Source organism: Tenrec ecaudatus, chromosome 18 (assembly GCF_050624435.1).
Source record: "Tenrec ecaudatus isolate mTenEca1 chromosome 18, mTenEca1.hap1, whole genome shotgun sequence".
NCBI classification, from domain to species: Eukaryota; Metazoa; Chordata; class Mammalia; order Afrosoricida; family Tenrecidae; genus Tenrec; species Tenrec ecaudatus.
The window spans coordinates 4,975,880-5,047,968 of NC_134547.1; the positions used below are offsets into that span (position 1 = coordinate 4,975,880).

The 72,089-nt window shown below is 42.2% G+C and overlaps 2 protein-coding genes across 2 annotated transcripts; one reads left to right on the plus strand and one right to left on the minus strand.

The window, feature by feature from the left end:
* Positions 1 to 13,598: 13,598 nt before the first annotated feature.
* LOC142432625 (vomeronasal type-1 receptor 4-like) lies at positions 13,599 to 14,606 on the minus strand. Its single transcript, XM_075537848.1, is given in 1 exon segment — positions 13,599 to 14,606. A coding segment is annotated over 1 exon segment (915 nt). The 5' UTR covers positions 14,514 to 14,606.
* An 8,277-nt stretch (positions 14,607 to 22,883) lies between these two features.
* Positions 22,884 to 23,585, plus strand: LOC142432627 (vomeronasal type-1 receptor 2-like). Its single transcript, XM_075537849.1, has one exon. The coding sequence runs from the start codon at positions 22,884 to 22,886 to the stop codon at positions 23,583 to 23,585; it is 702 nt and encodes a 233-aa protein (XP_075393964.1).
* Positions 23,586 to 72,089: the final 48,504 nt, after the last annotated feature.

Below are 72,089 nucleotides of genomic sequence, written 5' to 3' on the forward strand. Positions count from 1 at the left end.
TAACGGACAACTTAGGGACCCAGGAGAGGCAAATACTGTGCCCAATGATCCCTCCTATATGCACAGTTAGAGAAAAACATTGTATCCCAGTAATCATCAACATTAGGTGATTCCCATATAATCACCCTGTGCCTATTACAGACACAGCAGATTGACCTTTACTATGGCTGGGAAGTGTCTATGCTTCCAATCACCAGTTCCAGTAATGACTGACTTCAGGATTCCTACCAAAACACCAGGGCCATATCCAGGAAGCTCATATGGACGTTCCGCAAGCCTGGGAGTGTCAGGGTGGAGCTGTTTCTCAGGTGTGTGCTTGGCTGCCACTTTTCGAAAGCAGCTCACCCCCCTTCTTTAGCACTGCCTGGTTTCACCCGGGCAACCCCTCCATGAGGCTCTGAGAGCGATTCATTTGTGCCACTCAGGAAGCTGTTAAGAACCTTCAAAAAATCAGGTTTCACCACTGCTGGGGTGAAATCTCAGCGCAAACTGCCATTAATATGTAGACTAAATATTCCCAGAAGACACCAGCAATTGGGATGCAGCTTGATATTCGGATGAAAGCACAAAGATTCTTCTGCTTTTAAGCCGGAAGCGACACCTATCCCAGGCATTACTGAACATTTAGTCACATTGAGTTCCTTGAACTGTGGGTTGTGAGGAACTCTAAGAAGATAAATCGTGGAGAGTAAATGCAAAGTCCTTGCTAGTTTCACTTCACGAACTCATCCATTAAATCATACAGGGACTAAGCAATCATAGTAGACGTTCATTGAAATTTGTTGATAATATTAATGTGTAATATATATATAAGCTGAAATATCTAACGATAACACTTTGTGCATTCATAAATTCATATGATGATTGGATTCTTATGCTGAAATAGTTTTACACCAGGGAGAAGAGCACAGAAATGTATTTTCAGCTTGACAGATGCTGTGAGTATCCAGTTATCTTTTCCCTCAATGCTAGTTCCCTCATTTGAAGGGGAGAAAGCAGTCTCCCCCAATCAGCAGACTGCTGATGTTTTCACGACAGGCCTGAGTACTGTCTAATTAATGCAGCAGACCCCAGAACTAGTGACAGCATTTCTATTCCAATCATAGCCACTCTGATACATAGCTTCTGTGAAGGTGTTCTTCAATCACAGAGATAGACCTTCCTCTATATTTGAAATAGGAATATGTTCCACCCACACCTCTAGCAATCCTCCCAGTTCTTCCTACTCAACAGGAGATCAGTCTCAGACCTGGTGATTTGGGTTCTTTAAACTCAGCTTTCCTGATGATGACAATTAAACACCAGGCGTTTTCAGGTGGCAGTCAATGAGACAAGGAGCACTAAGGCACTGAGGAGGGTCTCGGACCCCAACTCTCTGCTTCCCTCAAGCTCAAGCTCAGCACTCTATCTTCCCCCTTGTAGAGCACTGGGTAGGTTTCCCCCGGAAAGTGTCCTTATTTCCAGCAGATCTTGCAGATACCCTCAAGTACCTCCTCCTCTCAGCACTCTGCCTCTCAGTGAACAGAAAACACTCACCTGGCTTCTCCCGTTGGCGGCACAGAGACCTCAGGGGAAAGTCAGGACACGCAGAGCCAGCGGCAGGGAGGTAGGCAGACACTGCGTCCAGGTATTTGAGTCCGTGTCCTCGCTCCTTCACTGCACAGCGCTGATCATTTCACTTCCAGGGGCACTGACAGCGCAAGCCTGGGGAGATGAGAGCATCTCCGGAATTTGTTTCCACAGTTGCCAATTACCGAAACCAATTACAAGTTTCCAGTAACTCTCTCCAAAGAGACCATGGAATTATTCAGGTGAGGCTTCTTGTCCAGCATCCTGGAGACAGACGGGGTCTTCCATAGAGGGAGCAGGAATGCTGAGGTCTGACATATGAGTCTCTGGAGCCTCTGTTCCTCCATATGTTTCCTTCCCAAACTGGTCTCCTCTTCAATCCACAATTTGCAACATCATGGAAGTTATTAATAGCATTTTGAAATCAGGAAAAATAGCTATAGAATCCTAAATAGACAGCAGTAATAATAACACTGTCCTTATTAGAAACGAGATATCAGTGACCACTCATGATTCAATGCCAATGGATATGCACACTTGCAGGAGAAGGGCAAGAACCCTTGTACCTTCTTGTCTGACCCATACGATCCCTGCCTGGCCCTGCCTGCTCCACCACTCCTCTCTGATGCTCTGTATTTCCTAGATCCCTCTTCTCATCCCTTTTTGTCTATAGTTTAGAAAAACTAGTTATTGCAGGTATGTCACTCCACGCCTAACCCAAAGACTACCTGTTTCTCTCTTTACTTTGCTAGACACCCTTTGCCTCGCAAAATACCTAAGGCCTCAAAACCTGAAGTCTTCTTAGGATTGATTTGTTTCCTCCAGAATGAATTTTTCAGTCTCAGTCTTATTCAGGCTAGGCTGCCCTGCTAAAACCGTCTCTGCTTCTCATCCACCCAATCATAGAACAGTACTTCCCAATTGTCTTCCACAGAACTCTTCTGGAAAATAAGAAAAACCTGAGTGACTCCCATGGCCTTGACTCCAGCCGTCGCTGGCTGTCGTGAGGAGAAGGGCAGGCTCGCTATGTTGCTGTTAGATACTTTCCAGTCGGTTCCAGCCGAGAGTGACCCCGTGTGCCCAGCATGAAGCACTGCCTGTGTGCCCACCTCACAACTGGGACTCTCAGAGTCTCCAAGTCACTGGAGGACGCAAGAGACGCAGCGGAGGAAGAACCTCACTGTTGCTGCTCCTCTAGTCGAGCACCCTGGAGGGACCCAGTTCGGAGCATAAAGGGTTTGGACATCGTTCTGGGCCCAGAGATTACAGCTGCCTCTTTCTTTCTGCTCAAGCATGTGTGCTCTTCTTCAAGGAAGTTGTTAGTCTCTAGACTCTAGTCTCAAATTCCAAGGAGCAGGTTGCCAGTTTCCAGAAAGTCCTCGCTGCCCTGCCGTTGGAAGTAGGCAACTGAGACTGGGGGTGACGTTGGGGATGGGGGTGGGCAGAAGACACATGGATATAGGCACTGACGGCAATGACCCCCATGTTTCCTGAGTCACAGAACCTCCAACTGTAGCTCCAGTTCAGCAGTGGTACCCCAGATTCTCTTCAGACTCAATGCCATGGGCAGAGCTTTGGAGTCCAGAGCGCACTGGTGCCAGACACATAGCAGTCCTGTGTGTCTGGGCTCTAGGCCATCTCAGGGTGCTCGACAGATCACACTGATTTTGTGTAACGACGTGGTCTTTGGAACCTAACCCTATTGACATACATGCAGTGTGGGTGTGCGTCTGTGAAAATCTCAAAGTCACTGCCATTGAGTCGATTCTGACTCACAGTGATCCGATAGGACCGGGGATTCTCCCTGTTGTTTCTGATACTGTGACCCTTTTTCTTTTAGTTTTACTTAATGTATTAAAAAATAGTTACTCATGATGAAAATATACACAGCAAAACAGTCACAGGGTAAGCAATTTCTGCACATGCAGCTAAGTGACATTGGTGACTTTCTTCATGTGGTACAGCCACCCTCACTGGCCTTTTCTTCTTCTTTTTTAAGAATCATTTTATTGGGGCTCCTACATCTCTTGTTACAATCCACACATCAATTGTATCTGACATATTCGTACATAGATTCCATTGTTCTTTTCTAGAAATTTACTTTCCATTTAGGCCTTGGAATCAGCTCCTCTTTTTATTCCCCCGAACTCCCCCCTCCAAACTCTTGTGGCTCCTTCATAGATTATATGTTGTTAATTATGTTCAAATCTCACACCGACAGCTGTCTCCCTTCCTCTCTGGTTTCTGTTGTTTTCTCCTGGATGGGGGTGTATGGTTATGTGCCATTCATTGTGATCGGTGCTCCACTGCATCCCAACCTGTGCCCCCTTGCCCCTGCCAAACCTGTACATCTTCACAGGAGAAGAAATTCTCTTCTTTCTTCCATAGAGCAGCTAGTGCTTCATACTGCTGACCTTGCCTTTAGCAATACCCTACACTGCCAGGGCTCCTTTGAATTTGTGTGCACAAACCATGTCTACGTATGCATATACATTTAAAAATATAGTTCTTACCAAAAGTGTAAATGTAGGATATATATGTATAGATGTGCATATGTATAAATAGCACATATTTACACATAAACAAACATGTTAATGCACACACATCACATTGCATGGTGAGTACACACACATCAAATATAACTATCGGGCAGAAATGCAGAAGAGCACACACTCTTAAGGACCCCTGACAACACCAACAGGACCAATGGGCACAAGTTCTCTTTGGGGGGGAAGAAAATGTTCCAAATTGAACGTGTTGGTGGTGAACCACTGTGAGCATACTGAAAGGAATGCATCCCACATCTTTCAGGTGAAAATGGTATAATGTGTGGATTATCTCTCAATAAAGCTGGTACAACCATTCACTCTGGCCATCGCAACAAGAATAGACCAGAGGAGACAGGGGCAGACCCTGTGGTCATCTAGGGAAGGGACAATGGTGGCTGAGACCAGACGGCTATCAATGGAGGCGGAGAGAAGGGCTCAGATTCTGGATAGAAAAATCATAATAATGTGTTTTTCATGCGTGTTTGCTCAGACATTCAGGCTCCAATTCAACAATTTCTGCAGAATGGTCTACTGGCATTGGTTACATTCTTCTCAATGTGCAAACCTTCTTATCATTTCTTACATTTGTTCCATTTCCGTTCATCAGCGTTCCCTGCTCTCTGCATTCTCATCTTCATGATACAATTTTTAAGCACCTTGGAGAATAAATTTGAGAGATGATTTTTTCCAATGGACTTTTTAAAGATACACACACGCACATATCTATAATCATAACTATAACAATAACTCTAGCTCGAACACTAAATCTAACAACTCTCACCCTAACTAACTCTAACAACAACTCCAACAACTCTCACCCTAACTAACTCTAATAACAACACCTCTCAACTCTCACCCTAATGCTAACTGACTCTCATTCTAACATCTCTCACAACAATGACTCTAACTCTCATTAACTCACCAACTCACTAACTAATTAACTAATGCACTATCTACATTTCTGGATTGGAGTACCTCGGTTCAGGTGTCGGGGTGCTGAAAGAACTCACGAGGCAGAAGCATGTTTGTAATCCCAGAGCCTTTCAGGAGGAAGAGGGAAGGTTCCGGTGTGACAGTTGCAGTAAGTACTCGCTGTTTCAGGAAAGCCTCCACTGCTGTTGGAAGGAAAAAGCAAAATGCACGTCCAAAGAGCAAATGCTTTGAGAATGATGAGGCAATGAATGTACAAATGTGCTTTACACAATAGATGAATATATGGATTGTGATGAGAGTTGTATGAGCCGCTAATAAAATGATTTTTTTTAAAAAAAGGAATACAGGAACCGGAGCACAGAATCATGCTTGCAGAACTAGGACATCCCAGGAGCCAAGAGAGCATGCAGGCCCTGGATGGGCCCTGGGCAGGCATGCAGACGCGCACACACCAGCAAGTTGGAGGGACTCCAACCCCCCTTCTGCAGACGACACCAAACCCAGAGAGAGGTAGACGAGGCCATGGCCTGCCCACAGCATGCTCTTATCTCCTCCAGATGGGGAGGCGTCATTGAAGGTATTGGCCACACTTCCTGGCTGAGTTCAGGCCCACCTACGTAATGGCATGTGTCTGAGTTGTAGCCCTGCTTGGTTTCACCTGGCTTAATCTGTGTACACTCAGTTTGGATCTTTCCATAGGTACCTAATGGTGTCTGCTTTCTCTTAAAACACTTTGCCATGGCCTTACACAGGCCTTATACACCGCAGTCCCACCCCCATAGTCCCTACTATGACTACTTAATGTGTACATGCACATAGACACATATTGACCACTAGTCTCTCCGTTTATTGCTCGGTGGCACTGTGTCGGCTTCCACATTGATGTCATGCTGGAAGCTATGCTACTGGTTCCAAATCCCAGGGTCGCTCATGGTGAGCAGGATTCAACAGATCGTCCAGTCTAATAATAGACTAGGAAAAGCAAACAGGGATTAGGGAACTAAAACCCTATGGTTACTATGGACCTTCACTTCAGAGGGGATTCGTGACTGAAAACCTTATGAAGCCACAGAACGTTGTCTCATAAAGCACTGCAAGATGAGCCCCTTGAGTTGGAACTCACTGAAAATACTACAGGGGAAGCTCTGTCCTGTCTCTTCGTGGAACAGTTGACCATAGTGAGATGGGCAGAGCAAAGCTTGAGGAACCTTCACGTGCTGGTGGGACATGACTGAAATGTGAAGAAACAACTGCAAGCACCCATTAGTGATCCTAATGTGAACATGTGCTGGGTGCATCTAGGCAGTTGGAAGTTATCAAAAATTAAATAGCACACGTAACTGCTGACCTTGCAAAGTGAGCTGACATGGAGTGGCCGTTCTGAAGATCACAAGTTTACTACGTGACCAATGACAAATTCAAGAAGAATGGTGTCACATTCATTGTCCAAAAGTACATTACAAGATCTATCTTGAACTACAAGTCTATATGTGATTAGATAATGTCTATAAGTTATAAGGAAGAATATCCAATGCAACTATTTTAAAAAATCACTTTATTGAAGCCTCGTACAATTCTTATCACAATCCACACATGCATCCATTGTATCAAGCACATTTGTACATTTGTTGCCATCATCATTCTCAAAATGTTTTCTTTCTACTCGAGCCCTTGATATCAGCTCCTCATTTCCCCCTCCCTCATGAACCCTTGATAATTTATAAATAATTATTTTGTCATATCTTACATTGTCTGACATCTCCCTTCACCCACTTTTCTGTTGACCATGCCCCAGGGAGGAGGTTATATGTAGATCCTTGTAATTGGTTCCCCCTTTCTACTCCACCTTTCCTCCACCCTCTCTCCACGTATCGCCACTCTCACCACTGGTCCTGAAGGGAACATCTGTCCTGGCTTCCCTGTGTTTCCAGTTCTTATCTGTACCAATGTACAGCCTCTTGTCTAGCCAGATTTGATAGGTAGAATTGGGATCATGATAGTGGGGGGAGGAAGCATTTAAGAACTAGAGGAAAGTTGTATGTTTCATGATTGATACCCTGAACCCCTCTTAAGGGGTTGTCCAGATGCTTACAGATGGGATTTGAGTCTCCGCTCTGCACTCACCCTCATTTACGATGATATGATTTTTTGTTCTTTGGTGCCTGATACCTGATCCCTTCAACACCTTGCGGTCACACGGGTTGGTGTGCTTCTTCCATGTTGGCTTTGTTGCTTCTGAGATAGATGGCTTCTTGTTTACCTTCAAGCCTCTAAAACCCCAGACACTATATCTTTTGATAGCCAGGGACCATCATCTCTCCTTACCACATTTTCTTATGCACACATTTGTCTTCAGTGATCGTGTTGGGAATGTGTGCATCATGGAATGCCAATGTAATAGAACAAAGTGTTCTTGCATTGAATAAATACTTTAGTGGAGGTCCAATGTCCATCTGCTGCCTTAATACTAATCCTATAAATATATGCACAGAGATCTATTTCCCCCCTATACAAATATATCTACATATGCACATGCCTATATTTAGACCTCTATAAATACCCTTTGCCTCCTACTTCTTTCCTCTATTTCCTTTTGATCTCCTCTTGTCCCACTATCATGTTCAGCCTTCATTCGGGTTTCAGTAACTTCTCTCAGCTACATTGCCCTTGCTGAATCCCTACCAGGACTCTCACAACCTCTTTGCCAGTAATTTTGGATCACTTGTTACTTCCTTGTCCCTCAGTTGGCCAATACCACCTCCTTTCCCCGCCTCCTCCTCTCCCATGTCCCCCTGGAACCATCGTTCCCATTGTTTTCTCCTCCAAGCAGTTCATCCAGCCTATTTTATCCAGTTAGATCTGCATCAATAATAAATACTATGCACCAAAAATCAAGGCACAGCAAGACAAAGCAACAAAAGTGAACACAACGATGACAATAAAAAAGAACACCAATGACCCAGAGAAGAATAAGTACATTTTTTAAAAAGAAAGAAAATATTTTTGAAAGAAAGATAAAACTGTAACTAGATCAAGGTCTGATTGTGATCTCTCCGCATGTCCTCCAGTCAAGTTCAATGGGGTGCGATGCTCTGGCCCCAAAGTCTACCCTTTGCTCTACTTCAGGAGCTTCCTGCTCTGCTCCCCCAGTTTTTTGCTCTGCCAAATGCCTTTAGTGTTTGCCTCAGTGTCACGGGGTCAGACCAGGCCAGTGTTGTCCCGCATAGGGAAATGGGTCATTGAGGGACGTTGTGTCTCATAGTGAGTGGAATCAGCCATATGGTCCACTCTGTGCATTGGTTGTTCAGAGCGGGGATATCATTCTTTTTATTTGCTTTGCTTTTTTTTTTTCTTTAGCCCTATGTCTATCTATATAAGCAGGATGAATGATCCCGAGGAGAAAACAACAGTACCGGCGGTTTCAGTGGAACATGTGGCAGGAAGGTGTAGTGGGAATCCTACAAACTCAGGGATAAGGGAACAACAAGAGATCTAAAATTGATGGCGAGGAGGGCATATAATTCGTAGTGGGGGTGAATCAAATGCAACGTGTCTGGAAGTATTACTGAGTGCTGAATGGAGGGGAAGCATGATAGTGGGATAGGAGGAAGGTGACAGGAATGAGTGGAAAGAAATAGGAGGCAAAAGCTATTTGACTTTTGAGATCATCACAAGAGCAAATTGAATGCATTGAATGCTAATGCCTGAAGAGCAAATAATTGTGGAATGAATTCAAGAATAGCATACAGGAAGAAAGCAAAAAGTCTTTCAAAGACATTAAAGAAAGATAAGACCAGAGTGGACGCCAGAAGAGACTCTGAAACTTGCTCCTTAGTGTAGAATAGCTACACTGAATGGAAAAATTATGAAGTAGAGATAATAAACAATTTCAGAAGGTAATTTGAGAAGACAAAATAAGTTATTATCATTAATTGAGAAAACCCTAAAGAAGGAAGATGCTCAGTTTCTCAAACTGAAAAAAAAAATTGACAAAGAAGAAAAAAAACAGGTCTCATGCTGCAATATAGAAGGATTCAATGGGAAAAATATGGGATGATGCAAGAAGCATCCAAAAAGATGGAAAAAAACACTAAGCCATTTTACCAAAAGAATTGATTGATGTTCAACAGTTCCAAGAGGCAGCATATGATGAAAAACCCAAAGATATTGAAGAAATACAAATTCCACTGAAGGCATTGGAAAATAAAAACAAGACTCCAGGCATGGACAGCATACCTATTGAAATGTGTAAACAAACTCAGAAGCTCTGGAAGCACTCACTAGTCTATGCCCCCAAATTGAGAAGAGAGCTACTTGGAAAAGTTCCAAAGAATGTTTGAATTACCCAGCGTTACTAATATCACAGAGAGTAAAGTAAAATTATTCAACCACAAAAGGACAAATACTGTATGACACAACTCTTATTTAATAAACAAAACCAATAAACAAAAATAGAAGTCTTTCATGCCAAAGGGAAAAGACTTTTGAGGTTACCAATGAGTGAGGAGAGGATGAAGCTACAGGCTAGAGCTCATGTCGGCAAATTGTGGGTCCAGAGTCACATACAACCTTTTTGATACCCAAATGTGGCTCTAAAGTGAAATTGAATGGAAATGAAACAAAAGAAAATTATTAGATATTGGTGATTTCACTTGTTTGTAAAAATACATTTATGGCTTTCACATATTTTTTAAATAGTTGTGAGGGATAGGATTGGTTCTTCCACATCAAAAGTAGAAGGTGGACAGGCATTAACTTGGTAAAGTGGGCAGCATCAGCCACTGGAGTGCTTGATAAGTACTTTAAATTGTTCAATACGAAATTTATTATCTGAAATATAAAAACCATGAAATTCACTGCTAGATGTGATTTCACTGTAAAATGATATGGTCTCTGTATTATCTCTCAATAACATGGTTTTGAAAATACAATTAAATTAGACTCTCTTGGAGGGAGGGGAAAAAAAGAGGACCTGATGCAAAGGGCTTAAGTGGAGAGCAAATGCTTTGAGAATGATTGAGGCAGGGAATGTATGGATGTGCTTTATACAATTGATGTATGTATATGTATTGATTGTGATAAGAGTTGTATGAGTCCCTAATAAAATGTAAAAAAGAAAAGAAAAAATGATTAGGGCAAAGAATGTATAGATGTGCTTTATACAATTGATGTATGTATATGTATGGATTGTGATAAGAGTTGTATGAGCCCCTAATAAAATGTTAAAAAAAAAAAAGATTAGTCCCAAGAAACTGTTTGTGCTTAGAGCAATTTATCACGATATTATTGTTATGCTATACATACTATGTATCCTTGCCTCATTATATATAAAACTGTACTTTGGAAATAAAAATGTCCTTTGGATTATCCAAAAAAATTTGACTCTCTTATAAATATACAAATGCAATAAAATTCTTGTTGTGCATCTGTTACATAAAGCTTCACCTGATTGACCATAAAAAGTTAAAATATATATTTTCTAAAGAGCCTCAGAAGAAAGTTGAATCCTAATTCAAACGGCTTTCAGCAGTACATCAGCAGGAACTGCCAGAAATTTAAGCTGGGATCCAAAGAAGATGTGGAAGAAGATTTTGTTACCGAAATCCTATGGATTTGGGTTGACAGCCATATCAGATATATGTTTGCTTCAGAGACATATATTTATTTGCGGTAAATGGATGGATGGATTTAGGACTCATACTTAAATCTAGCCCAACCTAAGAACAATTAGTTCTTGATATATCTTGATATGATATTTGTATTAACTCCCATTTAATAAAAAAAAAGAGAAATGATTTCCTATGATATGGCCCTACTTGATTCTTGCCCTCCTATAGAAACACTGACGATATGGGTGTTAGAGCAAAGTGTGGCAAAAAAAAAAAAAAAAAAACTAGGTTGTTCCCAGCTACCAGAAAGAATTGAGTCTGGGGATCGAAAGGCTTGTCTTCAAACATGTAAGGGAGGTGTCAACTAAGTCCACTTGGAAGATGTACACCAGCCTGCATGATTCAGGATTACAAATGACAAAATCCAAGCCCAAACAAGGGAATGTCATCAGGCCCCCAATTATGAGCACTTGGTATGCAGAAGGCCATCCATGACAGTGGAAGCTGAAACTCTGACCGCAGGGTCCACACATGGATTAAGCCCCTACCGAATCCCCTCGGACCATGGTCAAGGGATGTGAGCAGCCTTCCTATCATGCGGAGTGCATTGGAAAGTGGATTATTGCAGGTGCAGGTAGGTTAAAAGTTAACACCTTATCATTTAATCTCCATGTTGACCCATTTAAAATTTGTTCTAGTTTTTAATGCTTTCTGCTTTCTTTTCTATTGAGATTTTCCACTGTTTGACTCTGTTATTGTTGCTGTTTGGGGTTTTTCTTTTTTTTTTAAAGATGTTTTCCTGTGTATGAAATCCAGAGTCAGTAAATCTAGAGAGATGGTAACTTGATTCATGGATTTAGGGGGTTGTGAGGTTGGGGGAAAGAGGAGAACTAATAACAATGAGTACAACAAAGAAAAAATGCTCTAAAATTTATTGTGGCATGACTGTACAAATCTTAACATAAATGTACTACAGAATTATATATGTGAATTGTATGCCAATAAAACTGTTTTTAAAATAAAGATGTTTACTTGTGCTTTATTGACTCTGCAAAAGCATTTGATAGTGTGGATCATTAAAAAAACATCAATAACACTGGTAGAGATAGATTAATTAAATTAATTGTCTGAAGTACACATATTGATATTCATCAAGTATGATAATGAACAAATGACAATAACATCCAAATATAAAGGTAACTCAGTTATAAAGAGAAACAAAGCCCTTACATTTGTTAGCTTTATGGATGAAACATCAAACCAGTATGCAAAATATGTCAGGGAAAATTGACAAATATTATGTAGGAAAAATATATAATAAGCAAATATATTGATATCAAAGTTAATTAGTGGTTGTCAGGGGCAGGAAGGAGGTAGGGAGGGAAGGAAAAAGAAACAATAATTGGATACACTGACTTTTTCTTTAGGAAGATTGAAGGATTCAAGAATGGGCATAGCTGAACAAAATGATTAATATATTTGATGTCACTGAATTGAACCAATGAAGGTCATTGAAAAGAAAAATGGTCTATCACCATATCTTAACCACAAAATAAAAAGAAAATCAGCACTAAAAATTACACGGAATTCTACACATAACATTTCATGTACAAATACAAAAGTATTCAAACTGTATAATTTCATTTCCATAAAGTACATCAATGATATAGGCAACATTTATTGTGCCAACCTGGCCGATAAACAGATGTGGGGTTAATTGAAGGGCGGAGAGATAAATGGCTCGGTGGGCCTTGCCTTTCGAGTTCTTGGGTCTCTTGCTCTCTGATGGTCAGATCAGAGTGCAGCTGCCTTAGTTCCCTGCTTCAGCTGGCAAGACATCCCCGAGGAGAAGCTGCATGGACCTACCCTGATGCAGCCCTGGGTGCTGGAGCAGCCATGTGGAGATCCCTGCGTGCTCTGAGATGTTTACACATTCACTGATTCGACTTTCCTCCTGTAGTCATCATCATTGCATGTGTTTGAGATGGAGGAGGACTTTGTGAATTGGTGTGGAACAAATGGGCTAATGTTGGACTTGTGGGCTTGGGCAGCACTGGGTTGGGATGTTTTCTTGATGTGCACTTACCCTTTATATAAAACTCTTTCTTTGTTTCTCTAATGTACCCAGACTAACACAATAAGATATGAAAATTATCTATGCTTCGATAAGAGAACAAGAAATACCATTGAGTAGTGATTAGAAGAGGGACAAAGTACACAATTTAACATATCTTTAAAATAGTAATGCATCTTCAATGATCCAAGCTTATTTAAATAATTTAAAATGTGTGCCAGGATAATTTTAAATTAAGAAGTGAATGGATTGGTGTGGCACTTTTGCCCTTAAATTGTCAAGGTGGAAGTCCAGAGATATAAATCTCTTGACAACAGAGTTGGATTCTAAAAATGTGCTATAATAATATCTATGTTGAAAGCTAAAAGATAATATTCCATCCCCTTAGAAAAGACCAAAATACAGAATTTGTTTTGAAATAAAACCTGGTGGGTGGGGGCAATAAATGAATTAGAAACATAATGTGGACAATATGCCACAATAACACACATGTACACACGGGTTTACATGGGTGTGTACCAATATTCTCTTACATTATAATAGTTTCAAATGTGTTTGGATTCTGTGTGATGAATAAGCAAACAACTAAGTCTTTGGCAAAAACATACAGTCTCAAAAATTTACTGCTATCAAGATAATTCGATGATTGTGACTCACGTCCACCCCATAGGACAGAGTAGCACCATCCCTGTGGGTTTCTAAGATCCCAAACATTATGGGAGCAGAAAGCCTCATCTTTCTTCTCAGGAGTGGCCGGTGGGTTTGTGCCACCAATCCTGTGGTTAGGAGCCCTGGTGGTAGCCCTCTACACCACTAGAACTTCTGCAAAAGCATAGAATGAGGTTATTTCTCATTATGAGGGAGTTATATCTTCCTTATCCAGGAGCAGCAGAGTCTGTAGACACTGGAATCACTGCTCATGAAGACAAAGGGGCTCACAGTTGGGTAACACACATTGATTAGTGCAGAGACATCCAGCATCCACCTACTGGGATGATTAACAACAACTAGAAATGCTAGGATGGTGGAGGAGAAAGTGTAAATGATTAAAAACGTGCTCACCAAGACAAGGATGTTTTTAGTGGCTCTGGTCTCAGGGGAAGATCTGGGGGAAAGGTTGTTCCTATGGATGTGTTGAACCCTTTCTTTGTGTCTGTGCAGGATGGAAACCATGGAGCCACTGGCCCAGAGCATGAGTCCCAAACACACAGCATCAGAGAATGAAAAAAATGCTGCATGCAGTGAACTTTGAATTATACCATGAGGAACAGAAAAACAATATCCTAAATCTTTGTTAAATGTGTTGTTTTTATAGTTCCAATGTTTAGTCACATAGATTGGAAAAATTATATTTACCAGCATTTGCAAGACCCAGCAGAGAAATAAAGAGAAGCTCATGTACTTGGGAGCTTTCACCTTGAGAGGTGCCCATTTGGAGGTGCTGGGGCTGATGGTGATGGCCTGGAAGATAGTCAAGAGGCAGGTACTCCCCATGGACACACCCCTGCCCACTCTGTAAACATAGAAAGTAAGTTTGCATCCAAAATCACTGAGGAAATCTTTCCAGCCAAAAGCTGCCATGGTCTCTGGGATTCCCTTAGAGAGAATGAGCAAGCTGTTGGCTACAGTCAGATGCTTGAGAATCAAGTCTGTGCACCTTAACCTTCACTTAGTCAAGTAAAGTATGATGTGATAGAAAGCAAGAAAAACATTCCCCAGGATACCAACCGTAGTTTGTAATAAGAAAACTATTCCTAGGGTCCAGTTCCTAGAGGACATTTTCTCAGGTCCCAGGGACTGCTATGGCTCATCTCAGCCAGAGGGTCCTGCAATGGAAGATAAGACATTTGCCTTCTTTATTATGACTCTGGAAATCCAATATTCTCTACTGTCTACTGTTAATTCCCACTCAGAAAATCGACTTTAAATATTGCCTTCATGAAAGGCTTTCTCTACAGTCCTAAAGAGTACTTGCTATGGACCCATCACTGTTTTGCAGCCCATACACGGAGTTACTTGATTCTTCACAGAGCCCCAAGGTACACATCACTATTGTTTCATTGTCAAGACGAGAACGTTGACACAGAGACATAAGTGGTTTGTCAAAATTCACATGCTGCTTACAGGCAGAGTAGGACCCGGAGTCTAGCTAAGCTGCTTTCAAAGACTGTGTTTCAAAGACTGTGTTTCACCAGCAGGATCTAGCCACCGCGTTTCCTCTTCCAGATCGGACTTTAGTGTTGTTTGTCACCTTGTCACTTCACTTGACCTTGGTGATGTTTTATAATGGTTGTTGTAACATGTTTCCATTGTTGCTTTCAAATGTGACTCATATGTCAATATCAATCATGGCTATAAATTTGGAGAACTTAACAACGGAAATTCGCTGACTGTACTGGATTGCTATAGTAAGCTTCCATTTAACAAGGTTGTATTTAATAAATTCTGAATGCATGGATATTAGGATGGAAACAGAATGACATTTCTGTTTTTTATTCCAAAAGCAAATATCTAGTGGTGAATACCACTTTAATTACTGGAAAATCCCTTAGCATACCCTGAATATTGGAAATGGAACACTAAAAAACATGAGATGAAGAAAATGGAGAGTGGAAATAAAGTAACTACTATTTTCACTTCATATTCTCACAATTGATTGTTAAATAAAAGTATTAGCAGTAATGGGAGATTTTAAAATATGTTAACTTATAAGACTCAAATGAAATCTCTAATGCATGACATCTTGTACACATTATAAGTTCAAGTAGTGAATTTTAAATTGATATTAGAATATTTTTCAACTAGATAAAAACAGCTCAAAATCCATGAGTCTGGCATCAGCTGTGCGAAAACCATCCATATAAAATTGCTTTTTCTTTAAATCTTGCTTTCCTAATTTCCAGAAGGAAACATACTCCCCATCATCCATGGATGTTGTGCGGAAAGACACAATTATTATCTCCGCTAGAGAAAACATTTCTCCTCTGGCAGAATCCACGAGGATACACTATTTTGACCCAGGATTCAGCATTGCACGTAAACATCCTGCATGAGAAGTATGGAGATGTTACAGGCGCACCTCTAAAAACCCTGACAATCGTTATGCTTCCAGGAAATAAGATAGAAGGCAAATCAATTGCAGGCCTACAACATTCCAACATCATACAGTTCAGACTTCAAGATCACTAACAGTGAATGACAAAAGTCACCATTCTTGAGGCTGACACCGAATGACAGTAGGAGACATCAGCAGTTGAGGTGGGGTGTAGGATGGGCATCTCCCTGTTCCACCTCAGCTGAAGGTTATGACTTAGTTCTCCTTCCTCTGGAACTCTCGGTTAGCTTTGGACCCAGAAGGTTTCCTTATTGAAATGCAATCTCTTGTCAAGACCCAGGTAAGTCTCCTTCTCTTACAGACTTTGCCTCTCAGAATGAAATAGGAAAAACTCACCTCCCTCCTTGCTGCTGCCAGGCCAGTGGGCTCGGTGTGAAGTTCATGAGAGTCACTGTATGTGGAAGAGGATGACAGCAGCCCCTGAACTAAATATGTGTGCTTCTGTGACCTCACCTCCCTAAGGAACTGCAATTGTCACTTCACCTCTAGTTTCAATGACACACCATTGGGTAGTAGGGAGTATTTGTAGAAATGTTCTCCTTGATCCCAATTCTCAGGAACAATTACGAGTTTCTAATGAGCCTGTCCAAAGGTGTTTTGGAGAGGGGTCCTTCCTGAGATCCCAGTAGGCAGCCACTTGTAAAAGTTGGTTTCTTTGAGGACATTTATTGCACCTCACAGGTTGAATGTGTGCAAGATGCTCTTCCTTTCCCATAATTCCTGAGGCTGCACCCAGTAGAAGCAGGAAGTGTTGAGGTCTAACACATGAGTGACAGGCAATTAAGTAGGTACATAACACTGTACCCTGGGCTTCCTTGAAAAGTTCCTTGTGAAAAAAGTATGCTCATTTGTTGATCTTCAGTTTCTAAACAACACAACTGGGCAGGTTATTAATAAAGATAGAGAGGGATACAAAGGCCCTGAGCGGGGAGGGCTTTTCCACAAGAGTAAAAAAACAACTTGATACCTTGAATCTATTTTAGGACTATTAGAAACCACCTCTACAATGACTTGAAAATTCATTGGAATGAGTAGGTGTGTATATTTTCTATGAATAAATAGTTTATCAGTAATGACCCTAGAAGAGGTAGAAGTACTGAAATGAAAAGGGAAAGAAACCAGAGGGAGACTAGCAGTATAGATAAAGTGCTCCTTAGCATTAAAAGCAAACAAGCACAAAACAGAATATCTAACTATACTACACATGGACTTCTGTATAATCCACAGAAATCAAATAGACTACATCAATGGGAAGAAATAATGATAAAGCTCAATATCCAGAACCCAAACCAGACCAGGACCCAACTGTGGAACAGACCATCAATTGCTCATATGTAAGTTCAGGTTGAAGTTGAAGAAAATTCAAACACTTCCACGAGAGCCCAAAGATGACCCTGAGCATATCCCACCCCGATTTCCAGGACCTCTCAAGGCCAAATTTGAGAGAACATCAAGAGAGTGTGGTTGCTAGCTGGAGCTCCATAGTAGGCCAGGATCTATGAGCAGCCCAGAGATCAATGAAAAACCAGAGATCTATGAGCAGGCCAGGGATTCAAAGCAGACCAGAGATCTAGAGTACGCTGGAGATGTGGAGCAGAGCTCTTGTCTTTTCTTTGCTGTGAATACTGATCAAAGTCAGTTTCTGAGGACATCTTCAGCCAATGGCAGCAAGGTGGTCGAACTGAATACCCTCACATCCCCATTCCAACCCCAACAGTACTGAGGGGACCAGAAGACTGCGCTGGGAGCGGGGAGGAGATGCTGATAGCACTGATGACTGTATAACCCCACCTGAGAAGAATGAACAACAGAATTGTATGGGGATGGATCTATTGGATGGTATAAGCCACATCAAATAAGTAAATAAAGGTGGGGGAGGGGGGCCAGAAGAGGATCAAGAAGAGCTGATTTCAAGGCGTCCAAGAAGAAAGAAAATGTTTTGAAATGGATTGTGGTAGCCATTGTACAACACTGCTTGATGTGACTGAACTATGGAGTGTTATGATATCTGCAAGAGCTCCCAATAAAATGATTTTTTTTAAAAAGAACACACTGAATGCCTTGAACACTAAGGACACATGACCTACTAAACTGTGGGTGACATCAAGACCAACTTCATGAAGAAAGCAAAAGATTATTTTTTAAAAAACAGGAAAGAAAAGACCAATGTGGATATTAGAAGTAACTGTGAAACTTGCTTTTAATTGTAGAGTAGCAACAGCGAAATGATGAAGACAAAGACCTGATCACAAATATTCAGGGCAGCTCAAAGAAACCAACTAAAATATGGCAATAAAATGTGTGAGACCACAAAGGAAGAACACACTCAGCGTGGCTTAAACTGTAAGACCTGAAGGAACAATATCAAGCATCTAGTTGAAATAGTGAAAGAATCTATGCATAAAATATAAAACAATGCCCGAGACACGGAAAGGGTCACCATAATAAAGAGGACTGTCCACTATTCCACCATTTCAAAAGGTAGCATATGATCAAGACCCGACGGCACTGAAGGGCAAAGTCCAAGCTGCACTAGGGCCATTGGCCAAACACCAGGCTCCAAGCCCGGGTGGAATAACAACTGAAATGGTTCAACAAGCGGATGGAGTACTGGAAGCGTTCACTCGTGGTCATTTCCAAGAAGACTGGAAGGGGTTCGCATTTGGACTCGTTCCAAGGCAAGATGACCCAACCGAATTCTCAAATTCGAGAACACCGTCGTTAACATGACACGGAACCAATTTTTTTAATGAAGATCATCCAACACGCTCCACCACACGTTGGAAGCATGTGTTGTTGGGTTCTCAGCTGCCCTGAGTTGACACGGCTTCGCGGCTATGCGACACGCAATAGAACACCATACGGCCCAGATAGGAGTCCTTTCCGTGGCCTGACTCCTCCCCGTGGCTAGGACTGAAGAAACCTGATGGTGCAGTTCTCCTGTGTCACTTACTCATGGGTTACTCTTTGTCAGCTGGAATCAAGGCAGAGGCAATATGTTTAGTTCTTGTATAACTTTGTAAACACGGTGCTCTGTGCTGAGAAAATCTTTGGCATTCGCCTCCCTTTCTTCCATTGCTTCCATTCCCTGCAGACCTGGCTCCATCGGAAAGGTCCCGGATGTGGGAGCAGTTTGTCATCAGTTGCTAAAGCGAAAAGTCTGTAGTTCAAGCACAGATAGTGCTGTGGCTGAAGGAATGTTCAGAGATCTGTTTCGACAGTGATTGCAAGAAGAAGAAGAAAAACAAAACGATGGAAGAGTTTTACTCTGCACAAATAGATGTTGCCATCAACTGGGAGCATGTTTGAGGACCTCGTTCAACGTTTCTTCACACAGCAATATGGATGTGGTGTTTTTCCTAAAAGTACAAACTGTTTCCTGAATTTCTTAATTCGCACCGTGTTAGAAATGAGGGTTGGGGGGGACCAGCCCCAACAATCGAACAGGTCCAAGGGCGGTTGTGTCATGGAGACAACAGGAAACATAATTCAAGCGCGTGCTCAATCCTGGGAACATCATGACTTCAGGAGCCAGATCCACACAGAGAGAGAGAATATATTTCCAACCAAGGCTTATATACACTCATGGGCGTGCAAGCCCTCCCCCACACCTAATTACACATAAACACATACGTAACACAGTGGGCTGTACCATCACCCTAATGGTTCCTGAGTACATCGGAGGAGTAACCTAACACAAATGCCGGGGCAGGTACGGGGGAGTGTCTGTCTTCAGTCTAGAGAGCAATAGCACACGTCTGCTCCTATAGATAAAGCTGCCGGCTACATAGCAATCAGCCAGGTGCGTGTAATAGGTAGCTTTAAGGTAGCACTATGATGGGAGGACATAGTGGGGAACAATATTAATGATGAGAATGTGATTGGGACTCACCTCCAACTCACAAGGGTGCAGGCCTCCCTCCACTCCAGATACCCAGCCTGCCAGGCTCCTTAATACATGTGACACCGTACTCATCCATATGCACTCTCTTCTCATTCTCTGCTGCCCACAAAGAGGGACATTTACCAATGTCTGTAGTTGTCTTGTTTTTAAGTGCCTGATTATACATCAAAAGTCCTCAGGTACTTTGCGTGCCTCCATGCTTCCATTAATAAAGTACAATATTAAGTTGCTCAAGCCTATGAGGACCATGAAAGTATTTCATTTTGATTAAAAAAAATATGTCTACAACAAGCAGCGAATCTAGTGAGACCCACATGTTATCCTGCCAGCCCCACCAGGCCCCGACTTCAGCCTCCCCAAGTCCCTTCAGCAGAGCCTGTCATCCTCCGTGGGACATGGAAAAGGAAGAGGTTCCCAAACACACCATGGTCCCTTTGGAGATGCTCATCAGACTCTGGAGTTCTAGGAATCACAAAAGTAGGAAACGCTTTTTTTCTAAACTTCTCTTAATTCCCCAATCGTGAACTGTCAAGCTTGTTTCAGATGAGATCATCATTGCAGCTCTGTGGGGAGGTGAGGTCACACAATCCCTCACCCATATTTCAGTGTCTGGCTGCTGGCTGCTCTCTCACACCTGTGTTGGCTTTTGCAGCCCTCGGTGAGGCCACGTCCTAGCAAGGAGAAGGACTCAGGTGAGTCTCTTCTATGCCAGCCTGAAAGGGTTAGGGTTCTGGATGGGAAAGAGGAGAATTGGGAGTTAGTTGAGTGATAGTGCCTGAAAAAGGGATCCCTTCCTCTAGGGTACTACTGGGGCAGTGATGGTGTCACACTGGAAGGGTCAAAATTCCTGAGAAGTGTGTTGAGCTTTAGGAAGGAGACTGGGAGATGGGAGATTGCTATACCACACCAATCCCTGCTTGCCATTGAGGTAATTTAAGGGTCTTCGGTGTTGCGAACGATGGTATTAAAATCTAAATTTTATGGTGTTGTAAGGCTTTAATTTTATAATTCATCTGCCACTCAATATAATGAACAAAATCATGAATGAATTTCCATGGTACTGGAGTCATTCCTGAAAATGTTCCCTACATGTAGTAATGACTAAGATGGCTTTCATGGAATTTCCAATTCCCAGCAGTATCTGAGTAAAATTGTGTAAGGACCAGCCTTACAACTGAGAGCGTCCTATGCAGCGAGAGTGCAACTGAAGGAAAATAAAGAGACAACGAGTTTAGCCTTCTCACGTCTTCCATGAAGCCTGGAACAATATTGAGATTGCAACATATTTAACAATGAGCTTATATCATCTCAGGGCACGCAGACCTCATCAATCACAAATATAACAAGGTGGGCAGTGTCTTAACCCTGGAGGTTCCTGAGCTTATTGGGGGAGAAACTTCATACCAGTACTGGGGGCAGGCACAGGGAAGTTGACGACCTCATGAGCAGGGAGAACAATACAAACAAATCTGCTCCTATAGATAAGGACCTCTGGCTGCATAGTGATCAGCCATGAGCTGGTAAGAAATGTTTTTACAGTAGCACTGTTATGGGTGGGATCTCGTGGGGAAGGATCTTTAGTTAGGAGAACGTGCCTGGGTTTAATCTCCAACTGACAAATGAGATGGCCTTCCTCCACCAGAGTCTTTGCCTCGCAGACTCTTCGTGATGAGCATACAGAATTTCCACATACATCCTCTTCCAATCTCCAGTATTCCCAAAATTCATTGCAATAGAGAAAAGGGAATTATTTGTCTGTAAGTTTATCCTGTGCTCAATGATAACCGTACCGGTATAGCTGCTTCCAATATATTTGGTGTGGTGTGACGTAAATATAAATTTATTTACCTTTCTGAATGAGCGCAGGGGTTCTCAATAATTTTTTTTTCTAATTGAAAATTTTATAAAATGGGAAGATTTTCAGGACATTAGACCACTGATAAGGCACAAATATGTCTTTCTCTAGTTGGAAAACAATCAGATGCTATTTGCCCCTCTTCGCTACTCATTTCTCTCTAATTTCAGTTAATCCAGCATATGAGATTTCTCTCCTCACAGGTTAACTATGGTTATTTGTATTTTCTATAAAATGGTTAGAAGTACAAAATAAGTTATGATTCTTCTTCAGTTTCCAGAAAGAATAAATATATGATCACAGCATCTGTGAAAAGGAATCATTCGTTTTACATTTGTTCTTTCTAAGTCCCACATTTTGGATTTCAGCTTAGTTTTGTGCGCTATTTTCTGTAATAAATGTCATTTTACTTTAATTCCTGATCCAAGAAATGGAATGATTCTGTGACAGTATAGATGTTTACTGAGTAAATCCAATTTTGTCACGGAAAATTGGTCAGGGCATGTGTATTGTATCAAAATCTGTAACCTGGATCCATAAGTGATATCGGTCTGTGGAATCAAGATTTAGATAAATGGAAAATGATTGCAGCTAAGCATAAGAAATATTGTTAGGGTATGAAGTAAACTTTTGAAATATGTTTAAGGCATTTGGTTTATGTTAGGAAAACCAAGTGAGAGATGTCATATGACAGCATAGCCATGAATCAACACAATGTCATTGCAAGCAAGCTTCCCAGGTTCAAATCCTGACCTGACCTCTTCTAGATATGTTTGCTTTCTTTGACAAAACATTACTTCCTAATGCAGAGCTATGTGCATAAAATACCTTAAAATTGACAAACTTCATATCAAAGGTTATATGCTTTGTGACTGCTACTGAAACACAGTAGACACTGGATTGCCTTTTAAGAGAATATATATGTAGAAATCAATTTTCAGAGTAAGGTTATATGAAGTGGAACACTTTAAATCATAATTGCCAAAATATAGCAGTCTATATCTCTGATTTCCATGCAGATTTCCATGAAAACCCCTTCCTGCACTTATAAATTTGAATCAAAATCCCTGGATGATGACAGAATGTGCTTGGAATGGAAAGACCAATTATCTATGGATTGGACTAGTCGTTGGAATTATTGGGAATTTCTCACTCATAATTCACCACATCCACTTATACGTCCGTGGGTGCAGGTCACTATCCGTAGACTCAATTATCAGAAACCTGACAGCAGCCAATTCTCTGATCATTCTCTCTCTATTAGTTTCCCAAGCAATGGGAGCTTCTGAGTTGAAAGGTCTCCTCAATGATACTGCATGCAAACTTCTTTCGTACATTCACAAAGTGGGCAGGGCTGTGTCCATGGGCAGCACTTGCCTGCTGAGTGTCTTCCAGGTCATCACCATCAGCCCCAGGAACTCCAGGTGGGCAGATTTTAAGCAAAAAACCTTGAAGCACATGGGTCTCTGCAGTAACCTTTGCTGGGTGCTGCACATGTTCATCCTTGCAATTATTCCTATGTATACGTCTATCCATAGCAACAATAAAACCACCACAAAGAACAAATTCGGATACTGTAACTTTGCACCGACTGACAGTAAAATATTTGCACTCTTTCTAGCATTGATATCCTCTCATGATGTTCTGTGTTTGGGAGTCATGTCTTGGGCCAGTGGCACCATGGTTTCCATCCTGTACAGACACAAGCAGCGGGTCAGACACATGTACAGTAACAACCTCTCACACAGATCCTCCCCTGAGACCAGAGCTTCCCAAAGCATCATTGTCCTGGTAAGCACCTTCGTAGTCTCCTATGCCATCTCATGTGCTATGGGAACTTATTTCTCTCGTTTTGCTAATCCCCGTCAGTGGCTGGTGAAGATGTATGCCTTTATTACGGTGTGTTTCCCAGCCCTCAGTCCCTTTCTTCTCATGAGCAGTGACACTCGTGTTTTGAAACCATGCTCTCTCTGTTAAAGCAATACACTGATTCCATCAATCCTCAGGAAAAGACAGTTCATGGATTTTCATCAAGCTCAGTTGCAGATGAACTTGACAGGCTTATCTCACAGCAGAGAATATGATGAACTTGACGCCGGGGATTTGGCTCCACTCATCAATTGTAAATGATCGAACATTCAATCTGATGTCATTGCTATGGAGGTATTTATAGAGTTGTGTTCAGGGAATGTCCAATAATGAAATGATTAGTATTGACCTTATTCTTCTTTGTTGCTGTCTCAGACCCATAGTCAACATTATTTAATAGTGGAGTGATGCTTAGCAGATACTGCACTGTGCTCACCATTATTGATATATCTGATCTCATTGATGTAGCCAAGCTGTCAATGCATTTCATGAAGAATCTTTCCATGTTTAGATTATTTTCTACCAATATAACGGTCTTCCAAAGTGATTGATCTAACTGATAATGCACACGATCAAAATGAAACTGAGTCTTTCCATATTTGATTCTTGGTAATCTGGCTTTACTTCCTCCAACACTGACAAAATCGCATGGAATTAGTGGAATCTCTTGAATTATGGGTCACTAATCTGTTGTGTAAATGCTTTCAGTCAATAAGCTTAAATGTCATGTTCAGTTTCATGAAACAGGAAAATCATTTTCAGTAGATGTGTGTCAAGTTTAATAAATGGTGTGGACCTTGTATTATGATATTGTAATGAAAGTGGATTGGAAGAATATGGAGGAAAATTCTACCTAAAGCTATTAAGAAAATGGAAGAGTAGGATTTCTAATTTTTTCTTAAAGCCTAGGAGTTACAGCAGGAATTTTAAAAGAGAAATCTTGGCATCTAAGAATGCACATGTAGAAAGGTTAACACAGATGAAAATTTTCATGTAAATTTTGGGAATATGAAATTAAATGCAGGGCAGTGAAGGAGGACATGAGAAGTGTGTGTGTGTGTGTGTGTGTGTGTGTGTGTGTGTGTGTGGAAATAAAGACATGAATGAGTGCACTAAGTCACTTACAAATACCATGTGATCCCATTGATAGGGGCTACTTAGAACAGGCAAAGGGATGGAGACCAAAAGTTATTATTATTAATGGGTACCGAGAATGTGAGAGGTCAGAAACATGGCAGGTTGTCTTTCTAGTGTCATGAAAATGATCCTTGTCATCATGTCCTTGATGATCATGCTGTCTTACTGGCAAGGAACGACAGCAACATCATGCAAACAGGGAAGGCTTACTGGTCTCACCTGAATTACTACCATAGCTACTTAGCAAGTCCATGCCTTCTCTATTCCCAATAATTTATTTTTAACAAGAAAACACGCACTGATAATGACTTTTTGTTCTTTGATGCCTGATAACTGGTCCCTTTGGCACCTCATGATCACACAGGCTGGTGTGCTTCTTCCATGTGGGCTTTGATGCTTCTGAGATAGATGGCCACTTGTTTACCTTTAAGCCTTTAAGACCACACACACTATATCTTTTGATAGCCAGGCACCATCAGCTTTCTTCACCACATTTGCTTATGCACACATTTGTCTTCAGCAATCGTATCGGGGAGGTGAGCACATAATGATATGACTTTTGTTCTTTGATGCCTGATAAATGATCCCTTCAGCACCTCATGATCACATGGCTGGTGTGCTTCGTCCATGTGGGCTTTGTTGCTTCTGAGCTAGATGGACGATTGTTTACCCTCAAGTCATTGAGATCCCAGATGCTATATCTTTTGATAGATGGACTCCATCAGCTTTCTTCACCACATTAGCTTCTGCACCCACTTTGTCTTCAGCGATCATATCTTGAAGGTGAGCATCATGGAATGCCAGTTTAATAGAACAAAGTATTCTTACATTGAGGGAGTACTTGAGTGGAGGCCCAATGTCCATCTGCTACCTTAATACTAAACCTATAAATATATGCATGTAAATCTATTTCCCCATACTCATATATAAATATATTTACATATGTACATGCCTGTATTTAGACCTGTATAAATGCCCTCTGCCTTCTAGTTCTTTCCTCTATTTCATTTTACTTTCCTCTTGTCCCACTATTATGCTCAGCCTTCATTTGGGTTACAGCTATTCCTCTTGATTACATTACCCTTGTTCACACCCTACCAGACTTCCTACACCCTCCTCACCACCAATTTGGATCACCTGTTTTTCCCTTTTCCCTGGGTTTGTTAACACCATCTCCTCCCCCACCCCCACCCCCACCTTCCCCTCTCCCATGTTCCCCCAGAACTGTCAGTCCCGTTGTTTTCTCCTCCAGATTTTTCATCCAGCCTATCTTATATAGACAGACCTGCGGAGATAATAACATGCACAAAAACAAGACAGAGCAAGACCAAGCACCAAAAGAAAACAAAACAACAACAACAAGATGCCAATGGCATAACAAAAACACAACACCACAACAACCAAAGAAGAAAAGCTTGTAGTTAGTTCAAGGACTGTTTGTTGGCCTTTAAGAATGTTTTCTGTTCGAGTCTGATGGGGTTCCAAGACCTGGCCACAAAGTCTGTTTTTGGTATTCCATGGGGACTTCATTGCTCTGTTCCCCTTGCTGTTCTGTTGCACACCTTAGTGGTTTGTCTCCGTGTGGAAGCAACAAAGCCCATATGGAAGAACACACCAGCCTGTGTGGTCACGTGATGTTGAAGGGATGAGGTATCAGGCATCAACAACAAAAAATCATATCATTGTGAATGAGGGGGAATGTGGAGTGGGAACCAAAAGCCCATCTGTAGGCAACTGGACATCTCCTTAAAGAAGAGTCATGGGGAGGATACAAGCCAGTCAGGGTGCAGTGTAGCAATGATAAAACATACACCTTTCCTCTTGTTCCTAAATGCTTCCTCCCCACTCACTATCATGATCCCAATTCTACCTTACAAATCTGGCTAGACCAGAGGATGTACACTGGTACAGATAGGAACTGGAAAAATAAGGAATCCAGGGCAATGATCCCTTCAGGACCAGTGGTGAGAGTGGCAATACTGGGAGGGTGGGCTGGAAAGAGGGAACTCATTACAAGGATCTACATGTGACCTCCTCCCTGAGAAATGGACAACAGAAAAGTGGGTAAAGGGAAACATCGGACAGGGCAAGATATGACAAAATAAGAATTTATAAATGATCAAGGGTTCACGAGTGAGGGGGGAGCGGGGATAGAAGGAGGAAATGAGGAGTTGATGCCAGGGGCTTATGTGGAGAGCAAGTATTTTGAGAATGATTAGGATAAGGAATGTACAAATGTGCTTTATACAATTGATGTGTGTATGGATTGTGATAAGAGTTATATGAGCCCCAGTAAAATGATTAAAAGACAAGGAAAACAATCTGAGGATATACATTCTGTTGGGGGTGATAATTATTTCTCCCCTCCTTGCATCATGAAGAAAGTAAGTTGCTCAATAATCATCCCGGTGTCTGGCTGACATGCTGATCCCAGCTATCATCTTCTATCTCCTGTCTGCAGACTCATGCCAGAATTCCCCTGCCTGTCATCATGGAGCACTCACCTCTTTCTCAGGATTCCACCTGAGTGCTGTTTCACCTTGTCGTTCTGCTGATTAACTGTGCAATGTCACCTGTAGCTATTCCATTAAATGCAATGACATTTAGCGTAGAGCAGTCTTTAGTCGGTTTCCCTACTTAATGCAGATAGCCTAAGTTACTTTTGTTAATCCAGGCTCTGTGGAATCTCTATATCTACTGCATTTCTCAAGATATAGGTAGATGAAACCTGGATAGGCCACATCATTTTGAGTATATTCTGTTACTTGCTAGACCATCGGGAGAGTCAAAGGAGACATCTTGATCTTGACCTAGAACTTAGAGAGCTTTATTGTTCTGTTTGGTCAACAATTGTTTCCTGTGATCAATCTGAAGCCCAAGTTAATGGAGAACATCTGCAAGGTGATTCCTCCACGGTGTGAATTCCAACATAAAAAGTATATAATCTTTTTTATTTTTTCAAGAACAGTTTTCTTGGTCCATAATTTACATGACATACAATTCAATCACTTAATCCTATCAAGAAGAATTGTGCAATCATCACTGTATCAATTTTAGATCGTTCCCCCACTCACAGTTAAATCACCTTTAAAGTGAGTTATGCAGTCCCAGTCCGTTCCGGTGCTCCCTCCCCCTGCCAGCTTTCATTTTTCATTCCTGAAATCCCCTTTCCCTCCCTATCATCCACCCCCCCCCCCATGTGCCCTATCAACCCCTGTATCACTTAGTATCACTATGCATCCACTCTCCCTGCACATCACAGACTGGGAAACCCAACAGAAGCAATAAACACAACATTGAAATAAAAGGTGGTAAGTACATGATAATAATGTAAAGACCAAAATAGAAATAATGGGTAAGAAAGGAAAGAGCCCCATCAACATTCAAAAAGCGAGGGAAAATTTTATGTCGCAGATCAAGTAAGAAATACTTGCTCCCAGAACCAATTCAGGTGGGGTCTGTATGGAGATCATCTGGTCAAGTATTGGGTTCCATTTTGCATATTCAATATCACAATGGCCTCTGCCTGATAGTAAGGCTGTTGGAGACTCTTGCCTGTGGTTAGAGTGGGTCTGCCTGCAGTTCAGTCTGACTAGATACACTGCAGAAGGCGTTTCACCTCCCACTTTCTCCGAAGCCTTCTACAAATTGGGTGTTCCCAATTTTAGCTCTGATACTTGTTGCTTCACCATATTCGAATATTTTAATTGTCATCACATGGACCACGTGAGCTGGTGTGTTTCTTCTTTGTGGACTGAAGTCTTTCTGGTGTAGCCACTTCACTGAGCCCTGTTATCTGCCGGGTCAGTTTCCGTGATCATCCTGGTGCTTAGTCCATGATGTGGTTCACCGAAAGTTAGGTAGAAACAAATTCATTATGTCTACCCAGGAACATAAAAGCTGGCTCATTGTGCCTCTACACTCATTGTTTAGCATCCCTTCCCGCTATGTGATTAGCTCTCCCCAATCACTTAGTATAACTCACCAACAGAACTACCAATGTTTCCTCCACAAGGCAGGTGGTCCCCTCTCCCGGGCTTGGCTGGAATTTCTGGAAAGTTTCTCCTTCCTTTGTTGTGTGGGGTCCACTGATTTAGCCCAGCCTGGCTTCATTGTTGTATAGCTTCAAGTGGATAATCATCTCCCAATTCCCCCTCCTTGAAAGAGTGACCCCAGACCATGTGGAGTCTCCTCCTTCCTATCAGCTCCTGTGAGGAGTACAAAGGGAGATTATATATGGTTCATGGCCAATAGGTAGTCTTTTTTCCTTTTGGGGCTGGGGTGGGGGCATGGGATTGGTTCCTAAGATTTGTTAACTTGGTGTCTCTGCTTCTGGTAGGGCACTCATACAATACTTGTCCTTTTGTGATTGACTTACTTCACTCAACCTAAGCTTTTCCAGGTCTTTCCATGTCATGCAGTGTTTCATGCTTTCTTCACTATTTTTCAGGGATGCATAGTATTCCATTTGTGTATGTAGTATAGATTTTTTTTTTTATCCATTCTTCCACTATTGGGCCTCTGGGCTGCTTCCAGTTTCTCAATATTGTGATATATATATATATATATATATATATATATATATATTCTTTATGTATCCTTATGTCACTAAGGGAGCCTGCATTGCTCTCAGTCATTTTTTATTAAGAATTTTAAATAATTTCTTTCTCTCTCTAACATAGTGTTGGTGAATTTGCTGTGCTGCTCTAGGTATTAGGCCTTATTAGCCCTGACAATCTTAATATGCAATGTTGGTCCATCACCCCAGATTATATTATATAACAGTTAGGTGGCTTCTTAAAATAAGCCCGTTTGTATCAAAGGTTCCCAGGTGGAACCAAAGATTTTCCCTTCACTCCTAACTCAAAATAGATCCCATTTGTTCCTGATTATACACAGAGCTGCTAACCACAAGGACAGAATTTAGATACCACCAGATCCTCTGTGATCAATAAAGTCCTTCAACTACCCTAAAGCCATACAGTCTCAGAAAGCCACAGAATTTGTTCTACTCTATCCTATAGGGTTGCTATGACTCAAAATCAACTTCGGGAGTGTGATAGTTTCATAAATGTTGTCAATTTGAAAGGATTAAGAGTGAAGGGGTCAGTTTAGCCGATCAATGAGGTGGCAGCTTGATGACCTCATTTGGAGGTGCTAAGGAGATAAATAGCTCACTGAAGGTGGGACACTGGCTCATTCCTGCAAGGCATTTCTGACGTGAAGCCACATGAAACTACCCTGATGCAGCCAGAGCCCTGGGAGATGGAGGAGCCACGTGGAAATCCCAGACAGCACTGAGATGCTTACACCACCACTGGATCCACAGGACTTCCCACCCACTAGCCTATGATCTTCCTTCATTCAGCATCTTGCATGTGCTTCATGAGTCTGAAGAGAACTTTATACATTGGTATCAGACAAAAGGGCTAATATCAGACTTATGGACTTGATATGGACTAGGATGGGATGTTTTCTCAATATTCATCTTCTCATATATAAACCTCTTACTTACAGACGTATGAGTGTCTCCCTGGATTTTTTTCTCTGGTCTACCCGGATTAACACAATGAGTGAGACTAATATTTTTAGATCGTAAGTTTGACCATAACCAGTAACAACACAGAAGAATAGCCTGGTTATCTGCTTTCATAAAGATTATAGTTAAGGGCACCTACGGAGCAGTTCCACTATGTTACTCACTCGTGCAGTCACCGTGAGCTGGAATCAAGTCAAAGGCAATGTGCTTACCTCTCCTCTCTGTAAGAGGTGCTTCTGTGGTGAGAAACTCTTCGGTACACTCCCATTCTTTTATTGCGAGTGCTCTATTAAGACTCAGTTTCACTCACAGGGTCAGTTCTACACTGTCCTATAGGGTCACTATGAGTCTTGACTTGATTGCAGGAGTTTTGGGGTATGCATACACATGTAGATATGTATCTAGAGTTAGACACAGATATAACTAGAGGTATCGTTCCTATGTCCCATTACTTTCATTATAAAAATCTAGATTGTAAGCCTCTTGAAGGTGAGAACTGTGTCTTTCTAAAATTCTTTTTTCTCGGTACATGAAAAGCTCATAATACATCGAAGTTAAACTGAATTAAGTAAATGAAAAGCACAATAGCCTTGTGTTTTTTGAGACATGAAAAACAAAACCCAATGACTAGCGCTTGGTTTCCTCAGAAAGGTCCTGCAAGTGGAAGCAGTCCGTCATCAGCTGCTAAACCTGCAAGTCTGAGGTTCAAACGCATATTGTGGCTTAGCCGAACCAATGCCCGGAGATCTGTCTCCATAAAGATCAAAATAAGAAAAACAAGCCACGGAGCATATTACTCTGCACGAAGAGCTGTTGTCATGATTTGGGAGCATATTTGATGATCGTTTTCAACAATTTCTACACACATCAATATGGATTTATGCCTTTTCACAGAAAATCAACATGTCTCCTGGATTTGTTAGCTAGTTTGTATACGTTCAGAAAGGAGAGGAACGTTTTTTGCAACTTCTATAGTTGTCTTGATTTGTAAGCGCCTAACTACAAATTGAAAGTCCTCAGGCACTTTGTGTGCCCCCAGGCCCCCGTGAATAAAGGGCATTAATAAGTTGCTCACGGCTATGAGGATCATCAGATATTCCATTTTGATAGAAGAACATTTCCAACAAGCAGAGAAGCCAGTGAGACACACATGTCACTCTGCCAGGCCCTTCAGGATCTGACTCCGCTTCCCTCAGTCTCTTCAGCTCAGCCCATCAGCCTCTACGTGACATGGAAAAAGACAAGGCTCCAACACACTCCCTCTTGAGATGCTCACCAGGAATCAGAAAGTATAACCTTCCCCACCCTTTTTTTTCTCTCAAAATTCTCTTTCATCCCCAATCGTGAACCATCGAGATTGCTCCAGGTGAGGTCATGATTGCAGCTCTGTGGGGAGGTGAGGTCACACAGTCCCTCACCCCTATTTCAATGTCTGCAGGCGGTTCTTTCGCACCTGTGTTGCCTGTTGCAGCCCGATCTGGTGCCACGTTTTAGCACTTGGTAGGACGCAGGTGAGTATCTTCTATGCCACCCTGAAAGGCTTGGGGTTCTAGATGGGAAAGAGGAGAACTGGGAGTTAGTTGAGTGATCGTGTCGGAAAAGAGGATCACTCCATCTAGGGTACTACTGGGGCAGTGATGGTGTCACACCGGAAGGACCAAAATTTCTGAGGCTGAGTTGAGCTTTAGGAAGGAGACTGGATGCTTGCTATACCACACCAATCCCTGCTAGTGCCTGTTGCTGAGGTAATTTAATGGTCCTTGGTATTGCATGCAGTGGCATTAAAATATAAATTTATGGTGCTTCAAGTCTTTCGTTTTATAATCATTCCACTACTCGAAATAGCGAACAAAATCATGAACACATTTTCATGGGACTGGAGCCATTTCTGAAAGTGTTCGGTGCATGTACTCATGGCTACGATGGCTTTCATGGAATTTCTAATTCTCGGCACTACCTGAGTAAAGTCGCAAGAGGACCAGCTTACAACCGAGAGGGGCCTATGGCGCGATCGTGCAATTGAAAGGAAATAAGAGACACAAAGTTTAGCGTGCTCGCCTCTTCCATGAAGCCTGGAAGGAGGGTGAGATTTAATACATTTAACAATGGGCTTATATAATCTCAGGGCACGCAGGTCTCTTCAATCACATACTTTATAGGGTGGGCAGTATATGAAGCCTGGAGGTTCCTGAGCTTTGGGGGGAAGAAGCTTAATACTAGTACTAGGGGGCAGGCAGAGGGGAGTTGATCACCTCTTGAGCAGGGAGAACAATAGAATCAAGTCTGCTCCTTTAGATAAGGGCCTCCCGCTGCATAGTGATCAGCCATGAGCTGGTAAGAAATGTTTTTATGGTAGCCCTATTATGGGGGGGATTTTGCGTGGAATGATCTTTAGTGAAGAGAATGCGACTGGGCTTAATCTCTAACCACAAATAAGAAGACCTGCCACCAGAGTCTTGGTCTTCCAGAAGATTATGAGAATAGAGAATGTGCACACACATCCTCTTCCCAGTCCTCAGTTTCCCCAAAATTCTTAGAAATAGATAAGAGAGAAATGTTTGTCTATAATTTTGGCATCAGGTGGCTTAATGATAACAGTAGATGTCGCTGTCTCCCTTTCCCAAAGCTGTTCATTTTCCCCACCAGTGGTGGGTGGGGTGGGGCAGGGTGGTGGTGTTATAAATCCATCACTGCAATTGGTTCCCCCTTTGCTACCCTCCTTCTTTCCCCCGCCTTCCCCGTACCCTAATAATTGTTATTTTCTATAGTTGAAAAATAATAGGATGCTATTTTTCCCTCATTATTCATTTCTCCCTAATTTCAATTTGTCCAACATATGAGATTTCTCTCTTCCCAGTTTAATGTTGGTTATTTATATTGTCTTTTTTAATGATTGGAAATACAAAATACGTTTTGATTTATCTTCAGTTTTCAGAAAGAATAAATATATAGCATCTCTAAAAAGGAGTCGCTAGTTTTTACCTCAAAGTGTACTATCACGTATATTTATTTCATGTCCTTCAATTTGGCTCATAGCTTAGTTTTGTGCAATATTTTCTATAATAGATGCCATTTTACTTTAATTCTGGGCCCAAGAAATAGAATCATTCATTACAGTAGTGGTGTTAATTGAGTAAATCCAGTTCGGTTATGGAAAATTAGTCAGGGTATCCGTATTGTGTAAAAATATGTCACCTTGCTTCATAAATGATCTTGATCTATGGAGTCAAGACTTAGATAAATGTAAAATGATCACAGCTAAGCTTAAGAAATATTTTTAATACATGGTCTAAACTTCTAATATATATTTAAAGCATTTGGCTTATTTGAGGAAAAGCAAGTGGGAGCTGTCATAGGACAGCATAGCTGTCAATCAACATCAATCACTGCAACCAAGTTACCTAGGTTCAAATCCTGTTCTGACCTCTTCTAGATGTATTAGTAGTTAGTTAGATTCAGGCACAAGGGCGTTGTCCCTCCCATGCCTGCATAAGCCCCCTAGAGGAGTTCGGAAGGAAATCAGGCGACCATTAGATATCTATGAAGACCCCCAAACTGAGCATGCTCCTACTCAAGCCCCCAGCTAGGTGGGAGGTACACCTGGGTGTCCAAACTAGGCCCAGGTTCATGACCTCACCCAGGTGGACTTAACCTAGTCAATGGGGTCAACCAATACCTTCAACCACCCCTCCCCAGCCAGAGGCTTGAAACATCCTGGCTGTGGGAAGACTAGCCTCTTCTACCCTGCTTCTGGTCAGAGGCAGGTCTGGGGGTGGAGGCACACAGGCCGCCATCTGGGCACGTCCCTCAGAGTCCGCTCTGGGCCTGCTTGGGGCCCATACCCTCTCTCTTGCCCCCTTGCTCTCTGGTCCCCACTCATTCCACAGCCTCTCTGGTCCCCATTTTGCACATGGGGGGCTCTTTTTCACAAGGTTGCTCGCACCCAGTTGTGAACTCCGCGCCACTGGGCAGGCTTCCCATGGATAGCAGGTACCCTATCAGACTGTAAAACCTGAAACTTGCCCTGTTCTTAAAAAAAAACCCACTTGGATTACAAAACAGTCTTCGATGTGAATTCTTTCATCGTATGAAGCCAAGAACCGAGGTATTGCCCATTTGAGAAAGCTTACAGTATCTCTAAGGTCTGCATGAATAATTTATCTTTGCTTGACAAAGGAGGGTGATCCTACCTCCGAATGTGTACTGTCATGTGCATAAAATCCAATAAAATAAACTATTCATATCAATGATCAGAAGTTTTGTGACTGCTACAGAAACACACACAGGGTATTATCATGAAAAGCAATATAAAGAAATTAATTTTCACAGTAAGGTTAGATAAAGCGAAACATTTTAAATGATCATTTCCAAAAAAATAGCAGTCTATCTCTGATTTTCATGCAGAATCGTGTGCTTATGAATTTGAACCAAAATCCTTGAGTAACGATGACACAATGTCCTTGCAATGGAAATAGCAGTCGTTGGTGGATTTGAAATCGTCGTTGGAATCATGGGTAGTTTCTCACTCATAATCCATCACATCTGCTTATATGTCCATGGATGCAGGCCACGCTCCATAGACTTGATTATCAGAAACCTGACAGAAGCCAATTTTTTAAATTATTCTCTCTAGAAGAGTCTCCCTCACAATGGGAGCTTTGGGGTTCAAAGATTTCCTCAAGGATACTGCATGCAAACTTCTTTCGTACATTCACAGAGTGGGCATGGCTGTGTCCATTGGCAGCACCTGCCGGTTGAGTGTCTCCCAGGCCATCACCATCAGCCCCAGGAACTCCAGGTGGGCACATTTTAAGCAAAAAGCTCTCAAGCACATTGATCTCTCCAGTATTCACTGCTGGGTACTGCACATGCTGCTCTGTGCCATTTTTCCTATTTACACATCCGTCAAAAGGAAAGGGGGATAAACACCACAAGGAAACATTAATTGGGATACTGTTGCTTCCCTTTTTTTCTGTTACTATGGAAACACCAGGAACTATTACACAAGCTTTATTTTCCCAATTGTCGATATTCCTCCTCTAGTTTCATTAACGCAGTCCATAGCAGCCCTACATAGGCAGTGTCAAGCCAGTCATTGCAGCCCTATCATTAATGATGATTTTATTCGGTATGTTCCTTTTCATTTGCAATCTCCGACGCTCGGCCTGTCCTTCACATGACACAGCAGAGAGGTGTTCAACTTCTCAAATTTCAACTCAATTGTTCTTTTCAACATTTCCACTAGTAGAACCAATATTCACCTCACACTTAGCAAAGTCCCTGCCTTTTCTATTTATTCCGTACAATTTCTTCCCAGTAAGGAAGCATACTTTGCATCACCTTTTGTGTGATTAAAAAAAATGCGCTTCTTGTTTCACGAAGAAAATGAGTGTCACAGTACTCAACTAGGAATCTGGCTGACATGCTGAGCCCAGGTTTCACTGCCTCGTATGCCCTGTCTGTAGGCTCATGCCATGAATCCTAATTCCTGTCACCATGGAGAGCTCACTGTTAAGAGAACCTGAGTCCTCTTAAAGCATGTCATTTTGATGACTCCATGTCCCACAACTCACAGCTTACTGTCATATTCTCTACTTGTTCCATTAATTGTTATGACATTTCACATATAATCCTCTGCAGCTGAAATTCCTCTACCTACTATGGTTAATCTATATGACTTCACTTCCTACAACCTTTATGAAATCTCTGTAACTCACTACACTGCTCAGAGGCAAACAGGTAAGACAGGGATTTCACCTGGATGGGCCAGATGACTGAGAGTCTTCTGTAACTTGCTTGATCATCTGGCTAGTCATCAGAGACGCCTTGAGCTTCACCTCCGGATGAAAGAACCTGATTGTCTGGTTGCTTGTTCATGGCCAACAATAGGTTCCTGTGGAAATCCTTAAACTTGAATTAATGTAAAATATCTCCATATGACTTCCCCAGGGTGTGAATTTCAATGTGAAAAGTATATATTCTCTATGTATTCTGATTGCATTAAGAACCCTGTATTGTAGTTAGTCTCCCTGTGGGTAAAACCTTTTCAGTAACTTATCATTCTCTCTTAGAATTAGACTTGGTGAATTGCTTGTTGTTGTTGCAAGTGCCATTGGGTTGGTTCCGACCCATAGTGACCTCATGCACAACACAGAGAAGCACTGCCACCCTGCATCACCCTCACAATTGTTCTTATCCCAGTGTCAATCTATCTCCTTGAGGGCCTTCCTCTTTTTCACTGCCCCTTTCATCTAACAAACATTGTGTCTTTCTCCAGGGACTGGTCTTTCCAGACATGTCCAAAGAATGTCAGATGAAGTCTTGTTAGCCTTACCTCTAAGGAGAACTCTGGTCATATTTCTTCAAAGACAGGTTGGGGTTGTTTTTCCCCTTTTAGTAGTCCATGGTACTTTCAATATTCTCCAGTACCACAATTCAAATACATTGATTCTTCTTCAGTGCTCTTTATTATTCAATGTCAAACTTTCCCATGCATATGAAACAGTTGAAAATACCATAGGTTGGAGAGCTGAATCTTAGTCTTCAAAGTAACATCCTTGCTTTTCAACACTGTAAAGAGGTCTTGGGTAACAGATTTACACTGTGGGATACACCTTTTGATATCTTTTTTAAGACAACATTTCATCTATTTGCAATTAGAAAGAAATATTTCACAATATATCATTACATATTGTTTTGGTGATTCATCACTATGATTTAACTATGTTCAACTTGTAACAATGAAAATACATCCTGCATATCAGATATCTACACAACGATTCATAACAGTAGCAAAATGACAGGGATGAAGTAGCAACGAAAATAATTTTATGGTTGGGGGGTCACCACGACATGAGGAACTGCATTAAAAGGTCGCGGCATTAGGAAGGTTGAGAACCACTGCTTTAGAGATAGGCCAAATTAGACAATAGTCGTCGTGCTTGATATATGAGAAACAGTTAAGTGACTTCTCTTCTCAGAACATCTTATGCTCATTTTTTAAAAACCCCATTTTACCTGTGCTGAACTTACAGAAATTGTTCTGAAAATATGTTTAGCTCTTTAAAAAAAACACTTTTATTGGGGCTCTTACCTCTCTTATCACAATCCATACATTCATCCAGTGTGTCAAGCACCTTTGCACATATGCTGCCCTCACCATTTTCAAATCATTCTCTTCCCACTTGTAGCATCTTTTGGTATCTGACCTGCTGTTTCCATAAGCATTGATTGTGAATCCAAGCAAGACAACATCCTTGACAACTTCAACTGTTTCACTGTTTAGAATGATCGACTTTTGAGGATTTTGATCTTCTTTACATTGACTTGTAATCCACACTGAAGACTTCAAAATTTGATCTTCATCAGAAGGTGCTTCAAGTCCTCCTCGCTTTCAGCAAGCAAGGATGTATCATCAGCATAGCTCAGGTTGTTCAGCTTCCTCCAATACTAATGCCACGTTTTCCTTCATATAAGCCAACTTCTCTGGTTATTTGCTCAGCATAAAGGTTGAATAAGTATAAGGAGAAGATACAAACTTGGGGCACACTCGTCTTCATATTAAACCATGCAGTATTCCCTTGTTCCATTCACACAATGACCCCTTGATCCAAATTCCTCATGAACACAATGAAGTGTTCTGGAATTCCCATCCTTCTCAGGGTTATCCATAGTTTGTTGTGATCCACACCAATGCTTTGGCACAGTCAATACAACACAAGCCCAATGCCTTGGCACAGTCAATACAACACAAGTAAACATCTTTCTGGTAATCTCTGCTTACAGTCAATATCCACCTGACATCAGCAATGTTATCACTTATTTATTGTCATCATTGGAATCCCGCTTTAACTTTTGGTAGCTCCCTGTCAATATACTGCTACAACCATTGTTGGATGTTCTCCAAGGCAAGTTTACTTCCATGTGATGCCAATGATTTTGCTCTAGAATTTGAGCATGCTGTCGAACCACCTTTCTTTTGAATGGGTACAAATATGGATCTCTTCCAGTCAGCCGGCCAAATAGCTTCTCCAGGTTATACACACTTATTCGTGAACATTTCTTAGCAGTGACAATTCTAACTTTTGGTTTATATCATCACAGAACCCTGTAAGAATTTATATTTATATAATTAGGTAGATTGCTTCTTAAAGCCTGTCATATCAAAGATCTCAAGGGGGCACCCATGATTTGCCCTAGACTGCTAACTCAGAATGGAGCCCTGGTTTCTAAGTGGTTACATTTAGAGATGCTAACTGCAAGGTCAGTTTTTCAAAACCACCAATCCCTTTGCTTGTAAAGACAAGGCTTGCACTGACATCAAAGGTTCCAGTGTTCGAAATCCATGAAAGCAGTTCTACCCTATCCTATAGGGTCCCTATGCATCAGAACGGAGTTGATGGCAATGAGTGAGACTAGACTGAAGGTTGAGAACACAACCAACAAAAACACAGAAGCAATGCCTGGTGATCTGCTTCCAAAAAGATTATAGTACAGACACTCATGTGGAGTAGTCTCACTATGTGACTTACTCATGAGAAGTCTCACTATGTGACTTACTCATAAGTCTCACTATGAGACTCACTGAGAAGTCTCACTCATGGGATTGCCATACGTTAGAATCAAGTCAAAGACAAAGGATTTCCTTCTTGTTTTCCTTCGTAAACATGGTGCTTCTATGGTGTTTCTCAGAGTGCTTCTCTGACGGGGAGCACTCGGTTGTAAACGTCTCTCATTCTTTTATTGCTAGTGCTGCCCTTAGACTTGGTTTACTCAGAAGGACCCTGGAGGTGGACGCAGTTTGCCATCAGCAACTAACCTAAAGTGGACAGCCTCAGCTGAACAAATGCCCTGAGAATTGTGTTGTTAATTAGTCAATGTCCATACCAATGTGATATAAAGTAATTGCTTTCGATCTGTGAAAAGAGCCTGTCCTTCACAGAAGCAAGTGAAGGCAAATGGAGACTCGTGGATGCCTTAAGAAGAACACCACAGAACTGAGGAGAAGGTGAAAGAGACAAGAACCAAGGGTCAAAAGTCAGAGTCCGTATCTAGAGCCAGTACCCTAAATTCAGATTTCTAATCTTCTAAACTGTGGGAAAATACATTTCTTTCTGTCAAATAAACCTACTGGTTGCATTTCTGTTCTAGCACTACAAAGACACAAAGACAGCTCGCTACAACAGGAATTGTGGGGCTCAAGAAGGCTAAGGTGGATGGGAAACAGAAGAGAACAAGGAACAGCTTTCTCTCTGCCTCCCACATGCAGAGAAAGAAATGCCAAAAAAGTGAAATGTTTCCTTATTAAAAATATAAAACACGAACTCATAATTCATCAATATATATTGAGCAAATTGTAAAAATTACAACGTTGGTAAAAAAGCAATGAACTCAATAGCAATTGTGGCTGTTAGGTGCAATCAAGTCAGTTCAAACCAAGAGTCACCCTAGTACCGCAGAACATTATCTTGCATGGTCTTGCACTAGCTTCGCATCCGTTGCTATGTTTGAGCCCATTGTTGTCCCTGTGTCCATCCATCTCATTTAGGACCATTCCCTTTTTCATTGACACTACATTAGCAAGCATGATGGGCTTCTCCAGGGACTGGCCCTTCCTTTAAGAGTCAATAAATCCTTTATCCTCCTATATGCCCTTCACTGTGAAATTCTATTACAGATATGTTTTACATATTAGCAAACTCCGACAGCAAGTTGCTCTTCAGAGGCTTCATGGCTCTACAGAGGAGAGTAGAACTACTCCTGTTGGTTTCTGAGGCTGTAAACTGTTACAAAATCCGCAAGATTCAATGTTCTCCGTGGAGTCACTTGTAGTTTCCAACTGTTTACCTTGTGATTGGCAGCGCAACATGTAGTAGCTTGTTTCTCTTTTTAAAGCTATTTCTCCACTATAAAATCCTCCTTAAACTGTCTACTTATACTATCACACACAATAAAGCATTGTACTTCATGATAGATCTTTCAATGAATTTTTTGACAGTAAGTGGCATGCCATTACTCTTGATTGTGTTATTCCTGGCATAGTAAATCATAGTTTTCTGATTCAAAATGGCAAATACCAGTCCATTTCAGTTCACTAATGCTTAGGATATCAATCTTTATGTTCTCAATTTCATTTTTGACCACTACCAATTTTCCTAGATTCACACTTAGCATATTCCAAATTCTGATCACTAGCAGATTTTTTTTTGCCTCCATTGCCACTTTCTTTTCTTTTTTAAAAAATCATTTTATTAGGGGCTCATACACCTCTTATCACAATCCATGCATACATCAATTGTGTAAAGAACATTTGTACATTCATTGCCCTCATCATTCTCAAAACATTTGTTCTCTACCTAAGCTGCTGGCATCATGGCCTCATTTTTCCCTCCCTCCCCGCTCCCCACTTCCTCATGAACACTGATAATTTATAAATTATTATGTTGTCATATCTTGCCCTGTCCGACATCTCCCTTCACCCACTTTTCTGTTGCCCATCCCCCAAGGAGGAGATCAAATGTAGATCCTTGTAATCGGTTCCCCCCTTCCTATCCACCCTCCATCTACTCTCCCAGTATCACCACTCACACAACTTGTCCTGAAGAGATCATCCACCCTGGATTCCCTGCGTTTCCAGTTCCTACCTGTACCAGTGTACATCCTCTAGTCTAGCCAGATTTGTAAGGTAGAAGATCTTTGCAGCTGTTTCTTTTTACCTTGAGTCATGACCCCTAAATAAATGAAGATCCTGAAGGCTCCACTTGTACAGGCTCTACCTGACTCATATCACCATGGTCAACTTCACTCTGAGAAATCAGCTTCTCCTTTCACATTCCAAGTTCCCTCAGACCAGAGGGACCAGTCCCTGAGCACTCTCTCTGACAGTGCTCTGCTTCCACTCATTAGGCCTTCAGTATCTGACAATGTTTTGAAGCTATGAGTAAGGTTTTCAGTGACTCCTTGCTTTTAAAAGGGGGTGTTGGGGGTGGGGCGGGTACTTCTTAGTTGTCTGTGCTTAATCTGGAAGCTCTACTGAAACCTGTTTGTTCTCTTTGGGTAACCAAGCTGGCATTGGAACATAGTTTCCAGAACCACAGCAACACACAAGCCACCACAGTACAGCAAACTTACAGGAAATTGGTAGAAAACCAAGTGGTTGAATTGTATTCATTTCTTTTTGAAATATACTAGTCTTGACAGTTCATTGCCTTCCTAGTGCCTCATGTTGGCCTAGCTATGTTAACTCAACCCTTTCACAAGTCCATGGTAATCTAGGGAGTAGTTACTGGTGGCGAAATAAAAATGTGAAGCAAATACATAATAAAAAATGCAATCCCAGCACTACTTTTTGGCCTATAAATTTGCCAACAAACAGTTCATCATGAACATTATGTAGTAAGGAGAATCTTTCAAAACTGTTTTCATAGTTGACTTTCTCTACAGTTTTGCAGACAGCAGGTTTTTATTTTATCAAGCTATATCTGGGAAATTACACCAGAACAAAGGCCTGCACACATGTCTGAAACATCAAAGAAAAGTTGTTTAAATGTCAATCAGTGATGTTTTATCTTTCCACTTGAATCTATGTGACTATGAAAAACTCTGTAATGTGTCCCTGAAATCAGTCACTATAAGTCTCTGCTTTCAATGGTCCAATAGAATGGCATCGCCCACCTCTCACTCAACTTTTTGTAACCTCAATCCAAAACTAATTCATCCATGATTTTGTTGTAAAATGTCTGTTTATGACTCTACCGTCCTTATTGGGACCCGCTCATGAACATCACCATGTCTGCATTTATTTGAGCTGATGGCTTCCCAACTATTAGCTCTCTAATGTCAAAGAGATGCTTGGAATTTTCCTGTAATGTATGACTATTCTTTTTCCCTATATCCATAATTGCAACTGCCCATCTGATTTTGCTACACGCGGAAGTTAGGACAACCCTACCATCTCCCGTTCCCAAGGCAGGAATGGTTTTCACTCCACATGTGTTATACTTACTGTGTTGTTCTTACGTGACATTGAATCAACTCCAACTTCTGGTGAGAATAGAATAGCTCTAATGGTGTTTCACGCTGTGACCTGTCTGAAGGTCACAGGTATCTTTGTCTTCAGATGTACCTCTGCCCAGGTTTGAATCACCAACTAGTACTCGGTGCTTCAAAATCTGACTCGCCCAGCTACCTTAATAAATGGCTACCATATACAAAACATGTGAAGTATTTTAAAGGTGGAAACAAGATCCCAAGGGGTTTCAGTATTTTAATCAAAGTCTGCCTGCCATGATTTGGGAGAACTGCCCTGGAGGTAGGTGTTAGTATTTTGCATTGGTGTGGTGGGATCAGATCGGGTGCAATTCCCGCACTGTGTCTCTAGTGTTGTCCCCTGGAGTGCTATGGGTCTCATAGTGGGGCAGGCCATATGGTCTTATCGGTGCTTTGGCTGCTCTAAGCATGAATATGGTCCTCAGAGCTTGATGGACCAGGATGTGCTTCACTTTCTCTTCCTTCCCTCTTTAGTTGCTCCCATGTGCTCTAATCAGACATGTCCCTCTCCCTGAGCTGTAACTTCAGTGCTGTCCTCTGAAGTAAATTCTTCTGGGGGGGAGGGGAGGCTGTCCAGGTGTGGCCCATGGCACCTTAGGATGCCACAGAGGGTGTGCATGGGTGCCTGTTGAAACGGGAGTCACACAGAAGGAGGGTGGGTGTGTCTGGTTTGGTGTAGAGCATAGTGAATGGTGGGTGGGATTTCCCAGGTCAGTTAGATTGCCACGGAGGTTGGGAACAGGCTCCCACACCAGCATGGAGCATTGGCGAGTGTTGGCCGAGCTGCCTTCGGCCGGCGGTGTGAGTTCCATCGCAGTCATTCTCAATGGGCTCAGGTTTGTTTTGGGGTTTTTTTCTCTCTTTTTCTTTCTTCTGTTTCCCTCTTTTTCCTCTTCCATCTCTTTCCTATCATTAGTCCCTACTGGCTTCTAGGTCACTATCCTCCACCTAGGGCAAATCAACTCAACAGCAGGGGGAACTCCAGCCTGCCCTCTGTGGGCGTGTTACACACCACACAAGGCAGCTGTGACAGCCATCTACAGCATGCCCCACTGCTGAGGAAAGCTCCGTCAGACATCTAAGATGATCTCGCCAACTAGGGAAATTCTGCCCAGCACCACTGGATGCCTGCATTAAAGGGCACACCAACTTGCCATCATGGGGCAGGGTTTAAACTCCCCTGAACCCACATTCAGGCAATCAGGGGTCAGCTATCTCTTTATTCTTTATTTCCTCCTTCTCTCTTTCTTCCCTCTTTACCATCACAGCCAATATTAGTGAGCACAGTAGTGTTCTCCTTCTTTCTCTCTCTTCTCTTTTTCTTTCTTTGTTCTCGCTTTTCTTTGATCTCTTCTTCTCTCTCTCTCTACTTTTATGATTCTCTCCCTCTTTCCTTCCACATGCAACTGCTGGTTTCCAGACCCTACCTTCTGCCTATGGCAACTCTGCCCACCCAGTGGGGAGAGCTACAGCCCGTCCCCTGTGATAGTACAGCACACACAGAACAAGTCAGTGCTGCACACAGCATTGCACAGGGTTCAGCTATCTGTTTTTAAATTTTCTCTCCTTTGCTTTCTTTTTTTTCTTTTCCTTTTTCCTCTTTCTTCTTTTTTCCTTTTCTTCTATCTCTTCTCTCTTCCTGCCACAGCCAGCAAATTCAGTTCTCCTTTTTTGTTGTTGTGTTGTTTTTCTCACTGATTTCACTTTTGTTTTTCTGTGCATTATTTGTGAGTGTGTGAGTGGGTGTTAGTTTGCTTGGCATTGCTGTTCCAGTCTTTGTTTTCTTCTTTCTCTTTTTTTCTTCTTCTTTCCCTCTCTTTCCTTTCACAAGCCACTAGTGGCCTCCAGTACACTCCCCTCTGCCTAGGACAACTCAGAAGGCCCAACTGGGGGAGCTCCTGCCTGCATTTGTTTGCTTTACACTCAGCTGGGGAAATCACGCTGGTCTTCTTCCATACCCCAAGCAGCAGGGTGTTCTCCCCTTCAAATGGGCAAGGATGGAGCTCCACCCTAAACCTTGAGGCCCTACAAGTGACTGGGGGAAACTCCTACCCACCACTGGTGGGGTTTCATGCTGATATGGGAACATCCACCCAATCTACAAGGCGGTCTCTATGACTACGGTAATTCCTCCTGCCAGATATGGTGCTCTACACCAAGGAGGATACACCCGCATGCCCTGCTCGGCATTCCAGTTGCAGAGGGAAACACCACATGCCGCCGAAGTTTCTCCAACACCGTGCGGCTTACCTAGAGATCAGCCAGTGAAGCAACACCCTAGTGGTCCCATAACAACCCAAGCAGCATCACATGAGAGGACTAACCAACTCACATTCCAAATAATGGAATACTGGTCGGCTAGAGTAACAGTGAAACCACAGGAAGATATAGCAGTAGCCTGACCTTAAAGTGCAGGTACAAGCAGATAGTTTGTAGGAGAACACATATGAGTCCCCCAAGAGAGATCCCAGTGCTCTTCAAAGCAGGAAGATGTGCCCAGGATCCTCTAAGATGACGCAAAAAAAAGCAACCAGTCATAACAACCTAAACAAAAAGCAGGATAACAGAAGGCAATGCCATAAGAAGTCACAAACCTAATGATGTACATAGAAGAAGCAGATGTTGACCTTCCACAAAAAAATAAATTTTCAGAATGCTGCTTGGAGTCATATGAGGGAAGCAATACAGACAAAGGATGACATGATAGAGGAGATAAAGGCAATTCACCAAAGGGAAATACAAGACTTAAGGGATGAAATAACAAAATCTAGTGGCAAATTTACAGACTTGAGGAGGCAGAAAATGTCACAAGTGACCTAGAGGACAACCAAGCAGACCTCAGCAAATGGGAAAAGCAGTCAAATAAAATAATCAGAGAAGCTGAAGAAAACTTGGGAGCCATGTATGATGCTATGAAGAGGAACAATATTAGAATAATTGGACTACCAGAAGAAGACACAACAAAGAAGTCAACAGTGAAAATAGTGATGGAATTCTTAGAGGAAAACTTCCCCAGCTTAAGAAATGAAAATCAGGAAATCATTTATGAGACTGAAAGAACACCAGCCAGACTGAATCCTAAGAAAATGTCAACTATGAGGAAAAGGAGATCATAAAAGCACGTAGGGGAAAGCAAATTGTCATGTATAAAGGTACCCCAATAAGAGTATGTTCATACCTATCAGCGGACATGATAAAGAAGAGGAGTCAATGGAGTAACATTCCCAAGAATACTTTACCAGCCAAATTAAATATTAAGATAGATGGAGAAGTAAGAGTCTTCCCAGACAAGGAAAATCTCAAATAATACACAAAAGATCCTTGCTGATCCACTATGGGCAGAAGATCAACACTCACTAAGGTCAAATAAGAGACCATCACATAGAACAAATCCACCCATAGGGCAACAAAGAGAAAACAGCCCCAAGGATAGCATTGGCTCAGTAATGGAAATAAGGCAAAAAATAAACCACACACAACACAAACAGATAAGAAAGTACCAAACCTAAAAGGTATAAGATGACATCACAGAATCCACAAGTGGATGTAATAACACTGAATACCATAGGCCTGAACTCAGGAATTAAAAGGCTGAGGCTACCAGACTAAGTCAGAAAACATATCCCATTAATCTGCGGCCTATAGGAGACACATCTCAAGCTTGCAGACAAAAACAGGTTGAGAATTAAAGGCTGGAGAAAAATATACCAAGCAAATGGCAATGCAAAAAAGCAGGAGTAGCAATCTTAATATCTGACAAAACTGACCTCCGCAAGATACAGACCATAATGAGAAAAGGAGGGGCACTATATAATGCTCAGTAGAAAAGTAGACCAAGAACCAGTGGGCATAATAAATATATACGCGCCCAAAAAGAGACCCGCAAAATTGGTAAGTCAAACACTCTAAAAGATGACAAAAGAAATCATAGGTTCAACAATTATAGTTGGTTGCTTTAATACACCACTCTCTGAAAAAGACAGACCACTGGAAAGAAATTCAGCAAGGAGGCTACAGATGTAAACAGCACAATTGGATGATTTGACTTGATAGATATTTTCAGAGCTTTCCGGCCAAATGCAAAAAAAATACACATTATTCAGGGGAGCAATAAGTGATCCAAAATCAGTAGCAAGGAGGTTGTGAGTGGCCTGGTAGGGAGTCAGCAAGGGCTCGATAGCCGAGAGAAATTACTGAAACCCAAATGAAGACTGAGCAGGATAGTGGGACAAGAGGAAAGTAAAAGGAAATAGAGGAAAGAACTAGGTGACCAAAGGTATTTATAGAGGTCCAAAGACTGGAATGTACATATGTAAATATATTTATATGACTGTGGGGAAACAGATCTATGCACATATATTTAGAGGTTTAGTATTAAGGCAGCAGATGGACATTGGGCCTCCACTCAAGTACTTACTCAATGCAAGACCACTTTGTTCGAATAAATTGGTATTCGATGATGCGTACCTTCCCGACACAATTGCTGAAGAAAAACGTGTGCATAAGCAAATGTGGTGAAGAAAGCTGACAGTGCCTGGCTACCAAAAGGTATAGCATCTGGGGTCTTAAAGGCTCAAAGATAAACAAGTGGCCATATAGCTCAGAAGCAACAAAGCCCACATGGAAGAAACATACCAGCCTGTGTGACCACCGCGAGCTGTCGAAGGGATCAGGTATTAAGCATCAAGGAACATAAAATCATATCATTGAAAAGGTGGGTGAGTGCAGAGTGAAGACTCAAAGCCCAAAGGTAGCCAACCGGACAACACTTGCTGAGGGGCTGAGGGGAGGAGATGAACCAGGCAGGGTGCAGGGTAGCAATGATGAAACATATAACTTTCCTCTAGTTCTTAAATACTTCCTCCCCCCACTATCATGATCCCAATACTACCTTGCAAATCTGGCTAGACCAGAGGATGTACATTGGTACATATAGCAACTGGAAACACAGGGAATCCAGGACAGATGACTCCTCCAGAACCAGTGATGAGAGCAGCGATGCCTAGAGAGTGGAGAGAATGTGGGGTAGAAAGGGGGAATTGATTACAGGAATCTACACATAGCCTCATCCCTGGGGGAGGGACTGCAGAGAAGAGGGCAGGGGGAGACGCCAGACAGTGTAATATATGACAAAATAATAATAATATATGAATGATGAAGGGTTCATGAAGTGGGGAGGGGGAGAAAAGGGAGGAGGGAAATGAGCAGCAGATATTAAGGGCTCAAGTAGAAGGCAAATGTTTTGAGAGTGATGATGGCAACAAATGTACATATGTTTTTAACACAAGGGATATATGTATGGATTGTGATAAGAATTGTATGAGCCCCCAATAAAATGATTTTTTTTAATACACACTATTTTCAAGCCCACATGGCACATATTTGAAAATAGACCACGTGCTGGGACACAAGTTGAACTTGAGTAAATTCAAGCACATAGAGTTTATACAGACATCTCTCTCTGACCACTGTGCCATAAGGCTGGAAAGAAGAATAGTGAAGAAAACAAGGGCAAACATTGGAGGATGAACAATTCTCTCTTGCAAAAGGAGGTGAATCAGATCAGAGATGAAATCAGGAAGTTGCTAGAAACCAATGAGAACGAAAATGTGACGTACCAAAACCTGTGGGATACAACAAAAGCATTTATCAGAGGAACGCTGGATGCAATAAATGAACACCTGAAAAAAGAGACTTGTGGATGCTGTGCTGGCACAAAACTTATACCAATTAGAGCAGAGTCAACAGAACAATCCTAATAGCAAGAGGATAGATATAATGAAAATCAGAGCTGTGATACAGGAGAGGGAAAACAAGAAAACTATGGGGGGAATTAATAGAATTGATAGACCGCTGGCAAACCTAAACAAAGAAAGGACGGAACAAAATAATTGCAAGGATGAGGGATGAAACGGGGGACATTAAAATGGACACTAATGAAATCAAAGGAATAATTACACCGTACCGTGAAGGTCTATACTCTAATGAATTGAGCAACTTGGAAGACATGGACAAATATTTGGAAACACAATCCTTCCCTAGACTATTCCAGATGAATGACAAGAACCTCAAAAGACCCCTAGCAAAGGAAGAAATAGACAAGGTTATTCGGGGATTGCCAAAGAAAATAATCCCCTGGGCCAGATGGATTCACAGGAGATTCTACCAAGTATTCAGGAAAGTATTGACACCAATGCTACACAAACTCTTCCGGAACATAGAAAAAGACAGAAAACTCCCAAATTCTTTCTATGAAGCTAGTATAACTCTGATACCTAAAGCTGGCAAAGATCCCACAAGAACTGAGAACTACAGACCAATATCCCTAATGAACATCAATGCAAAAATCCTTAACAAAATACTGGCCAAAAGAATACAAAAGCATATAAAAAATAATTCATTGTGACCAAGTGGGATTCATACCAGGGATACAGAGATGGTTCAACACATGAAAGACTTTCAGTGTTATTCGCTACATTGGCAGGAAAAATTATAATTACCACATGATAATATCGATAGATGAAGAAAAAGTATTTGACAATATCCAACATGCATTCCTGCTTAAGACACTCAAAAAGATAGGAATAGAAGAAAAATTCCTCAATATTATACAAACTATATGTGAAAAACAAACAGCCAACGTGGAAGTTAATGGAGAAAAGACTAAAGCAATTCCATTGAAAAAGGGAATTAGACAAGGATGCCCCTTGTCCCCACTCCTTTTGAACATCATACTGGAGGTCCTAACTAACAACATAAGACAAAGAAAAGATTTCAGATGTATTCATCTGGGTAAGAAAGAGGCAAAATTATCACCATTCACAGATGATATGATTCTATATATCGAAGATCCCTTAAACTCCACAAGTGGAGTGTTGGAAGCAATAGAGGAATATGGCAGAGAGGCAGGATACAAAATCAGCAAACAGAAGTCTATTGGACTGCTCTACACATCCGACAAGACCACAGAAGAGACGATTAAAAAGGTAGTGCCCTTTACAACAGCCAAGCACAAATTGAAATACCTAGAGATATACCTGACATAAAAACCGAAAGATTTGTCTGAGAAAAATTATAAAACACTACTACAAGATATCAAGAGTGACCTCCACAAATGGAAGAATACCCCATGCTCGTGGTTTGGCAGACTCAATATAGTAAAGATGTCAGTTCTGCCCAAGGCACTATATAAGTTCAATGCTATCCCGATATGAATACCACCATCCTTCCTGAAAGAATTGGAAAAACTGATTGCCAACTTCATATGTAGGGGAAAGAAGCCCAGAATTCACAGAGCACTCCTCAAGAAGACCAAAGTAGGAGGGCCTGCTCTGCCTGACTTTATCAAGTAGTTTACGGCCACAGTAGTCAAAACAGGATGGCACTGGTATAACAACAGACAGACCAATGGAAGACAGCTAAAGATCCGGAAGTAAAAACATCAGCATACAGGCAACTGATCTTTGATAAGGGCCCAAAATATATCAAATGGAAAGCAGATGCTGCCTTTAATAAATGGAGCTAGAAAAAAATGGATATCTACCTGACGAAAAATGAAGCAAAACCCTTACCTCACTCCATGCGCAAGAATAAACTTAAAGGTGGATCACAAATCTTGAAATAAAACCACAAACAATTAGGGCCATTAATGAGGTAATTGGGACAAACCTGAGAACCTTGGCACAGGGAATACACAGGCTATCAGAAATAGGGAAGGACACAAACAGAGGAGGCACAAATTAACAAATGGGATATACTGAAGATGAGTCACCTGTGTACATCGAAATAATTCACCAAGAGAGTAATAAGATAGCCCACCGACTGGGAAAACATCTTTAGCAATAACACATCAGACTAAGGCTTTATTATAAAACTCTACAATACTTTGCAAGCCTACCAAAAGAGAAAAACTAACTGCCCACTAGGGAGGTGGGCAAAGGACATGAACAGACGATTCAGAGTCTGAAATCTGAATGGCCAATAAACGTATAAGAAAATGTTCCCAATCATTAACCATAAGAGAAATTCAAATTAAAACAACTATGAGATACCACCTAACACCCTCAAAGATAGGCCAATTCAAAAAATCAGAAAGCAACAAGTATTGGAGGGGCTGTGGTGAGATAGGAACTCTCATCCGCTGCTGGTGGACCTGTAGGTATGTACAGCCACTGTGGAAATCGATTTGGAGATTTCTAAAACAAATGGAAATTGAGCTACCATATGACCCAGCAATCCCCCTACTGGGCATATACCCAGAAGAGGCAAGAAACAAACCACGGCCAGACATCTGTGCTCCAATGTTCATCGTGGCATGGTTCACAATTGCAAGGAGTGGAAACAACCCAAATTTCCATCAACAGACGAATGGATTAAAAAACTGTGCTACATACATGCAATGAAGTACTAGGCATCGCTAAAAAGCAGTGATTGGCACATGGTAAGTGAAGTAACTCAACCACGAAAGGACGAGTATAACATGAGTCCACTGAGGTAAGCTTATTTAAAAAAGAAAAATGCAAAAGGGGCATAGGGTAGAAGCTACTGTATACAAACACTCCAGGGGTGAGGGCCAGATAGTATGGCAGGGGCCAGACTAAATCCACGGGTACATATGGTATCCAACTAATAAAGGGGGAGGGAAGGGGGGAAAAAGATAGAGATGTGTGGCCGGGGAAGAGGGCACTGGCCCACCCAAGAGGAGGGTATTGTTTGTGTCTCCACAGGGAAAGAGGAACCAGACTTAGATCCAGTGTTCCAGGATGCAAATGCAGCATGCCAGCATGGAGAGGGGAGCCAGTGGAGGGGCCTAGGGGCTCGACCCCAATCCCAGATACCTGGACAACTGCCCCTCCCCCCAGAAGAATTTATTTAAAGAATGGCACTGAAACTGCAGCTCGGGGAGAGGGACATGTCTGGTCAGAGCACATGGGAGCAAATGAATGGGGAGGAAGAGAGAGTGGAGCAAACCTGGCCCATCAGGCCTGGAGGAGGATATCCCCGCTCCAAACAGCCAATGCACAGAGTGGACCATATGGCTGATCTCATTATGAGACACAACATCCCTCACTGACCCATGGACCTACAAGGGACAACACTGGAGACCCAGTGTGGGGATTGGCCTGGTCTGACCCCACCACACTGAGGCATAACACTAAGGGCTTGCAGCAGAGCAATGGGGGAAGGAGAGCAGGGAGCTCCCAAGGGAGTGCAAACGATAGATTTTGGGGCCACAACGTGACACCCCATCAGACTCGACTGGAGGACACGCCTACAGGCCAAAAATCAGAACTTGATCTATTTGCAGGTTTTTCTTTTCTTTTGATTTATTATTATTTTTTAATTTATTTATTATTTTCTTGGTCATTGGTTTTCTTTATTGTCATTGTTGTGTTCTCTTTTGTCGATTTTTCTTGCTATGCCTTGTTTTTTGGTGTATATTATTAACTTTGCAGATCTATCTAGATAAGATAGACTGGATGAACAGTCTGGAGGAGAAAACAATGGGACCAATGGTTCTGGAGGGACATGGGAGAGGGGTAGGCAGGGGAAATCAGGGGACTAGGGAGCAACAAATGATTCAAAATTAGAGGTAAGGAGGGTGTGAGAGGCCTGGTAGGGATTCATCAAGGGCAATGTAACTGAGAAAAATTACTGAAACCCAAATGAAGGCTGAGCATGATAGTGGGACAATAGGAAAGTAAAAGGAAATAGAGGGAAAAACTAGGAGCAAATGGCATTTATAGAGGTCTAAATACAGGCATGTACATATGTAAATATATTTATATCTGATGGTGGGGAAATAGACCTACTTGCGTATATTTATAGGTTTAGTATTAAGGCAGCAGATGGACATTGGACCTCCACTTGAGTACTGTATTGGACAGGGTTCTCTAGAGAGACAAACCAGATTGCTAGTAATTTTATATATATATATAAAGATAGATATATAATTCAAGAAATAAACCATTAAATAATATACAGATAGATAATACAAGAAATTAACAGTTAAGTTATAAAGCAGTGAGACACTAGCAGTCCTTCAAGTTTTTGAGAGCTGCCAGTTACTAGTTTTTTTCTGTAGAGAGAGCTGGGCTATATATACCCAGGCAGCAAACAGCAAGGCAGGTCCCCAACTGTCATCAACTGTCAGTCCCCAGCTCCAGAGATGAACATTCCAATCGTGTGGGCTTAAAGGGACCTCAACTTACAGTGATACAGTCCACATGCTAGTTATCCCACAGGTAGTGTACCCCTTTAAACTGAGGCACAGAACAAGCAAGCCATTTATCCCTCTGCCCTTCAGTTAATCCTACTTGTGTTTATCGGCCAGGCTGGCACAATAAACTATAGCAAGTACTTACTCAATGAAAGAACACTTTGTTCTATTAAATTGGCATTCCATGATGCACACCTTCCCGACATGATCGCTGAAGGCAAATGTGTGCATAAGCAATTTTGGTGAAGAAAGGCTGATGGTGCCGGCTAGCAAAAGATATAGCATCTAGGGTCTTAAAAGCTTGAAGGTAAACAAGCAGCCATCTAGTTCAGATGCAACAAAGCCAACATGGAAGAAGCACAACAGCCTGTGTGACCATGAGGTGTCAAAGGGACCAGGCATCAGGCATCAAAGAACAAAAATATCACTGTAAATGAGGGGCAGTGCAGAGTGGAGACCCAAAGTCCATTTGTGGGCAAGTGGACATCCCCTTACAGAATGGTCGCAGGGAGAAGATGAACCCATCAGGGTAGAGGGTAGCAACAATGAAACATACAACTTTCCTCTAGTTCCTAAATGCTTTCTCCCCACCCACCCCCCGCTATCATGATCCCAGTTCTACCTTACAAAACTGACTAGACCAGAGGATGTACACTGGTATAGGTAGGAACTGGAAACACAGGGAATCCAGGACAGATGATTCATTCAGGACCAGTGGTGAGAGTGGTGATACAGGGAGGGTGGAGGGAAGGTGGGGTAGAAAGGGGGAACCGGTTGTAAGGATCTACATATGGCCTCCTTCCTGGGGGATAGAAAACAGAAAAATGGTTGAAGGGAGCTGTCAGATAGTGTAAGATATGACAAAATAATAATAATTTATAAACTATCAAGGGTTCATGAGGGATAGGGGAGCAGGGAGGGCGGGGGGAAATTGAGGAACTGATATCAAAGGCTCAAGTAGAAAGCAAATGTTTTGAGAATGATGATGTCAGAATATGTGCAAATGTTTTTGACACACTGGATGAATATATGGATTGTGATAAGAGATGTAATAGCCCCCCCAAAAAAGCATTTAATAATAAAAATTTCTTTTAAAAAAAGAAAAGAAACCATATGGAAGGGAGACAGCAGTCAGTGTAAGATATGAAAATAATAATTTATCAAGGGGTCGTGAAGGGTGAGGGAAAAATGAGGAGCTGATACCAAGGACTCAAGTAGAAAGCAAATGTTTTGAGAATGATGATGGCAACATTTGTACAAATATGCTTAATACTATTGATGTATGGATTGTTATAAGAGTTTTAAGAGCCCCCAAGAAAATCATCTTTTAGTTTAAAAGATAGATAGATAGATAGATAGATAGATAAATTAATTAATTACTTGATTAAAGGAAACCACCAGGATCCCCAAAAAATGCCCATCTGCGATAAGAAAATAAGTAAAATAGGAAAATCTTCAAAATACACAAAAGAAGAAAATGACAAAACCTAGGACCAGTTAAAAATAGGACAAAAGGGAAAAGAAACAGTAAGATGTTTCATGTCAAGCTAACTATGTCAGCAGGAATCCAGTTTCCAATGCGCTTTGATTGAGGCCAAAGTGATAAACAGGTAATGGAAGAGTAATTCTTTGTTCTGAGCACACTTCCTACCCCGTGCTTAAATTTCAGGTAGTTTCCTTCCATGGACTTTCTTTCATTTATTTGCTTTGAAAATTTTCCACATGTACTTTTTCCTCTTTCCTTTTCTTTGTATACAACGTGTATGATGATGCAGCTCACTCTACTGAAGTTTGAGACAGAGCTTGAGCACAAACCCCTCTCAGGGAGAAGGGCTATAGAGAAACAACATCTTTTTTGCCACCAGTCCCTCCTGGATCAGAGCTGAGTATTTTCTGCTCCCTTCTATTGAGACTCAGTTGGCCTCTAAGGATCTTGCAAAACACTTTTCCAAATGTTCTGATGGTCTCTTTGGACAGGCTAAGAAGAAACATGTTGTTGCTTTGGGTAATTAGCAAGTGAAGAAAAAAGTTTTGGGAGAATGTTCTCATCTCCCCAGGCTGCAACTGTCATCGCCACTAAAGGTGAAATGAAAATGACAGTTCTATGGGGACATGAGGTCACAAAATCACACACTCATAAATAACGGTCAGGCTGCCTCCCTTTCTGACACTTATTGGCTATTCTGTCCTTCACACTGAGCCCACCGTCTCGACAGTGGAAAGAACTGGGTGAGTACTTCCTATTAAGTCTCTCATGGAACGGGTGTGTCTGTGCAGGTGATTACGTGGGACTACGGGATCCTTCAGGGCATGGACCTTGTCCACAAGTTACTCAGTCCCAGTATGCGGGCTCTGACTCATTGGCACCCTCTGCACAACAGTAGAAAACCCTATCGGATGCTCACAAGCATTGGTGTTTGAGTTCACTGTGCAGCCACTGTGAAAGGTCATCTCACGGAGGGGTTCTGTGGTTTTCACTGACCCTCTACTGTACCATGCCTGATGTCCTTGGCAGAGACTTGTCTTCCTGACATGTCCAAAGTACATCCAAGAAGTATTCTGGCTCTCCTTTGTCAAAGACTGTTCCTCTGGCATCCAAAATACTATCAACATTCTCCACCAACGCCATATTTGATAGCATGCATGCTTTTGCAGCCTTTTTATTCATTGTCTAACTTTCACAATATGCTGCTCTGTCACTTTGTCCTACTGTGGTAGATGGTGCACTACTATGATTTCATATACCAGCAGGTTCACCAGAGGTGAACAAGATTCAAGGGAGGTTCTTGAATAAGAACACACGATGAAAAAAGAAGTATATTGTCCACTTCTGAGGGACCAGCCACTATAAGCTTATGGGTAGCAGCAGAACATGGGTCCACATCGGTAAAATGAGTAATCCCTGTGCCATGAGGCATGACTGGTAAGCCATATGTGGGTCCTAGGTGCTATGCCAATCCCTTATGGCTTCTAACGTAATGTAATGTAAACTTCTCTGACAATAATTGTTTGTAGATAATCCGAATTCTATTGAGTCCTGATGGTTAAGGATTTTATGAACTGTTATTCAAAAAATCATCCTGCTAGGAATCCTACTTCACAAGTGTCATACATTACTAGGAATAGATTTATTATTCTCTACTTGCTGTAAAGAATAAGATGAATGTACAGGATTCATCCAACCCTGTGCAGAATGTGCAATCCAATGACAATTGCTTGGGTCAAATAATGTTCTTCTCTCTCTGAATATAAGGCACAGTCGATAATGAAATCAGTTGTGTCTTTCTGAATGCACACATGGCTCATTACTGCCAAATGATGTTGCCTGTTGAAGTTCGGGAAGCAGCACTTGAGGGAAAGTGAGCATCATGGGGAGTTTCAGGTAAGAGCCAGGAAGCTCTTTTTGTGATATATTCACCGTCTTGTTGATATTCTCCTATCAAAGCAAAAGGAGCTCTGGTGGCAGAGTGGGTTATGTGTTGGGCTGCTAACTGAAAGACCAGCAGTTCAAACCCAAGGCCTGATCCTCAGGAGAAAGAAAAGGCTTCCTGATCCCATAAATATGGACACTTTCAGAACCACACCAAGGGAGTTGTATTCAGACCCTTAAGGTTGCTGTGAGTACAATTGATTTGACGGCAGTGTGTGAGACAGAGAGATCAATCCAAAATGCTCCTTCGATTTATGAAATGCTTAAAATTTCACGCTGTACACCTTGTACTTTAAAAGACGATTTATTATTCTTTGAAGTTTATATGTTCAATCTTGGAGAGCCATAAAAGAAAAGGATATTTAGCTTTTCCTATTAATGGTGGCCTCATGGCTACTAAGCACAAAGCACAGTTGTTCAGAACTACTTGTGATTCCATAAGAAAAAAGAAGAAGCATTCTACTCCTGTAATGAGTTGCAGTCCTGAAAACCCACAGGGGCAGTTCTACTCTGTCCTCAAGGGTGTCTGTGAGTCTGAATGAACTTGATGGTGGCAGAGAGATTGAGTTCTAATGGTAAGTGTGCACTGTTATATATCAGTTGACATAATGCATGTAAGCTATGCCTCATATTTCCATGCAGGAAGTACTGGCTCTGAAGATAAATAGCAAGCATTGCAATGTGACAGACTGACTGCCTGGGATTTAATAATAGGAATGATCTTCGCATTGCAGACTGTACTGGGAATCTGGGGCAATTTCTCACTTCTTTGCCACTATGTTTTCCTTCACTTCGCTAGGTACAGGCTAAAGTTCACAGATGTGATTATCAGGAACATCCTTGTAGCCAACTCCTTGGTCATTCTGACTAAAGGAATCCCCAATTCAGTGACTGCTTTTGGGGTGTGGCATTTCCTCAATGATTTTGCATGCAAACTTGTGTTCTATCTTCACAAAGTGGGTAGAGATATGTCCATTTTTAGCACCTGCCTCTTGAGTGTCTTCCAAGCCATCCTCATCAACCCCAGGAGCTCCTTCAGGTGGGCAGAGCTAAAAGGTAAAACTCCCAAGTACATAGAATTTTCCATGGTCTTCGGCTGGATCTTCTACTTCTTGATAAATGCCTTGATTCCTGTCAATATGGTTGGTAAATGGAGCAACACAAACACCACAAAGAGAATAGATTTAGTATACTGCTCTTCTTCTCAAATTCTGGACAAAATATTGGCCTCACTCTATTCCACATTGGTACAATGTTCTAATGTTATCTGTATGCTACTCATGCTCTGGGCCAGCAGCTCCATGGTTTTCATCCTGTACAGGCACAAGCAGCAGGTCAAACACATTCATAGAAACAGTCTTTCCTCCAGATCCTCCCCTGAGAGCAAAGCCACCAAAAGCATCCTTGTCCCGGCGAGCACCTTCATAACTTTGTATGCCATTTCCACCGTCGTACAAATTTATGGGTTTTTTGGGAATCGTCTCGGTTGGATGGTGGTGAACCTCTCAGCACTCGTTTCCGCATGTTTCCCGACTGTCAGCCCCTTTCTCCTCATGAGCCATGGCTCCAGTGCATCTGTTCTATGCTTCTCCCGGGTACGGAAAGAAAATGGCCTGCTCCCGTGAGATCAATGCAAATTGTGTGATTTTCACGGTGTCCCTTTGTTTACTCTTTGTATCATGTCCATCAGTGTCCTCTCTTCTTCTTTAGATTTTATCCCTTATTGTCCAGCTCTCACAGGTCTATGACATGACTGAAAAATATCATGTATTAACTCAGAAACATCTTAGTCCTCAACTCACATCTTTGTTTCATATATATATGTATATATATGTGTGTGTGTTTCATATATGTGTATATATATACAGTTTCATTGGCATATAATCTAAATATACAATTCAGTAGTGGTGGGATACACAACCACATCTATAGATCGTGTAGTCATATCTGTGCATGTACATAACTCAGATTATGTCTCTTATCCTTCACGCAATGTTGTTGCGGTCGTTAGATACCATACAGTCACCTCTGACCCATAGCCCACCTCTGCACAACAGCAGGAAACCCTGCCCGATGGGGCCATCCTCACAATTGTGTCTGTGCTTGAGCCCATTGCCGCATCTACAGTGTCAATCCATCTCCTGAGGGACGTCTTCTCTTTCACTGCTCATCTACTGTGCCAAACATGGTGTTCTTCTCCAGGGACTGGTCTCTCCGGACAATGTGTCCAAAGTATGTCAGATGAAGGAGAACCCCTGCCATTAAGGACAACTCTGGCCATACTTCTTCCAAGACAGATCAGCTGGTCCTTTGAGCAGTCCATGGTACTTTCAATATTCTTCTCCAAAAACACATTTCAAGTGCGTTGATTCTGCTTGGGTCTTCTTATCCAAAGTCCACCTTCACATGCATCTGAGGCAATGGAAAACACCATAGCTTGCATCAGGCACATGCTGGTTCTCAGAGTAGCATCATCCATCTTTTCAATCTTCTAAAGAGGTTTTGTGCAGCCAATTTACCCGATGCAACTTGCCTTTTGAGCTCTTGTTTCTTTTTCATCATCTTGACTTCTTGACAGTGCTTCCATGAGCATTGTTGTGGATCCAACTAAGACAAAATCCTTGCCCCTTTGTTTGATGTGTACGATTAACAAAAGGCTTGCATGCCTCAAGAGCTACAAAATCCCATCGTGGAATAAACTCTGGGCTCTTCTTCCTCTTCCTCTTCTTGCTTCTCCCGAGCATGGAGCTGCGTCCCCTGCGCCCCTTTGCATCTTCTCTGTCTTCTTTAACTGTGCACACTACTCCTAGGGCCTGTTCGACTGTGGGGCTGGACCCCACATCTTTCTGAATCTAGCTAACTGTACCTCATCTATGTCCATTTATTTGAATCGCCCTACAGTTTACTGTGTCTCTTTCTTGTTTGACTGGTAGTTAGATGAACTTATGTCAACTTGAAGATGAAGGAAAGTATAAGAGTGGAACCCAACCTGTCAATCAGGTCACTGCCTGAGGATGCCTCCTTGGGGTGTAGCCTTCCTAGAAACGAGGGAGGGGGGAGGGGTCTGGCACCGCCCTCTCTCTCTGCCACTCGGCCTTCCTGCTTACTGGGACTCTGCTGCCCACCCTGAGAGCTGTCGGTGCCCTTCCATGTTTCCTCCTGCCTTGTACCCACATGACTATACACCCTCCATCCTGTGATCTTTCTGCATTCTTTGACATTTCACATGGCTACATGCATCTGAAGAGAGACTTTCCCCCTGGAGCACACCTGGAAGGCACCTGGCAGGAGGCCGAGAGGCTTTTGATCCATGCTCTGACTTGCACTTGGTGGAGTTTGATGGTGCTTTGCTTTTTAAAACATAGATCATCCCTGGATGATCTGACTCAGTTCTCAGTCATATCTTGAAGTCTTCCTATTCTCAGCACCAGCCTGGGAAAGTCAGACCTCACGGATAATGAACCCCAAAGCCAATGCCAAATTAAAGATGAGTCTCTGCTCTACCACACGTGGTCTCCAACCTGCCCTGGAGAGAGCCTCCAACTTCGATCAAAGGATGCTGCTTGCAGTGCTAATCTAGGGTTATGAAGGGCTGGGTCCCCAAGTCCCACCTCCTGGCTATCGGGCGGATCTTCTGGGTCACAGAACTGACTGTCCATGTGGGCATGTCCTTAAGTATATGGGCAAGTGCTGGGGTCACCATGACTCAGTTGCACCTGGAGTCACCATGTGTTTCTGTGAGGCAAGTAGTGGGGCGGGCTAGAATCTGACTCTGACATAGGTTAGACTGAGCTGAGATTTATATGTATAATTACTTAGAAATATGAAGCACTTACTTCCACATATATGTGTCATTGGATTTGTTTCTCTAGTCAACACAGGCTAATGCATTGAACTATGAATCACAGCAACATTTTAAAATCTATTCACAATGTAAAGTTAATTAAAACTTCATTTAATCTCTACCTTTACAAACAGCATTTACAATAATCACAGATCTTTCTGTTTCTGGGTTTATATTATGGAAAAAAAACGTTCATGATATATGCAGAGGGCGTCTTTGAAGTTTTACAAACTGAGCACACTTGCAGTTGCAGCTCCTAGATTAAAACAAAACAAAAATTCACAGTATTTGCTGTGCCCATTCCCAGTCCTGTCCCCACTGTATGAGAGAAAGATGAGGCTACTTGCTTCCATAAGGATTTACAGCCCTGGAAACACATAGGACAGCAGTTCTCAACCTGTGGGTGGTGACCCCTTGGGCGGTCCAATGACCTTTCACAGGGGTCACCTAAGATCATCGGAAAACACATATTTCCGATGATCTTAGGAACCGAGACACTGCTCCTCTATCCATCTCCAGGCGGGTCCACCCACATGCAGCTATGCCCACATAGGAGTACCCAGCATGAAGACTGTTACCCATGCTACACCAGGCTTCAAGACAAAATTTCATTTATTTGTCATCAGAAATAAATATTTCACAATATATAGGTACATGTTGTTTTTGTGATTGGTCACTATGCTTTAATTATGTTCAATTTGTAAAAACGAAAATACCTGCATATCAGATATTTACATGATGATTCATAACAGTAGCAAAATGACAGTTATGAAGTAGCAACGAAAATAATTTTATGGTTGGGGTCACCACAACATGAGGAACTATATTAAAGGGCCACGGCATTAAGAAAGTAGAGAAGCACTTCCCTAAGAAGTATTCTGGCTATACTTCCTCCAATACAGATTCATTTATTCTTTTGGTAATCCATATTATGTTCTATATTTTTCCAAGGACCATAATTTAAATGCATCAATTCAGCTTTGGTCTTCTCTATTGAATGTCCAATTTTCACATATATATGAGGAGACAAAGACTAAAATGTTTAAGTATTTTTAAAATATAAGGTTGTTATTACAAATGTAGAATTTAACAATCACGTCACTCTTAACAACAAAGAATCTATGCTAATTTAAGCTTTTAAAACTGCTTTCTAGAAGGACATTGGGCCTCCACTCAAGTGCTCCCTCAATGCAAGAATATTTTCTTCTATTAAATTGGCATTCTATGATGCTCACCTTCCCGACACGATTGCTGAAGACAAAGCGGGTGAAAAAGCAAATGTGGTGAAGAAAGCTAAAGGTGCCCAGCTTTCAAAAGATATTGCGGCTGGGGTCTTACAGGCTTGAAGGTAAACAAGCGGCCATCTAGCTCAGAATCAACAAAGCCCACATGGAAGAAGCAGCCAGCCTGCGTGATTACAAAGTGCCAAAGGAATCAGATATCAGGAATCAAAGAACAAAAAGTCATATCATTGTGTGCTCACCTCCATGATACAATCACTGAAGACAAATGGGTACATAAGTAAATGTGGCAAAGAAAGCTGATGGTGCCCGGCTATTAAAACATATCGTGTCTGGGGTCTTAAAGGCTTGAAGGTAAACAAGTGGCCATCTAGCTCAGAAGCAACAAAGCCCACATGGAAGAAGCACACCAGCCTGTGCGATCACAAGGTGTCAATGGGATCAGGTGTCAGACATCATCAGAACAAAAAATCTTATTGTGAATGAGGGGGAGAGTGCAGAGTGGAGACCCAAAGCCCATTTGTTAAGCCACTGAACGAACATCCCCTTACAAAAGGGTATTGGGAGGAGATGAGCCAGTCAGGGTGCGATATAGCAACAATGAAACATACAACTTTCCTCTAGTTCCTAAATACTTCCTCCTTCCCCACTATCATGACCCCAATTCTACCTTACAAATCTGGCTAGACCAGAGGATGTACACTGGTTCAGATAGGAACTGAAAACAGGGAATCCAGGACGGATGATCCCTTCAGGACCAGTGGTGTGAGTGGCGATACTGGGAGGGTAAAGGGAGGGTGGGTTGGAAAGAGGGAACAAATTACAAGGATCTACATGTGACCTCCTCCCAAGGGGATGGACAACAGAAAAGTGGGTGAAGGGAGACGTCAGACAGGGCAAGGTATGATGAAATAATAATTTATAAATTATCAAGGGTTCCTGAGGGAGGGGGGAGTGGAGGGGGGGGGGAGAAATGAGGAGTTGATGCCAAGAGCTTAGATGGAGAGCAAATGTTTAGAGAATGAGGGCAATGAATGTATAAATATGCTTTACACAATTGATGTATGTATGGATTGTGATGGGTTATATGAGCCCCTAATAAAACGATAAAAAAACTGCTTTCTGTACAGAGGCAAACAAGTGGGGTCAGAGGGGATACCCAAAGCCCATCTGCAGTCTGACTAGTGGACATCCCTCACAGAAGAGTCATAAGGGAGGCACCATTCAGCCAGAGTTCAGTATAGCACCGATGAAACACACAACATTCCTCTAGTTCTGTAATGCTTCCTTCCCCTCACTAAGATAACCCCAGTTCTACTTTACAAATCTGGGTAGACCAGATCATGTACACTGATACAGGTAAGCACTCTCAACACACAGAATCCAGGACAGATAAACCCCCAAGAACAGTAATGGGAATAGCAATCCCATGAGGGTAGGGGGAAGGTGGATGAGAAGGGGGAGAAAAGGGGAACTGATCAAGGTGAAGTTAAAGGAGAAGGAGGTTCTCAGGATCCACCTTATGAGAAGGTTATGCCCACCAGAAGGTACCATAAGGACCCTGATTGACAGTCTAACCTACACCCCATCACTTTAATACCTTCAAGTTGCACAAGATTATGTACCTACCACACCGAGAAACATGTCTTTTTCTATGGACCCATCTTTCCTGAGAACAGTACAGAAATTACTTCAGAAAAGAAATCCTATTTTTCCCATCAGTCTTTGGTGGAAGTGCAAAGCAAAATGGAAAGACTCATCCTGGGATTCACTTAAACTTGTCCGGAAGGCCTTGAAGGTGTTGACGAATCCCAACAATGCTTCTGCAGTCTCCTTGGGTAGGGATCTCAGCTTCAAATGCGCATTATTTCATCTTGGCTTAGTGAATTAATGTTTCATTTCCTTAAGCTTCACAGCTATGTTGGCTGAAGCAAAACATCCTTCCAGGTTTGGGAGAGCACCTGATCTCCGTGGTGGAAATGGTTTCCATGACTTCTAATGGAAACTTCTGTCACACACATGCCATTGTGGAATTTGGAAAGAAATGAGGTTTCAAAAAAGCAAATTAATGAGCACAGTGTTGAACTTGGCAGAGAGCTCATGGGGCAGGAAGTAGAGCAAGTACCGTCTCGTGTACTGCACTCACCTGCAACTCACTGCCCGAGAGTCGGTGCCAACTCGGTGTCAGAACAGGACAGGGTGGGAATGCCTCTGGGAGTGTCCCAGACTGGAGCTCTTATTGGGATAGAAAGCCCTGTCTTTTTCCCTCATAGTGGCTGGTGGTGTCGAACTGCTGACCTTCTGTATCACAGACCTACACCAACAGGGCTCCTTGCAGGAGCACAGAAGCAGCTTCGTTTCAATTATTTTCTCTTGAGTGCTGTTTCTGTTGTTAGCATCCGAGATTGAGTCACTCCAAAATGACCTTCCCTCTGAGAAAACACACAGTGCCCCATCTTTCGCCATCGTCGCTCTCCTTGTTACCTTGGACCACTTTGTGATGTAGCCACGATGTCAATCTTCTCTTTCTTTCTGGCTGACCCTCTCCTTTACCAAGCATGTTGCCCTTTTCCAATGAAGAGTTCCTCCTCACAACAGGGCCAAAGTAGCTGAGACCAAATCTTACCACCCTCACTATTTTTTTAAATCGGTGAGAGCCCATATTCTAAAGGCAAGACAACCAATGGGCACCCTGTGGAGGGTGAGTGAGGCAGTCCACATTGAGTTGACCAGAACACCACCAGATGGAGATTTTTGAGCCTGTGAACTGGTGCCTATTGTTGCTGACTTTATGGATGGCCTGTCCAGATTTGACTTTGCTTATGGATGCAGACTTCACAAGCTTCCAACTGGAATGAAGATTATTTGTGTCGGAAACTATGATTGTCTCCTCAGAGCACTGGGTTGATGTGAGTGGGCAATATATAAACTGGATACCCCAAATTGGGGGAATAAAGGCAAGAAGTGATTGGCTTACAGACTTCCATAGTCAGGGGAAGATATTCATAGGATGATAGGATTAAGGTGTAAGTGTTACTTGACTACAATTGTGAGGCTAAAGAATTATGTACATGGGCCAAGTTGGTAAGAGGTGGATACAGGTAGTTTATTGTGCCAACCTGGCTGATAAACATATGTGGGGTTCATTGAAGGGCTGAGGGATAAATGGCTCAATGAGGCTCACCTCTCTAGCTCTTGGGTCTCTTGCTTTGTAATGGTTGGACCAGAGTATAGCTACCTTAGGCAGTTCCCTGCTTCAACTGATAAGGCTCACTTCCTGCACAACATTCCCGAGGAGAAGCCGCATGAACCTACCCTAATGCAGCCCTGGGTGCTGGAGCACTTGTGTGGAGACTCCTGCCAGCGCTGAGATGCTTACTTTCTCACTGATTTGGCTTTCCTCCTGCAGTCGGCATCACACTGTGTTCTGTGAGATGGAGGAGGACTTTGTGGATTGGTGTTGAACATATAGGTTAATGTTGGACTTGTGGGCTTGGGCAGCACTGGGTTTGGATGTTTTCTTGATGTGCACTTACCCTTTATATAAAACTCTCTCCTGTATCTGAGTTTCTCTGGATTTGTTTCCGCAAAGTACACAGACTAACACACTATACATAACCACTACACTTCCAAAGTTCATAAAATGAATGCAATAATAATTTTTAAAAATTAGGGATCCAATCCTATGATTTTCAAACATAATAACATTCTTCTAAAAAACAAATCCAGATTAGGCAGGGCTAATTGAGGAATGGCTTTTGATCAAAATTTCCACTCTGTTTCTGTGTGGTAGATGGATTCAGGAAAGTTCCATGGGGACACAGCTGCCCTGGAAGACAACATTAAAACTGCACCCCTAAAGTAAAACATTCTCCAAGAAACTTGTTCCTGACTCCTCTTCCCATGTCAAGTCTCTAGGCTAAGCCTCTCTAAACAGCAAGGTAGAACCTCTAAGCCCTCTGCTGGAAGATGAAACTCTGTTCTCAGGGAGCAAATCCTCTCAGGAAGCCTTGCACCTCCATGGGTCTGCGTTTCTCTGTTGTCCATCCTCCAGGGAGGAGGTCACATGTAGATCCTTGTAATCGGTTCCCCCTTTCCAACCCACAGTCCCTCTACCCTCCCAGTATCGCCCCTCACACCCCTGGTCCTGAAAGTATCATCCACCCTGGATTCCCTGTGCCTCCAGCTCCTATATGGGCATATATTCTTAAGATTCAGAGTTTAGAAATACAAATTAAAGTAGATAAAAACACACATTCCGTAGGGCGGAGGGAAGCTCTTTGGTGGGGCCACGCGCTGAGTCACTCTACCCCTGTCCCTTGGGAAGGTCTGAGACAAGGGCCAGCAGCGGCCCTAACACGGCCCTCCCTGAGTCGCTGGAGGTGAATTCCCAGAGAACAGGGCTCCGCGCCAGGGCGGACTGGGCAGGAGAAGCCCAGGACCCCACCCTCAGGAGGGGACCGGTGGATGCCTCCTTCATCGCAGTTTGGAACAGACTCACGGCCGGACACGTGAGTTCAATGACTGAGGTGGGGCACCCACAAAAAAGAAAATCACATTCCATATAATTTGAATCAGTTTATCAATTGAAAATGTAATCATTGTTATGACATGTACTACTTTAGATTTTATATTTCTTAAAGTATGGTTTTACGGTATTATTGTTTGAGGGGTAACACACATAATTTGCCTTATCTACATGCACCGAACTATAGGAGACGTGTGGATGTGGTTGTGTATACCACCCCCCCCCTTAAAATGGGTGCAAAATAAGTTGTCGTTTATATTCCATACAGGGCCAAGGACAAGGTTCTGGACAGGTAGGAAAGGAGGAGGGATGGAAACAAAAAACACAGGAGGAACTGGGAGGAGTAATTCTACGTTTGGGGGTTGCAATCAATAACATGAAACAAGGTATGTATGGATTGTCAAATGGAAAACTAATCTGCTTGGCAAACCTTTACCCAATACACAATCAAAAGATCATCTTGGAAGCGCACACGGCGTAACATAATGTGAAAACTCAAAGAGATTCAACGGAGTACAGTAAGGAAAACAAACAAATGCTATGAAACACATCCAGTGTACACTTTCCTCACAAGAGAAGAGGAGTTTGTTTTCTTCACTTGGAAAAGCACACACTGGAGTCGTGATTCATGAGGAGAAAGGGGCTGATGACTGGGAAACAAGCTGAAGTTAGTGCATAGATGTTCACCAGCCAGGAACCAAGAATGTTACAATAAAAGATACAAACTGGCAAGATGGAAGAGATGGTGTAAAAACATACATAGGTGCTCCCCAGGACAAGGGTGCTCTGAGTGGCTCTGGGAGAGACTCTGGGGAGAACATTGTTCCTGTGAATGTGTTTGACCTGCTGCTGGTATCTGTACAGGAGGTAAACCACGGAAGTGCTGGCCCAGAGCATGAGGACCATACATAACCTATCAAGGAGTGTTACAGTGCTGTATATAGAGACTGTATGCTTTCCTCAGTAGGCACAGCATAACAGTATACAAAATCTCTTTTCCTTGTGATGTTTTTGTTCCTCCATTTACCAATCAAAGTCAGAGGAGTCATGAAATTTATCAACAAGTAGAACATCCAGCCCAAGGCTATAGTAAATTTGAAGTAGCTGGGAGCTTTTCTTTTGAACACTGGCCACCTGGAGCTCCTGGGGTTGATGGTGATGGCCTGGAAGACACTCAATGGGCAGGTGCTGAAAATGGACACATCTCTGCCCACTTTTTGAAGATAGAAAACAAGTTTGCATCCAAAATCATTGAGGAAATACTGCAATCCGAAAGCTGTCACTGAATAGGGGATTCCTTGAGTCAGAATGACCAAGATGTTGGATACAAACATGTTCCTGAGAATCACCTCTGTGGACTTGACCTTACACCCAGTGAAGTGAAGGACAATATAGTGGTAAAGAAGTGAGACATTCCCCAAGGTTCTCTAACATTCCCCCAGGTTCTCTACCTTCTACTGTTTCTCTGCCTTAAAAGGGGAAAATCTGTTCAGTCACTAATGAGCCTGCATACTTTCAGTAAGTCACAACTGTCATCATCAATTATTCTATACACGCAGAGTTAAAAGAAAATATTTCTACCCACACAATTGTTATTTGGGTAAGCTGCCTGTGCAACATTCACAGCATCCTGTAGATTCATCCTATACTTTAGTGAAGGCACAGAGAATATTAAGATTATCTCTAGTAATTTATGATGCTTCTGAGATAGGCTGAGCAGTAGGATGATTGCAAATCAATAGTCTTTAAGTTGCTTAACAACCAACCTTTGTTATCATTGGTATGTTACCCCAACAATGGTGAATGAGGGCTACATTATAAGCCATTGTGGGTTGGCATAGGATGCAATACCTTCACGTGAAAACTAGTTATGACTGACGACACGGTCATTATCGCTTACCTCTTATATGGACCAATGTTACGCTGCTGTTCATCAGGTTGGATATGACCAGTCCCCCAGAGGAAAGCAACATAGCCCTTCTTTGAAGAATTTGGTGGCATCGTGGGCTATGTTTTCTGATGCTAACAGCAAGACAGGCAGTTCAAAACCCCCAGAGGATCTCGGGTGGGGGGTGGGAGGGTGGAATAAGGCTCTCTATCCTTGTAAACAGGTACAGTTTCAGAAATCCACAGGGGTAGTTTGACCCCTCCAACACATCTCTAGGAGTTGTAATTGACTGGTGGCATTGAGATTTGAGTGTGTCCTTAGTCTGGAAGCTCCACTGAACCTCGTTCACCATGGTTAACCTCAGTGGTATTTGAAATACTGGTGGCATAATTTCTACCATCCAAGCAACCAGCAAGCCAATGCGGTGTGGCAAACAGATGATGAGTGCAAGTGAAATGACGACAATGCATGAAGAAGACCGCAAAATATCTGAGGCATTTGCATTATGGCATTGGTGACGAATATGGCACATCCCATGAACATTCAAAGTAACAAACATATTTTGGATGAAATACAACCAGAGTGCTACTTAGAAGGGAATAGCAAAACTGCAGACCTGTAGTCACGTTAAGACTGAACTCCCAAACCACACTCATGGGCATGTAGCCCATGCCAAGTCATCGCCATCCTGTAGGACAAGGCAGAACGATGGGCAGTTTCTGGGAATGTAACCTTTTGTAGGAGTAAAAGCCTCATCTTTCTCCTGTGAAGGCTGATGGTGCCCAGCTATCAAAAGATATAGCATCTGGGGTCTTAAAGGCTTGTAGGTAAACAAGCATCCATCTAACTCAGAAGCAACAAGGCCCACATGGAAGAAGCACACCAGCCTGTGTGATCATGAGGTGTCGATGGGAATCAGATATCAGGCATCAAAGAATAAAATAAATCCTCTCATTGTGAATGATGGGGGAGGGTGGGGTGGAGACCCAAAGTCCATATGATGGCACCTGGACATCCCTTACAGAAGGGTCATGGGGAGGAGACAAGCCAGTCAGAGTGCAGTGCAGCAATGATGAAACATACAACTTTCCTCTAGTTCTTTAATGCTTCCTCCCACCCACTATCATGATCCCAATTCTACCTTACAAATCTGGCCACACCAGAAGATGTTCTTGACACAATGGATGGATGGATGCTTTGCGATGAGTGGTATGAACCCTCAATAAAATGATTTTTATTGAAAAAAGATTTTTAGAGTCCTCTTTTCATAAATTAGAATGGCCAAATTTAGAATGTTCATTATTTTTTCTGTACTCAAGAAAAACTGAAATTCCAATGAAATACAAGGCATCCCTGAAAAACAACAATGAAACTGAACTGTCAAACACTTCAAAACATGGACCAATTGGAAAGACACAGCCGATCTCATAAAAGCCATGACTGAATCAGATGGCTATCATCAAATTTTTAAAAATTAAGGTCTTCACAACAAAAGAAGCAGACTTTGTAGGTTCCAGAGAGGCGAGGAAAAGAGGAGAGGAAAAAGGAGTAGAATTATAAGATCAATCGTTAAATACATAAATAAACAAAACATACACATAAATACACCAAAAGAAACTCACTGCCATCAAGTTGATGCCAACTCATGGTAACCCTAGAGGACAGGATAGAACTGCCCCTGAGTATCTGAGACTAACTCTTTACAGGAGTAGAAATCCCCATCTGTCTCCAAGAGAATGGCTAGTAGTTTCAAACTGCTGATCTTGAAGCCCATTGTAAGCCCAACGAGTAGCCTTGTACCACCAGACCTCCTCCACTGATGCATAACACAGACACACAATTCTTTTTTCATTTTTCAAAAATAAATAGACAAAGGCACCTCCTCTATAGGAACAATGAAGAAACAAAGTGGACTCTGTGCAGAGCCTCATTTTTATCCAAAACAAAATGAAAAATTGGGACTGATACTGTTATTTATTTAGAGTCAGTGGGAAATGGAACCAGCTTTCACCTACAAGGAGGCTCTTGAACTTTAGACTCATTTCACTCTGACACCAGAACCATTGAAAAGTCACTTTTAGCTTGTGAGGTTGTATCACTTTTAGCCTAAGTGCAAGAGATGTGTGGCCACACTGCTAGGGTGAGTCATCTTGGACCCAGCTCAGAACAAAAAGTCCCCAAAGCCTTGGTTGTCAGGTGGTTTTAGATAGATAGATAGATAGATAGATAGATAGATAGATAGATAGATAGATAGATAGATAGATAGATAGATTTACAATCTCAATGGGATGCTATGTTGTTATGGTACCTCTTCCTAGAAATTTTCCGTTTTATCTAGATTTCCTAGCTAAGATTAAGATAGACAAATAAGGAAAATCTCTTCTTACCTCTGTGAGTGATTTCATGGTCTTACATTCACAATTACACATTAAAAATCCCTTGGAGGCTCTTTCCGTGATTCCATTCCACTTCCAACAAATTAAATGTCCTTTTTGTAGAGTTTTGATGGGAAAACTCTCCAGTGGAAGGGGGAACCAGTCACACAATACTTCTCTGCTAAAAAGAAAAACAAAAACAAAAAAACTTCTCTGCTAGTCTCTTCTGGTTCAGACGTCAGTTTTTCTTACTCCATCCAAGGAAGCCCCTGTCCACCTCCAGGAGTCTTGGAAAATAAGAGTCTCAGATGCTTAAATGGTCCCTGTGGAGATGCTCACCAGACACTGACGTTGACAAGAATTAGAAAGTGGAGTAAAGTTCTTCGGAACTTTTCTCAGGTCCCCGGTGGTGGACTGTCGTGGTGGCTACAGGTGAGATGATAATTGCAAATCTGGGGGGAGGTGAGGTCACACAGTCTCTAACCCATATCCAGGGCTCCGGCTCCCTCTCTTTCTTCTGACTGTTGCCATCTTCCCCAAGTTCATCGCCGAAGTGAGAGATAGAATTTAGGTGAGTATATTCTACTTCAGCCAGAAAGACAGGTTCTAGAAAGGAAGAGACAGATCATAAGCTGGGTGAGCTATAAAAATCCGTCAAGGAGTTTTCCATGAGGTAGAAATGAATCCAGTGAGAGGGTCGCCAGAGGTATGAGGCTGAACTGTGGGGGAGAGACGGGAGGTCTCAGACCCAACAATCGGGACAGGCTGCTCCTGAGGTAATTTAATGAAAATTCACAAGTTAGGCGGGTCTAAGTGTTAGACCCAAGTTGTATCACAATGTAAATTTTATGGTGCTTCTTGGTTGAAATTTCAAAATTAAGCTGCCATTCCACATGGTGTGTAAAACTCGCAAAGAATCAGAACTACAAGTTATTTCTCTGGATGCTTTGTGCATGCAGTGAGAGGTATAAGTGAGCTAATTAAACTATCTAGTCCTCAATGGAAACTCAGTTTAATGGGGTGGCCATTAGAAAATATATATAATTCTGTAGTTTTGCATATTTGTCATATATATTAATGAGAGTTTTTTTGGAGAGGGGCATGTAATATGGTTCTGTGATCTTAGATAAGGAATAGCTTTTGCTCACCCTCAAAGATTCCGTTCTTATGTATGTTCTCTGACCTATCGTTTGGGTCCCAGCACAGTTTTGCAATGGAAAGAATTGTACATTGATTTATTTTTTAAAAGAGGGGAGGGGGTAACGCTGTCGTTAGGTGCCATGGGGCTGTTTCGAACTCATTGTGATGCTGTTGTGTACAGCAAGGCCCGGTCTTGCATCATCTTCACAACTGTGGTTATGTTTAAACCATTGTTGCAGCCACCATGTCACTCCATCAGCTAGCTCCTTGAGGATCTTCCTCTTTTTCCATAAGCTATGTCGTCTCAAACGCATGTTCCCATGCAGAACCACCTGCTTGTAAATTGGAATCTCAGGCTCTGGAAACTTATCTGATGGCTTCTATGGATTTGAAAACAGCAATGATTCTCCTATTCCAGATAGTCATTGGAATCCTGGGGAATGTCTCCCTCATCATTCACTGTGCCTTCCTTCGCTTCTGTGGATGCAGGTCACGGGTTACGGATTTAATTCTCAGGACCTTGGCTGCAGCCAACCTCTTAGTCATTCTCTCTATCGGCGTCCCCAAGACAATGCTTGCTTTCGGGTCTAAACATTTCCTCAATGATGTCGGGTGCAATCTTGTTTTATATCTTCAAAGGGTGGCCAGAGGTGTGTCCATTTGTGCCACCTGCCTCTTGAGTGTCTTCCAGACCATCACCATCAGCCCTATGAACTCCAGGTGGGCAATGTTTAAACTGAAAGCCCTAAAGTACCTTGGCCCTTCCAATATTCTCTGCTGGATACTACACATGCTAGTAAATGCCATTTTTCCTATTTATAACTCTTGCAATTGGGGCAACAATACCATCATAAAGAAGAATGTGTTGGAATCCTGTTCTACTATTGAGCACAACCATGCTATAATATTATTCTATGCAGCACTGATATCCTCCCATGATATTTTGTGTTTGGGATTCATGTCCTGGGCCAGTGGCTCCATGGTTTTCATCTTGTACAGACACAAGCAGCGGGTCCACCATTTACGGGTGAACAGCATCTCCCCCAGAGCATCTGTTGCAACCCGGGCCACTCGAAATATCGTCGTTCTGGTGAGCATCTTCGTATCATTTTATACCCTCTCCTATATGACTTTTATTTATTTGGCTCTTCTGGATAATCCCAGTGGATGGATAGCAAACGTGTCTGCATTTATCAGTGTGTGTTTCCCAACTGTCAGTCCCT

Excerpts from the sequence above, each read along its gene's own strand:
- LOC142432627 (XM_075537849.1), top strand. The coding sequence starts at position 22,884 with ATGGGAGCTTCTGAGTTGAAAGGTCTCCTCAATGATACTGCATGCAAA.